Source organism: Xenopus laevis, chromosome 9_10S (assembly GCF_017654675.1).
Source record: "Xenopus laevis strain J_2021 chromosome 9_10S, Xenopus_laevis_v10.1, whole genome shotgun sequence".
NCBI classification, from domain to species: domain Eukaryota; kingdom Metazoa; phylum Chordata; class Amphibia; order Anura; family Pipidae; genus Xenopus; species Xenopus laevis.
In genome coordinates this window covers 68836695-68908783 of record NC_054388.1, presented here as the reverse complement: position 1 = coordinate 68908783, position 72089 = coordinate 68836695, and the positions used below count along the sequence as shown (strand labels likewise).

Below are 72089 nucleotides of genomic sequence, written 5' to 3'. Positions count from 1 at the left end.
AGAAATGAAACTAATTATATTTGCTATTAAAATGTCAATGAAAGAAAACAGAACTAATTTGAGCCCCTTAGTCCTCTGACCAACATTTAGCAGAAGAAACAGGTATCACTACTTTGTAGATGAGGGGACTGAGGAGGTACCAATGTGCTTCTCAACTCTGCTGCTAGTCAATAAATGTAGTCATGACCTTTAATGGAATGGTCAATAGTAACAACAAATTAATGATAAGATCATTAAACATTTGTGCAAATTGTAACCAGTAAACGAAACAGGTGTATAAACGGCCTTCCCTATAATATCAAAATCACAAAGCACTGGTGTATATATCCAGTATGAGTGTAGATTTCTTAAAAATACACCAAGTAGGAAAAAAATGTATCTTCTTTGAATTTTAACACAAATGCAAAACAGCACATTTAAATGTGCTTTTTTCACGAATGTCCACAAGAGGGCGACTTGTACTGGCAATGGCTGCTTTGTGAGCGTTTTTAGCCAATAAATTACAAAATCAAGTCACATAAGGATTCTAGATTTTTCTTCGGTGCAGCAGTTCTGAAATATTGCCCGAGTTATACCTGTACAAGTACCAATAGTGACCGCAATCCCTTTCATATAACCCAAATGCAGCAGGACATGATCGTTGGTCGCAATTACACATGGAACATTTCCACCCTTTTCAAACCCAGTTGTGAATGTAACTAAATGACTTTATTATTGCAGTGGAAGGGACAGGAGACTTGTGCACATTTGTAGAGTTAAAGGGATGCAGTTTTAGTGGGCGCAATCTCGTGCTAAGGTATTTATGGCTAAATATGCACCACAGGCCATAAAGATCTAAAGGCAACACTCAGAAATGATCTGTCCTGTCTCTCGCCCTAAATTCTTCCCTAAAGGGCAATCGCCAAAGGCTTTCGCCTTAACTGAAGTTAAATTTAAACATTTTTAAACAGAAATTCAACTGTGCAGGAAGCCCATCACTTCAGGGGAAAAGTGATTCTTTATTCTATATTTCCCTAAAATAAAGGCATTTCTTTACTAAGATGTTAAAAGCACATTTTGCTACAAATTAGGGATGAGTCGGTGGAAGTTATTTTACTTTCACCCAGACCATAGATCTATATAAATAGAAAAATAAGTCAAAATGCAAAGTATAGTATGTTATTCTTAGCTCTAAATAAAAAAGGGTGTCTGAACAGTGTATCATGTAGCTGTAACAAATGTTCATTTATAAATATATTTGTTACTGACTGAATGAAACCATCTTCATGTAAAGTACAATCAGTTTCGGTCGATTAAGGAAAATAATGTGAATGGAAAATACAACAAAAATAAATGTCAGAGAATATTCGAATTTAGTACCGGCCATTAAATATCTATTTCTAATCTTATAGATAATACCATTGCACTGAACACTACTGTGGTGCTAAGAGATACAGGTTAGTCAGTTACTATATATTTATATATATTATTGGATTTTTTAATATCACATTAGTAGATAAAACACTGAACTAAGCCTGATATAGCGCTTTCTCTGTATGAAGACAGTTATGTCCTTTCCAGTAATACTGACTAAATCAGTTTTAAAAAACAAATCCAAACGTTAGATATTTATTTGCTAGTTAAACAATAATGTCATAGCACGCATGTATTGGTAGTTATAGATGTTTTGCACCAAACTGATCATTTATAAATATGTGTGTGTAATTGTGTGTATATTCCACACATACGCTCACTCACGCCACGAATTTCTATATGCTGTGTACACGTATTTTTGTTGTATTTAGGATATATCTATATATTGTGTTAGTGTATGTACATGAACTCATGCACAGACATAAGCACAGAACCCACTTAACAGTCTGTAGATGCCATCTGTTCCCTTCCTGCATGTGAGCGAATCCCCAAAGCAACACGGTTTTTGTATGTTGGATTTTTACAGAATATTGTCTAATTCTGTTTCACAGCGAATTTTTTATTTCCCTAAGAACTTTATGATCATTCCCATGTTGTGGAGTGGATCCCTTCTCAAAACCACATCTATAATTGTTCTAATTCCATTTTAGAATGGGCAGATGTGAGCTAAATATCATGCAAGGTCCCATCCAAGAGCCACGGATTGTGTTGGTGTTTTTGGTTCGAATTATTCTGTAATAATGGAGGAATTAAGAGATTGGTACCAGGTACTGTGGGTCTCCCCCAGTGAAATATCAAAGCGCTTGTTTGAGTGTGTCTGTTGGGACAAACGAGTAGACATGTTTCCAAGCATTTTGTAAACTAATGAACTGAGACTATTGTGTCATATAAAATAAATACAGCTTTCAAATGAAACCTATGATGTTTTGTAATTAAATGAAGGCTATGAAACAATATCATGTGTTAATATTAATGAGCGTGTACCCCTGACAATAGACATTTAGTTAAATTAAAATTGAGTGCCTAGAATGATCATGTCTAAGGAAGAATCGTATCTTTAAATGTCCCCATTAATTCACAATTTGCTTTTTTTACCATTAGATACTCATGATAAACTTGTATGTTGGGATCCCTCAACTTTTGTTGTTGTAGTTGTTAATAAGCATCGCTTTAAAAGCGCGTTTGTTTAGCAGCCAAACTCAGTCCTTTGCTATTAGGGGTAGTAAAAGGCAGTTGCTGTTAACCTGACAATGATTTTGTATTTGAACAGCTGCGAGAGGCTTTCATTTTATCAAAGGTCTGTCTCATTGCCACAGAACCAGACATTTTATTGTTTTTACTGCATAGGAAATAAAATCCCTGCGAATGGGGGTCTTAAAAGGAAAGAGCCTTGGAATTTGTAAAAATCCTGAACTGTTCCTAAAGACACTCACAGGGGCGTGAGTTAAACAGAAAGGAAAAGAAATAACTTTCTTTAATAAACCATTTCAAATGATTTCAATTCTTCCTATTAAAGAATGGGGACCTGTTTTCTGCAGATCTGTTCTCCTTATCAGCAGTGGAAGGTGTGCTTGACTAATTTCGCCTTTTGAATTAAATAAAGGTTTTATTTTATTTACCAGACTTCAGTAAATAAATGTTTGGTGGAGGTGCTGGTGCAGAGGCCCCTGGGAACCTCATATTTGGATTAGGAGTTTACTACAGGGTCATTTGTGCTAAAAAAAAAAAAAAAAAATACCCTTTTTTGGTGGCAGTAAAGTATAAAAAAATCAATGGGGTGATTTTCAATAATTCATATTGCAAATGCCATTATGCAAAGTTTTCACCTATTAATCTTCCCCTTTACTAAGTTTCGATTGATCTGCTCGTAAAAAGAGGTGCCCGTGTGTGGCAAGAGAGCGTTATAACTCTTTAGAAATCATCAGAAGCTAGAAATGGACCAAGTATTTCAAGAATGTAGATGGGAATGGTATTGATCGCCCCTGATTCTTCTTAATATGTATTAATAAATTCCGCCACCTTTGCGCCTCCAGCTTGTCAGGAATGAATGCTTTTACCAAATCCATAAAAGGAAAACACATCTGTCTTGGCATTATTATAATGACACGTTCAAATTCCTCTTATGCTTATCCTGCTGTGAAGGGGGTTGGGGGTGTAAAAAGGTGTATGGTAACATTGCATAGTGGTCCCATGGATCTGCATTGGAAGGGACCTGCCTCACCAACTTTCTGCCTTATATTTTACTGCCTGTCCACAAGCCCTGGAGTTCCTGGCAAGGCATGAAGTCACTGGGGTATTTCATTTACATATAAAACACTGAACAGAGAGGTTTGATATTGCTTTATTGGGGGCGAGTATTTAAAATCTGTCACAGGTCTGTGTTGCATTGTCACCAAGTTTGTTTTTTTTTCTTTGCCAAACGGTAGCCCAGAGCTGTCAGTGGATCGGTGGAAAAGCAATAATCTTGTTGGTATTTTAAAAAAAAAAAATAATGTGTCCTTAAATCAGCGCAGTGCGCCAGGATGGCTGAGAAGCAGCGCTCGGTCGCACTTTCGCTCTGACATCGCAGGTGTCGCTGTTGACCGCGGTTTGAGCGCAGCCCAGGCTGGCCGAGCACCACGTGACTCGCAGGGAGGCAGCAGCTCAAGGCCATTTTCAAATCTCATTGGCTCGCTTGTCATGTGGTTGTGCAGAGGCTTCACAATTACACAGGGAATGTTTTGCTAGAGATGTCAGCCTACAAAGGACACAATCCCTCTTCTCCTAATTCCTCCCCAAAATGTCCTTTCCCAACAGCTCTCCTGCTGCAAATACTTTTTTAGTAGATTCCTTGATCAGTGCCTGTAGAAGTGACAGTTTCTATTCTAACAGCGCCAGCATGTACATGCCACCCAGCACAGAGATTGGCACTTATGGCATGCAAACCTGTGGACTGCTACCCTCTCTGGCAAAAAGAGAAGTCAATCACCAAAACATGGGCATGAATGTGCATCCCTATATACCTCAAGTAGACTCTTGGACTGATCCGAGCAGGTCCTGTAGGATAGAACAACCTGTTACACAGCATCTCCCTACTTGCTCCTTTCCCACCAACATTAAGGAGGAGACCAACTGCTGCATGTATTCTGATAAGAGATCCAAAGTGATTTCTGCAGAGGGCCCATCATACCAGAGGCTGCTGCCTGACAACTGTCCTGTGGAGAACTCAGAGGTGCCAGTCCCAGGATATTTCAGGCTGAGCCAGAGCTACGCCACCGGGAAACCCCAAGAGTACAATAATAACCCAGAAAGCAGCTCATCCCTAATGTTACAGCTCAACCCTCGCTCCAGCTCCAAACAGCAGATCCCTCCTCAACTTCACATGGACAAGAAAATGAATGAGAATCCGGCCAGCCAAGACTCAGGCAAAGTCCCATCTGGGGAGAGTCCCGACCCCAAGTCTGCGCTGCAGGAGGACAGGAGCTGCCTGGCTGAGGTGTCTGTGTCCAGCCCAGAAGTGCAGGACAAGGAGACTAAAGGTTGGTACTGTACAACTTCTATGCTCCCTGCTCTACCCTTCCAGCTCATAAAACAACGTATAAAATACTTGCAAAGCATTATAAGCCATAACATTTAATGGTAACTAGATGCTGGGAATGGAGCTGCCCTCTTTCTCTCAACTATTTCAAAATAGCATTGAGTCCCAGCAGAGACTGGAAATCAATATATATCTGCTCATATGTGCCTTATAAACTGGAGCCGGCATGCCAGGAGCCAGCTTCCACATGTAACACTAAACGTTAATTGTATATTGCCATGCCAAGAGAGCACTAGATGATCATAGAAATAATGCCATGGCTGGGCACCTCTCATGTAACTGCAACACTACAGCTGGAATATGGGCGCAGGGATAAGGCTACGTCTCTCAGCTCCTGCCCTTTCCAATCAAGAGTTATAAAAATACATTTATATGTAAGTTGTTTAAAAAAAAGCTACAACATTCTATTTGACAATGAGAATTCTTTGTGCCATTAATGTTCACCAGAATGTGAGAGATTCCTTTGATTATTGATGTTATTGGAAATGAAATGCGTGGTCAGATATATACAGCCCTTTCTTTTATACAGGCTCATCTAGATTGCTCCTCTGTTGTTTCATCACAGGGTTAATGATGGGATTTAAAGAAATAAACCTTATTTTGGTTTCTTGCCCACACTTTGGGGTCCTGGTGTATCTCTACATCATCTTTGCTAAAATCATGTAACAACGTGGCGAAAATATCCACTGGAGATGGACAGATTGACATGGAATAATTGTGTATATACTTCAATATGCAAACACACTAGGATAAATACATTGTTCTTATATTCGGTGATATGTATACAAGAGATACACTAGTGAAATAGTGTGAATCATAAATACATTTGTGTATGTATGTGCTGTGCGTATCCATCAGTCTGTCCATCTATCTAATACATACATTTTATATATAATAAGTATATATATAATCTTTCTGTCTATCTATCTATCTATCTATATACTGTATCTATATATATGGTACCTGGTTTCTGAAAACATTTTTGGAGTAAAGATAACTAGATAGCTAATTGGATGGAGATATATATATATATATATATATATATATATATATATATATATATATATATATATATTAATAATAAATGTATAGCTGACATGATGGGTAGATCGATAAATAGAGATAGATAGATAGATAGATAGATAGATAGATAGATAGACTACATTGTAACAAACATAGAGAATAGTGTGTAGACTTTTAAAATATATATATACCTAACACAGCAGAATGATAAGAGAAATGGGGTTGAATTGAATACTATAAACTAGTTCAATATATAAGCTTAAAAAGGAAAAGGTAAATGATAGATAAATATACAGATTCATGAACATTATTTATAAATTAAATATAAGAGCGAGAGAGACAAATAGAAACATAAAGACAGGTTGGTAGATAACACAGGTAATTATAGAAGCCTAAAGAATATATACTTGTAGATAGATAGATAGATAGATAGATAGATAGATAGATAGATAGATAGATAGATAGATAGATAGATAGATAAATGATAGATGGATGGATAGATAGATAGATAGATAGATAGATAGATAGATAGATAGATAGATAGACTGATGGGCATGTAGCAATTAATGAATGATTAAAAAATTTGTAATTTGCTGAAAGACAGGTAGAGTTGTATGTACCAAAGTGTAGGTCAGACATTTTGCTTTAAGGTTCATTGTCAAGTCTGTTCAGCCAAAAGCCATGCACATCATTCTCTGCCTCCTTTATTTGTGCCCTTATATTATCATTTTGTTTGTTTATGATAGAGGAAATCAAGTCTGATACCCCAACAAGCAATTGGTTAACTGCAAAGAGTGGCAGAAAGAAGAGGTGTCCCTATACCAAACACCAGACATTGGAGTTAGAGAAGGAATTCTTGTTTAATATGTATCTGACGCGAGAGCGCCGCCTAGAGATCAGTAAGAGTGTGAATCTCACTGACAGGCAGGTCAAGATCTGGTTTCAAAATCGCAGAATGAAGTTAAAGAAGATGAGCAGAGAGAACCGAATCCGCGAACTGACCGCGAATCTGACTTTTTCGTAAGAACTGACCAAAATGCTCTTTAACCTTTGACAAAGCATCAGCCATTGCTTCACTCGGAGAGACTTTAAGAACATTTCAGAAACATATTTTTTAATTTCTGTGATAGGGAATGTGATCCATTGTCATTTTTTTAGTGCTACAATTGTCTCTATGTATTTTCATGGGAATATGAATAATGAAAGAATAAATCGAGCACATGTAATTTATTTTTTTTCACCGACTGGCAAGGTAAATGTGACAAACAAAAGTTTATCATTTGATTCTTAACTTATTGGGACTGTTGAACACATCCAAGCAATGTGACTTTTTATGTTTTTACTCAAATGGTATTTCTGTGTGCTACTTCATGGACCTTGGTATTTTAAACCATGAGAGTACTCTTGATGACTTTTAAGGGGGGAAAAAGCACATTTTTTCTGTAAATGTCTGCTCAGATGAATTGAAAAAAAAAAAAAACATGTTCGTAGCAGTGTAGTTTATTCCAGTCGTATTCCTGGTGATACCATTATTGTTCTATGTGATATTCTGGGACAGCAATATCTTCACACAGTGCATGCTCCCTTCGCATGTAATATGCAATAAACTCTGTAAAACTCCCAGGGTTCCTGTTATTTCCTTTGCAGAAGGAGAGGGATTGTGACATGTGACTATTCTCATTTTCATGCTCTTGTCTGGCTAATGAATTCAGCATTGCCTATAAAACCATGTGAATAACATTATATTTCATGCTTTTTGGTCATTTAAAATATTTTAGGACAGGGAATGGAATGTGATGAGATATGTACTGGTATGAAAAGGCCAAGTCTCTCCTGGTAGGACAGGTAAGTGGTACCTTTTCAGATTCATTTTGTAAAAGTGAGTGTGACAAAGTGCTAGATAGACTAATGCAAATGTTTCCCATTTGAAGTTTGGAAATGAAACTCCACTGTTTGCCCTAGCACTGTATCAATGTATACCTGTACCTGCGTGTATATTAATTGTGTGTTTCTCTTTCTGTTGGTTGTCTATTGGCGTGTGATGAGTGTGTGTGTGTGTGTGTGTCTATGTGCTACTGTATACAAAATCATATACATACATTATCATCTATGTATGCACACATACACCTATGTATGTATCTGTCTAGAGAGAGACACAGACACCAGCAAAAACACAGACAGAACGACATATAGACAGGTAGCTAAAGAAAAAAGAGAAGAAAGGAAATGTATAAAGGAAGGAAGGAAGGAATGAAGGAAGGAAGGAAAGGTAAATTCTGTGATATCTATAATATGTGTGTATGTGTTTGAGAATGGTATTAATGGGAAGCGAAACGTTGGTCGCGTCTTTAATATGCTCTTGAATCAACCAACACTAAGGTTCACTAAGAGAATATTCATCCTAGAGATCCTTCATTTTATATATATATATATATATATATATATATATATATATATATATATATATATATATATATATATATATATATATATATATATATATATATATATATATATATATATATATATATGAATTGAGAATATGACTATACGCTTATATGCATATAACTGAACTGTAGATCTGTTTATATGAGAGTATCTATCTGTGTTTGTGTGTAAATATGTTTATGTTTGCAGTTTATCCATTTCATCTATGTCTATGTATCTGAGTATGTTTGTGCGTTATTTGGGTGTATGCGTGTGTGTGTGTGTATATATAGATAGATAGATATATCTATATCTAAAGATATATCTACATATATATATACGTTGAGATACACAACCGTGAATATTATTCGAACATATTTATTTTGTGATATCTATCACTAAGTATTTCGAGGCTTTCGCACACCCCCTTTACAGTTAATTTGCCACAATTGGTAATATTAATATACCATTGACTTTTTCCATTACCTTGTGTTATTTACTTTGAGCTACAATATTTGATATACTTAAATGGAACTAGAATTGCTGGCACTCAGTGTGACTGACATGTCATGTATGAGAAGGCGGTTGCATTATTATCACAGTATTATTATTATTGCATGTATGTACAATAGTGTTTGATTCTATTAAAAGGGTTTGATGTCAGTCTTTGTGTATGTTTAGGAGTGTGACTGCACATAACATTTGAATTTATCATAGCATCTGCTAAAAACCCTCTATACGCTCATACATTTCTTTGCTATAACTGTATTTACATCAGTTTTTATATACCCAAAGTGTGCTTCATTCTTTATATCAAAGTAACAATGGATAAATACAATTAAATGCAATTTCATATTTCCCTCCAAGAGAAACAAAGAAAGTGTTGGTGCAGCCAGGTATACAAAGAAAGGACAATAAAATCAGATTCAAGCGGTGAGTAAATGGCATAGGAGGCCATTCCTATGTTTCTTACCCTCGATCAATGGGCTGGGGATAATATTGCAGTGCTGTTTCCTGAGCTTCACTTGAGCGTTTATGGCAGAAGTACATACAGCTCCTGCTTGTTCAGATTAAATGCACTTTTATTTCCGGAAACAGCACCAATAAACCAAGTGTCTTCCTGCAAATGCTTCCAATCTCACTTAACAACGCTAAGGCTAAAATGTGTTTATTGCAGGAATTTCCACTTAGGGTGATGGGGCTAAAATCCTGTTTGGCTTGAGGGTTTCTTATCATTTTGAGATCTGCTAAGGCTTCTTATCTTGATTCTCTTTACATCTTTTAATATAGGCAATAAATGTATATTGTATATATATATATATATATATATATATATATATATATATAAATATATATATATATATATATATATATATATATATATATATATATATATATATTACTAAAAAATCGCACTCAAATGACTTTTCAGTGGAAAAATAAAGTGATTTATTTCAACGTTTCGGCTCCTTTACTTGGGCTGTCTTCTTATAAAGGTGCCAGGTGTGAACAGAAACGTTGAACATAAGCCCTTCCCTATTCATCTGTAGCTTTCGATACTTTGAGTTCAATTTTTCATTTAGGTTTTTGGTAGAAGGAGTGTTTGCGTGTCTGTGTGTAAGTGTAGGTGTGTGTTTTGTGAGTGCAAGTGCTTTTGGATCTGTAAAATAAGTTTGTATGTGGGAGGGAGTGAAAGATTAAATGTATATATATATATATATATATATATATATATATATATATATATATATATATATATATATATATATATATATATATATATATATATATGATATTGTATGAGTATATTTGTGGAGAGAATTTGTGTGCACACTACTAACGTAGAAGCGTGTTTTAAACAACGGCTAGTATGAATATTTGAATATTTACACACACACAGCTAAGTGCAGTAAATACACAAAGAGACACGGTGGAATTGAACACAATGGACTCACACTGCCCCTGGTGATTCGAACAAGAACAAAGTCCAGCTACAGATTCGGTTTAGTGGAGGGTTTAATGTTGTCTCAGTCTATTTTTACTATAGCACATATTAATGTATAATCAAATGCACCTCATAAAATGTTTATTGAAAGCCATAAAAAAAGCCTGATAGTTCTCCTCCACCTGTTTGGAAAGGCAGAAAGGATTTTGCGCCTGGCCAGCCCTGCCCCTGTGTAAGTGAATAGCAGCTCCAGCACCACGTTGCCCCTTCCCAAGTCGCTGCCTTCTCTCACATGTCACTGGGGCTCCCTGGATTCTTGTTCGTGCCTAGTAAAACAAGTTTTATTTTCTCAGGTCAATCATCGGGACATGCCCCTCTCTGGTGCTGCCATGTGGGTGCCTACGGTTTAAAGGGTAATTAAACAAATTCGGCAAAGTGATTAAAAATGAATGGCAGGCAGGGCTGAAAGGGATGGCAAGAAATAGTCCCTATTAAGTGCTGCTTTACATTTTTACAAGGACTCCGAGTCTTTGTGCGCAAAGGCGCAATGTGCCCCTTGTCCCCCGTGCGCCTTTCTCTCTATCTGTGCGCACTTACACTTTGATTCTTAATTGTATGTGTTTTTAATCACATCAGCCCCGTTAAGCGGATTGATTTACTCAGTATTGGTAAATATGATCACGTGGGCGCCGCAACCAATGGACTGAGGTTGCAGTCTGCAAAATACTATGATTGTTCTCAGGGAGGGTATTGCATACAGTTAAGAGTGTAACCTTTTATATGAGGGAGAGGGGAGCCCAAAATGTCGTCAAGTGGGACCATAAGTAACTATTATGTGGATTCTCTCATAGGACATGAGAGCGAGGAGGGCTACGGGGGTAGGTTTTCCCAGGGAGGTCAGAACGCGACCTCTAGGCCATCAGGTGACGGGGACCCTTCAGACTTCCATCCCTGTAGCTTTGCTTCCAAATCCGGCGTCTTCCCCACGTCCTGGTCAACGGTTCAGCCTCAACCTTCTGCAGGAATGACAGGGATCTACCACCCGTATGTGGCCCAGTCCCACCTTGCAGCAGCAGCAACAGACAGCGGCAGATACACTGTGCGCTCCTGGCTTGATCCAATCTCCAGCGCTGCGCCCTCCTTCTCTGAATTCCAAGCTAACGGGCGCAACTACGGGATCAAACCTGAGAGTGCTGCAAAGAGGACAGAGTGCTCATCCTTTGCTTCCCAGGGACTCAGTCTGCCCGAATACACGTGCAATTCCTTCCCAGAAAGCACAGAGAAACCCGCGGCCAAGGAGCCTGCAGCACCCGCCAGCGAGGAGTCCAACAGCACTGAACTAAAGGAAGAGAAGGAGCAGCAAAAGCAGCAAATTGACCCAAGTAAGTATAAAAAGAGAGGGAGAGAGAAAAGAAATTGCAACTTGATTTACTGCCCAACCTGCAAAGGCTCTAAATGTGCAAAACTGATAGTTTTACTAACCTATAAAACCGTCTAGACGCCTACCATATAGCCAAGCAGCAACAAGAGGCTATAAAAAAATTCTATTACTCACATAACCACCTCGGATCAAGACATCATTTGTACTGTAAACACTTTCTCTGCATTAAGATCCCTTTTTATGATAATTCTTTATAAAAGTGGTGCGAGTAGGTCATCCAGATTGCCAACGATTTTGCCACCATTTCACCCCACTCTCCTCCTCTTCTTCTTCCCTTCCACAGATAATCCTGCAGCCAACTGGATCCACGCTCGCTCCACCAGGAAAAAGCGATGCCCTTACACCAAATACCAAACTTTGGAACTGGAAAAGGAATTTCTCTTCAATATGTACCTCACCCGGGACCGCCGCTACGAGGTGGCCAGGATTTTAAATCTCACCGAGAGGCAAGTTAAAATCTGGTTCCAAAACAGGAGAATGAAGATGAAGAAAATGAACAAGGAAAAGGGAAATAGGGACCAATAACCCGTGGGGGATGCACTGATTTCCTTGTGTAAAAACATGGAGCAGTTAAATATAAATATATATATATAACGGTCTTTTTTCTGCAGTAGATGTAAATGTGTAATTGTGTGTGGATTTTTTTTGTTCTGCAAACTCAGTTTATTGTCAGTGCGCATCGAAAGATGCAACCTTTTAATTTGTTCATTTTTTATTTTTACAATTTACTGTGATTGCACGTTAGGTTTCACAGGTAGGTATTGCAATTTTGTTCTGAGTTCTTATACAAGAAATTGTTGTAGGATAGGAGATTAATGTACCCAGAAAAGTTAAGAGGTGCAGATAAAAATGCGCTGGCTGATGTTAGCATTATGGCCACCCTTCATTTAACAAATGCTCGCATTGGGAAACTAGGCGCAGGGTATTTTCAACATATTTACACATAAATAGAAACCTATAATCTGGATGGGCTGCTACAGATCGATTCTTTCCTTTGGAAAATATAGGAAAGGCCTAGGTTTATATAACAAGGATATTTATTTACTTAAAAAAAAACCAACAGATTTTCCAAAATCAACTCAGTTTGTAATGAATTTAAACATGGTGTGGAATCTGGTTCATATTTTGTGCTTGTGGATGAGAAGGTTGATCAGATTGGATGAAGGCAGAGGCTGTTATTGAGCCCAGTGCCGTTGGTTTTTGCGTATCCTATGTATAAAAATTTAATTCGTTGGTGTATTAGAAACAGCACAGTTTTGGGGGTATAACCCCTTGGGGGATTTAAGGGGCGAATTGATAATAATCTGGGGAATTGATAATAATCGTTTCTTTGATGATTACTGTGGCCAGTGAGGCATTCCCGAGTTACACTGGACTGTACAATTCTCTGGCCAAATGTTCTTCATGTGAATCAGATATTATTGTGGTTCTGTGTTTTTTTTAGAAGTTCCTTGAATTTCCATCTCGTGTTCCACAATTCTCGCCCAAAGTTCACTTATACACTTATATATATATTTTAATTCAACTGAAAGCACTGAAATGGTTTTATATGTTGTGTTATTGTGGTTTGCTTATTGTGGTTTGCTATGTACAAATGACATCCCTAGGAATGGACAATCTGTTGGCTGTAATAAGGAGGAAGCTAAATAGTTCCAGCATCTGTGCTTGGGAAGAATAAGAGAATGTAAGCATTTGGGACCCCTTCATTGTCTTATAATTCTTTTAAAACAGGAAGAAGCACGGTGCAATAAAGCCATTTGGATGGCTAGACGTCTGGACTTAATGGTTTTACGACGTACCATGGTGTTTTTTCTTTGAAACCAGTTTATTTTGATGTTTGTCTCAACTGACAACAAAATCCTGAAAAACTTGGACTATGTTTACGGTCAGTCTTTAGAAGCTTTAGACTGGGAAAATAATCTACAATTGAGGACCGGCCTTACCATTTGAACACAAAAAATACTGAAATGAAGAGACAATTTTCCCCCCTTATTGGTTATTTACATTTTTTTAAACAGATCAACCTATGCTTGGTCTTAAAATATTTTAATGGAGTAGCGCGTAAAACGAAAATAAAATGTCTGTGATTGTGAGTGTGTTTTTTTGGTTTCGGGAAGGCCAACTAAATTACGCATCGATTTTCTTGTGGGATTCGTTAGGGCCCAGCTTTAATATTTAATTTCAGGTTGCCTCATTTATTTGCAACACAAGGGTATGAAATAATCACGACGCTCTGGTTGGATCAGTGGTTTCATATATTCGTAATCACGAAAACATGAAAAGTAAATGTCATAAAGCTAGAACAGAAATAGTGATTTTGTCTTTTTTGATAAATCCAAATTTCGCAATGTGCTTTGAATTTGTCATTTGAATTTGACCATTTCTTGTTATGCAGATGTGTTCAATGATACCCCTCTATGGCTTGGTAGTTTATACAACCATTGGGGTCATTAGCAGTGGGAACCTCTTTCCTTTAACATGTTTGTATAATAAAATCTCACCCCCACCCCCAACAAAAAAAATGCATAAAAGGGAACCACTAATAAAAGGGAACAGTTGCTTTGTAACTCTCTGCTGAAAACTTCTATAAATGACAATTGGCAGTCAGGTTACCCTTGTAAAACCTACACACGGCAATAACTTCAATTGCTATGAAATAAACATTTACTGGAAGATAAACAAATTTATGGTGTGATCAACTTGCGCGTGACCACTAGGTAGCGCCCTTGCTCCATTTGTTTCCTTAATTCGTTTGAGAGTGCTCTTTAAATTCATTGCCTTAAACCTTCCAAAGTAGCCTCAAATAATCTGTTTGTGATATTCTTTACTATTGCTTCTTTAAATTGCTTTAAACGAACTGACAGGAAAATATATAAACGAGATTAAATAATTTCTACTGAGAAAAAAAACTGGATTTATTTTATCAAATCCCTTCTCTTATGTGGCCTCGGACAAGGCTCATCCTATAATAGCTATTAATATTATTATTATTATTATTATTTGGAATTAAATGTTTATTTCTTAAACAAAAAAACAAAAAACTACAATTGCCTTACATTCCCATATGACAAATTTATTCCTTAGATTATTCTTGGAAGGGTTAGCTTGAAAGCAAAATCGTTATTGTGCGATAATGTCGCCTTGAGGTATCGAACCTGATTTCGTTTTTTAATATATTTCAACATTTTTTAAATATAGCAATCTTTTTTTGTAGTGTGTCTGCAAGTAGGGTGTGTGCAGCCATTGTAGCTTACTTGTCGTTGTTTGCGCTAAATTTACGTGCAGGATTGATGAAAAGATGGGACTATCTAGACTCTATTTGGAACTCTGTGTGCAAGGCAAGAAAGCTGGAGTTGTGATTTAACATAATTTTGCAATGACACGAGAGTAAATTCACGGGAATCATTTTGGTTGCTCATTGAGCAATTTCTGAAAGTTTAAATCAAACCACAAACGAAATGTTCAATCATCTCATACCTCTCAGTCCTCCTTTAATTCCATGCCCTGCCCTTGCCTCACCTGGCCGTGGCCTTTTTTCGGTTTCTTCTGAAGAGTGAAATGATGGGAAATCTATTCATAGACATGATTTCCATTTAGTATTAACCTGAAAGTCTCAGCCATGCGTGCAAGCAGCCAAGGGGAAACGTTCATTGTATTTGCAAATGACTTTATAACTACAAGGAGTTACTCTCTACTCTGGCCAAATGGAACTGCAAGGACATGGACTTTCTGACTGCTTCTTTGTGCTTTTTCACACTCATTCATTACACACAGGCACACTCACTCCCTTCTTGTCTCTCTCACAGGCACTCACACTCTTAAATAAATATCCTCTCTCTTTCTTTCTCTCTCTTACACATATACAAAGCCACATACTCTCATACTTTCATATAAAGCTCACATATGCTGACTCTTTTTCACACACTCACAATCTCTTTTAAGCACAGACACACAAACACACACACATACACACAAACACACACACAACTAAGCTGTATTCATGGTATGATGCCAGAAAGTGATATACTGTTCACTTACTAATTTAGATTATATACTTAGATCTTGCCTAACAACCTGGTTTCTGGAGTGTAGTGGAGACTTGGACCCCAAGCCAAACTGCTATATATATATATATATATATATATATATATATATATATATATATATATATATATATATATATATATATATCATTATTAGTTGTCCAATGTCAAAAGTCTTCTATTGATAGCCTTCCCCATCCTCCTCTGTTTATTAAGTAAGCTGAAGTATATGTGGGTGCACAGGGAGGGTACCCCAAACTCAGGGGTAGTTGGACTTGGAGCAGTGTTATGGGTTCATCCTGAAGGCCAGTTATTCTCCAGTTTGTGAATGTCCATGTGTTCTCCTAGGTATACTTTACTTGCCCAGCTTGAGGGTCAGTTAGGGTAATATTTGCTCCGAAGATATTCCTGGAACAATAATTGAAGGACTAATAAACCAATGTTTCCCTATATCTTTAAACTGATTACAAGGTAGAGAAACACTGACCCAGGTCCCCACTGGCAATCTCTAGATTCTGGTAAGTACCAGAACAGCAGCTATAAGATGACACAGAAGAGTGTCACACTGTATGGGGGGGTTGATTGTTTGGGCCTACGTCTACTTCTAATGTCAGGGCGTATTCTAAATCTCAGTCTGGAATTAGTTGGACCTCCATTAGGAGTGGAACTGAAGAAGTCCAACAACCAGTACAGTATGTGCATGTGTTTGAGTATGTTGAAGGGCTTGGAGAGTGTTCTGCTTAAGCATGGCTTGTATATCATTGTGCTAGAATGTAGGGTGTGTGTTATTGTTAATATTTAGGGTATGTTTTTGCTAGTACGTAGCAGGCCCGGACTGGCAATCTGTTGGTTCTGGCAAATGCCAGAGGGGCTGCTATAAGGTCCCATAGAAAGTCAGTATTTAGTGGGCTGGTGGGGGCTGTTTGGGCTTCTGTGTACCTGAAATGCCAGGGCCTATTTTAATTCTCAGTCCGGACCTGGTATGTAGGATGGCTTTGTGCTGGTATTTAGGGTGTGGGGCTGTGCTATTATAAAGGTATGCGTGTGTTGCTTATGGGGGGAGTTGCAGGATTTGTGTGGGGAAAGAGCAAGTGTTTTTTGTAGCAAGTGATTTGTGTTTTTGCGTTAAATACTTGTTTGTTTTCCTGTGTAATTGTATAAATGTGCTGCTGCATGATAGGATGGAAGAGTGTGTGTACTTGAAGGTAGGTTTCTGGTGGTCTGTGAGGATGGTGTTATTTTTACATTGTGTGTGCCTGTGACAGTCTGTACAGGAGTTTGTGTTGTGTGGATGAAATGGGGTGCAGAGACAGCAAGGTGGCTGGTTGAGTAGCACTTCTACCTTAAAGTGGTGAGGTCTGGTATTGTTTGCTAGAATTTTGTGTGTTTTCCCCATAGGAAAAGGTCCCAAGAGGGAACGAAACGTTTGAGCACTGTGATGTGTGTAAAATGAAAATACACTTGTTTTACTAAGGGAAGTGCTGGCCCAAGAATGCTTTATTCCAAATTTTGATTATATGATTGAGAATTGTCCGTGCACCCCTGAGATTGCTTGATTGGAGTGCGGATACTGAAGATATATTTATATATATATATATATATGTATATAAGCCTGTAAACGCTCGCACTGGGGCAAATTTAAGCATATATAGCAATTAGACAGGGACCCGCACTCCAATATTCAGTGGAAAAATTAGTATGTATTCATACTTGTGCATCCATTGGAGTGCGGGTCCCTGTCTAATTGCTATATTTATATATATAAGTACATCACTCAATATGTCTTGTGCAAGCAAAAATAATTTTTTAATTTAATTTACAAATACACACACAGAATTTCCAGACTTTTGGGAGCAATAAGCTATCATAAATGTATGGCTTATGCTTTCAGTATATTGCCTGGGATGGGAACGAAATGGAGCTGAGGATTGTATGCATTGATCTTACACTTGTCATACACATGAGGATCTGCTGGTTACACCAAATAAGAGGATCTCTGACCAAATCATCTAACCAAGTTGTCGTCCAAATTGAGCTGAAAAATAAAATGTACCTCAGATCTATCATCTATCTATCAATCTACTATACTACAACTGTTAAATATTATTTGAACAGTACACACATACCGGGGTCAGATAAGGATGTGTTATGTTCTCCCCCACTTTTTTTCCTGCAAAACAGACCACATGGCTACATTTTAGTGCAGTAAATAAATATTACCCACACCAATGAGATTTCACGCAATGTTTTTGAACTCATACACTGGCCAACAGTCTCATCAGTCAATGTCTGCCAGTGAATGGGCAGATTAGGCCCTGGCAATTCAAGAACACAAAAGGTCCAATCAGCCCCCACAAACTGACTGGCTATGGCATCTCACAGCATGGGGGCTGCTGTTAGTTGCCATAGACAGGCACTATTTAGTGGGCTGTGAGGTCCTATTTGGGCCTCTGTGTAGCTGAAATGCCAGGGCCTATTTTGAATCTCGGACTGAGAATTGAAACAGGCCCTGGCATTTCAGGTACACAGAGGCCCAATCAGTCCACACAGAGGCCCACCCAGCCCCCACCAGCCCACTAAATATTGACTTTCTATGGCAACTTATAGCAGCCACTCTGGCATTTGCCAGAACCCACAGATTGCCAGGCCCGGCCTGCTGCCCAGCCCACCCTGAACTACTGACTGCAGAGCCCCCAACCAGATCATTTTGGAGTGACCACAAGAAGGACTAAGGCAGTGATCCGCAACCAGTAGCTGGTAAACAACATATTACTCTTCAACCCCAGGCTTAGATGTTGCTCCCAGTGGCCTCAAAGCAGGTGCTTATTTTTGAATTCCAGGCAAGTTTTGGCAACATAAAATGCAAAACAGAGCCTCATGTAGCCAGCAGGCCCGGACTGAGATTCAAAATAGGAGCTGGCATTTCAGGTACACAGAGGCCCAAACAGGCCACACAGCAGCCCAAACAACCTCCCACCAGCCCAATATACAGTGACTGTCTATTCTATGGCAACGTACAGCAGCCCCTCTGGCATTTGCCATAACCCACAGATTGCGGGGCTACTAAATGGCCAATCACAACCCTTATTTGGCACCCCATGAACATTTTTCATGCTAGTGTTGCTCCCCAACTCCTTTTACTTCTGAAAGTTGCTCATGGGCTCTAAGTGTTGGGGATCCCTGGACTAAGGTATAAGGTAGGGGCATGAGGGAGGTACAGGGCTTGGGCTGGAGGAGTTGTGTTGGGTGGGGTGTAAGTTTGTGGCAGTGGATAATTTGTGACTGGAGTGGCAGTGGTGGGAAGACCCCAGTGGGTTTCCTAGTATGACACAGCAGTAGCTCATCTGTCATTAGCCAGAGTTTTCCTACTGCCAATATATGGGGATTGATGTAATACACAAATTTTGGCTAATTTCTCTTTTGTTAAAAATTCACTGTGAGCCACATTCAAAATGTGAAAAAAGTTTGAGAACAACACAAGTATGCAAAAAGTTCCTGAGGGTGTCAAATAAGTGCTGTGGTCGGCTATCTGGTGGCCCCTGTGGACTGGAAGTTCTGTTTGGCAGTACACCTACTTTTCATGCAACCAAAACTTGATTCCAAGCCAAGAATTGAGAAATAAGCTCCTGCTTTCAGGTCACTGGTGGGAGCAACATCCAAGGGGTTAGTGAGCAACATGTTGTTTGGGAGCCACCGGATGGGGATCACTGGACTGGTCTAATTAGACACGACTAATATTTTACAGGGTCTGTCCCATTCACCAGAACAGAGAAGATTTGTTTTGCGGACATATAGAATCTGGACCTCCATCAGAACCCCAATGGCACCCTCTAAACCTCTGGACTTACTGTCTCTATTGCTGCTCACTGCCAATTAATGCATTGAAAAAAATATTTTAAATATTTGATTCCGTCGAATATAATTTATTTAATACCTAACATTTCTCTTTAGCAAATATACTAAATTGTCATAAAATGACATATTCAGTCCTATAGCACATGTTGAGTTTGATTACTGTGGTACTCTTGGGAAGACTTGGGTTCTACAGAACTTACCTGCCTGCTGCCCCTTTCTATTCAAATGCATGGGCAATGCTGTTCCTGTGGAAGACATTGAAGCTGTCAGGTGAGGATCCCTGGTGTCTGTCATACACAGGACATTTCTCATTTCCCCATAGGGAGTGGAAAAGGGTTTGAACGGTCTGGATCCCCTAGTGCAGGGATTTTTTGCCTGTGAACCACATTCAAATGTAAAAAGAGTTGGAGCAGCACAAGCATGAAAAGGCCCTTGGGGTGCCGAATCAGGGCTATTTGGCAACCCCTATGTGGACTGGCAGCCTACTGCTCTATTTGGCACTTTACTTAGTTTGTATGCAATTAAAACTTGCTTTAAAGACAGGAATTCAAAAATAAGCACCTGCTTGACATGCTGAGGTGTTGTTTCCTTTTCTTTGCCTAGCTGTCCTACTTCAGTCACTATGACAATCTTATAATTAAATCTGGGAGCACCATGGTGTAAGATTTCAGTTATACAGAACCAGGTACTCAGCCGGAAAGTACAATGGAACTGTTGCTTGGCAAGAAAATGAAAGGAGACATATAGTTCTTTATACAAAAAAAACTATAACAAAAATTGGGAGCAACGTTTATCCTTCTGTTATTCTGGTGTTCATCACCCTAATGTGGGGTGAGGAGGGAGTGCATGTGTGATTTAACAGCTATATTTATTTCATATAATGTGTATACACAGTGATGTACAGACAGGATAATGGATAGAGAAGGAGATACATACAAACACACAGACCTGCACCGGGCGTTGGATATGTTATATTACTATATATACTAAGGATCATATAAGATTCTAGGGCTCGGCAATAAGGAGCAATAACGCCTCTTGGAATCTGCGCTCAGTTAATGCGCTAGTATCCCTCCGCCAGCTCTGGGGCCCCAGTCCCTGCGCTTCCTGGTATGTGGAGCCCATTCCCACCCCCGTGGGTCCTTGTGGTGCCTGAGGAGAAATAATTGGAAAGTGCAGCCAGAGAGGGAGAGAAGTAGATGGGCGCAGTGTGCCTAATAGGAAATGGTGAGGGCAGTGAGGCAAGTCATTATTCCATAGCGCTCAGCAGGATGAGCAGCAGTGGGACTGGCGGTGTTGCTGAGTTCTAGTCACTCACTCTCTGCGGCTCCAGCCTATATGAGTTCCTACTTTGTCAGTCCCATGTATCCCAAATACAAAGATGCCATAAATTCAGCTTTCTTCGAGTGTCCCTATGGGCAGGAGGTTGGCTGCAGCAGGGCCCCGTTGGTATATAGCAGCAGCAGCGCCCCTCAGGACTACTACCACCACCCCGGGACCCTCCCGAGCCCAGGCTACCAGCCGGCACCCTGTGGGATTGCTTGCCACGGTGACCCCTCTAAGCTTTATGGCTACGATCATTTCCAGAGGCAGCACATTTTTACGACCCTTCAAGAGACTGAGCCGGTCCAATATCCTGACTGTAAATCGCCCAGTGCGAGTGTTGGAGCGGATCCAGAGCACTTACATCAGAACTCGCCTGTGTCTCACGTGTTCCCCTGGATGAGAGCACAAGGTGGGCGCAACGTGGGGCTGTGGGACTGGGCATTTCCTGCACACACTGTATACAACATGGCAGGGCAGCTTTCCCTTTTATTCTCCTACACGCACACATTTATATATACAGCATGTATGGGAAACACAACTCTACCTCTCAAATACACCCACATCTAGGGCACCCATAGTACACCCCACAAGTACCCAGCGCTCCCCTCTTCTCACTGTCTCACATATAATAGTGTACACAACTCTCTCACCATACAATCCATACAAACTGCACATACACTTCACTCTTACCGACTAATCTTCCTCCCACCAGTCCACACAAATAGACACAAGCACACACACACAAAAGTAGACACAAGCACACACACACACACACACACAGGCACACAAATATGCAAGCACACGCACAAGCACACACACACAAGTAGACACAAGCACACACACAAAAGCACACACAAGCACACACAGGCACACACACGCAAGCACACGCACACAAGTAGACACAAGCACACACACACATGCACACACACACGCAAGCACACGCACAAGCACACACACACAAAAAGACACAAGCACACACATAAAAGCACACACCCACACACAAGCACACACACACAAGTAGACACAAGCACACACACACAAGCACACGCACACAAGTAGACACAAGCACACACAATGTACATAGCATGATAGCTGTGCACATCACTTACACCCAGGCCGTGTACATATTACATGTTTGGTGCCTAAAGCTCTCTCTCTCTCTATTTGTGCCATTCACAAACACAACAAGCACACCTAGCACAAAGCGCTCTCTATCCCTCTCCCTCTCTTGCTGTACACACCACTGTCACACAAGTATTTATTACATGCTAAACATTCAGATCAATCAGGTGTATCGTACTTTGCTCACTGTGTCACTGTTCATATAGTAACACATACACAATGTTCTGCCAGTAATTCACACAGCTCTAGCACACTAGACATACGATTAAGTGCACACTAGTCACATACAACACACATACAGAGGCAGGGCACAGGTATGCTTGTATTCATCATGTACATTTTTTAAAAGCTCGGCAACAAGTAACAGGAGTCAGTACACTGAGCCAAATGAGGCCCTTAGTACCCAGGTGGTACACACACACCATCCCAGCTCACACTCCCCTTGCAAAGTCTATGTGAGCAGGCAAGACATAGAAATAGAGCACTGTGAGCTCAGAGTACATGTAGTAGTTGTAGTACACGCGCAAGGATCTTAGTCTGTCTCTCTGTTTGTTTTGTTCAGTTGCCCCCGGTAGAAGGAGGGGAAGACAAACCTACAGCCGCTTCCAGACCCTGGAACTGGAAAAAGAATTCCTCTTTAACCCTTACTTGACCAGGAAGAGGAGGATCGAGGTCTCTCACGCCCTGGGACTTACAGAGAGACAGGTCAAAATTTGGTTTCAAAACAGGAGGATGAAGTGGAAAAAGGAGAACAGCAAAGACAAGTTCCCAGTCTCCTCACAAGAAGGGAAAGAGGAGGCTGACAAGAAAGGGGGGATTCACCAGGAGCAACAGGACAGAGAGGGCACTAACTGAACTTATTGGGGCTAATATTGCCCATTCTGGTATATGGAATGCACTGCACTCTGACTGCACCTCTCCTCCATTCTGCACAACTCACCGGGGTGTATCACTACCTAAGGGACAGAAATCAACGTCTCGGTGTGTATTTGTATCTGCACACGCGCAAATGCACTCTAGTAATTATGCCAATGTGGCTTTACAGTCACAGAGGCAGTAGATTTCAGGCAATAATACTGCAAAAAATGAATTTCCTATCAAATGATTTTCTATGTAGTTGTAATTTACACGAATTATAATCAAAATCATGTGCACTCGAGGATCGTATTTTTGTATATTTGTATGTTATATTTACGCAAATGCAAAATGTATATTTTAAAATGAGAGTTTATAGCTCTGATGAGTTTTTTTTTTTTTTTGCCTAAAATGACCAAATGTAAGTTTATGTGTATTTTATAATATTCTGTAATATATCTTTTGATGCTGGAATAGCAACTCGTTTTCAATTGTATATATATATATATATATATATATATATATATATATATATATATATATATATATATATATATATATATATATATTTATATATATATATATATATATATATATATATATATATATATATGTGTTCATCTACATTTAACTGGAATATTTTTAGTGAACATGTTACAATTATGTTGATTGAATTTCAGTATTGCTGAATTAAACCACGATTTAAGAGTATCAGCTGAATAAATTATTTATGCACCAAATGTTTGCACCAAAAACTATTTGGAACATAATTGAAACTAATATTGGGTACAAATGAAGAAAAACTGCAGTTTTTGAGCTTAGCTTTGAAGTTATTCGAATGCACTATGCTATTTAAGTATGTATGTGACTCTGTATGTGTGTGTGTGTATGTATGTATGTTTATATATATATAATACACAAAAGCCATGAATATCCTGTAAATTATATCCTTATAAACGGTGAGTAGTGATGTCATCAGTTATAAACGGTGAGTAGTGATGTCATTTCTGTCACATGACTTACTAAAATTTGTGTATTATAATAAATAAAGTACCCCCAGTTGTAAAATATGAGGATATTAGAAGTTACCTCGGAGTTCCATGACCTGTATAAAAACACTCGGCCTTCGGCCTCGTACTTTTATATGGTCATGAAACTCCTCGGTAACTTATAATATCCTTATATTTTACAAGAGGGGGTACGTTATTCACTATATATATATATATATATATATATATATATATATATATATATATATATATATATATATATATATATATATGGATATATATATATATATATATATATATATATATATATATATATATATATATATATATATTATATATATATATGTATAAACTAGCTATTTTACTTCCTGTCGTTAATTTATCTTCTTTCTTTCTTTGTTTCCTACTAGAGATTTTGCTGTTATTTTGATGTGTAATTCTTTCAAGGCCCCTTTTTTTTGAGACTTTGTTAAATCTCGCCGATAAAGGAAATGTATTCTATTTGAATCAGGTCCAAATAACTTAAGAATGAAATGTATTTTATTAGTAAACATCGATTTGTTTTATTCAAACTGCTGTCTTTAGAACCTTTAGTGTTGCAGCGTTGAAATAAACGATTAAACCAAGCGTTGTAGTTATTTTTCCCACTGTGGGACTGGGAATGAATCCAGTTGGAATCAATGGACAGTCTGGAGTTTATTGCTAGGGGGATATAAAGTAGATCTGTGCGTGAAAGAGAGGGAGCCAAAACCAACCACGTCCTCATTTAATTGGCCATCTCCTTTTCTTTAGTAAGCAGCAAGAGACTGTGGCAGGTTACAATAAAATCCCACAATCCTCAGTTGTTCTAAATGGCATTATGATAGGAAACAAGCCCATAAAATGGCTCTGTCACTATGGCTGAGAACAGGCAAACTAATAAACAATAGGGCGTTGAAGGGCCCCCCTCTGTATAATGCTGCTGCATTGCTGGCTGTGGCTGCTCTAGCGATTCACTTGAATACCAGATACTACTGTCCCTGTTCCCAAATATTGTCAGAATCCACATACCATGCTACCCTTTCATTACCAATGTGTAACAAGGTGATATTACACTGAGCAAGTTTCAGGGAATTCCAAACACACTGGCTGAAACGGGTATACTGGCATTTTTATGAACACAAAGGGCATACATCTAGACAATTCCACTGCCCCCCTCAAAAAAAAAAAAATTTCAGGCATTCCTGTAACCTTGGACAAGATGCAAAACCTCGGACACATAAACCTAAATCTGCCCACTTGCCTAACACTCACTGGTTATTTTGGCTAAATTCGTAGCAAGTTGGTTTAGAAATAAATAAGTAATAACTAAATGCACAAAGTATGTGTGGGTGCAGGTCTGGACTGGGATTCACAATAAACAGAGGCCCAAACAGCCCCCCCCCAACCCAATAAATAGTGACTGTCTATGGCAACTTAAATCAGCCCCTTTGGCATTTGTCAGAACCCACAGATTGCCAGTCCAGGTCTGAGTAGATGTATCAAACACACACAGAGACGCAAGTAATGCCGTCTGGTTGTGCGCAGAATCTTCGCACAGAGGCATTAGATTTATTATGCAGAAAATTCGGGACCTGGCATTTTTTGTATAAGAAGTCTTACCATAATTTGGATCAACGTTCCTTGTGGCTGAAAAAAATAAATAAAACCCTTTACAAAGATAATATGGAAAAAAAGAATCGTTTAAATAGAACTTGTAATTGAAATAATTTGTATAGCTGTATTTCAGATCATTCTTGATTTTTTGATTTCTTGATGTTTTTCCAGATCCCCTACCTACACTAGCAAATCATTTACTATTATATTCAGGCCCTAAATGCCTATAATGGTTTTTAATATAATTTTTAATTGTATCTTCACATACTTCTCTAAGGATTAAGATCTAAAATAAACTATAAATCTAACAAAAAAAACAAAAATAAAAAGTAAAACATTTTTAAAGTAAAGATTTTATACATCCCAGGTATGGTTTCATATTTTTAATTAAACGATTCAATTGTACAATGGTTTTGTATTTATGCTTGTGTGTGTATATCTGATCCATATTTCTAATTCTCAATCCATTCAATCCATTCCTACATAATGTACAGAGAGAATCCTGCAGACAAAAGAATATTCATCGTGTCTCATTGTTATTGGACATAGAAAGCATTTTCGATTTTATTTTTTTTAAAAAAAAAAAACATACTACCATTGTATTACACTGATATTTAATGATATAGAAATCTATTTTGTATTTCTAAGGCACAGGTATATTTCTTTATACAACCAGTGATGTCATTTAAACAAAGTCTTCCCCTCTGCAGTGCTCTGAGTGTGTTACAGAACAACCCCCTTCCCTGTTGTAAAGCAGCATTTGATTTTTTTTTAAATCGACGTTTAATAGAAATAATATTTGTAAGTGTCATTGGCAGCCAAGTTCTCGGTGCTTGCCTTTTTCAGCTCTTCTGTCTGTTTTATACAGTTGTAGAAAAAAAACATAACAGCAAGGAAAACGGATTTAAACAAGCAAAAGAAAATGGCGCTTGTTGCAGAAACGTTCAAAAATCCGCAAGGAATTGCAGTAAATTCCTTTTTTGTTTGAAGAAAATTTACAACTTGGTAATAGACCTTTTTATGACCTCTGAGGGGCTGTGATTGGCTCCTCCAGGTCACATGCAGGCTGGGATTTTCTTCATGGCCTTTTGCCTGATTTCCCTGGCGATTTTTTTTTCGCTCTCATTTTGCCTTTTAGAGAGAGTCTCAAAGCTTCTTTTTGTAACCTTTGTCTCTGATGAGGTGTAGTTAGCTTTATGCTCATGTGCAGAATCGCTGTTATTCCAGCTTCCTGTTGCCTCTCCTCCTCTGATCCCTCCATAGAAGCACCAGTCTGACTTTACCTCTCTCAGAGGAGGAATCCACCGACAGACGCACAGACAGCGACATCAGTTTGATCCGTCTATAGCCTTTTCTCCTGGTTACATCGAACATGTCTGATGGATTACAGATCGCAGCCTTTCTGTGCGCTAGGAAGCGTGTGCTGCAAGGGTGAGTGGACAGGATGCGATTTTTCTATGCAGCTACTGTACATATGTACGTTTATATATTTATTTTTGCCCAGATAAATCAAGTTTGCGCTGCGTGCTGTAGATCAGTGCGTTTTACATACGTATATTCTGAAATATATGTCTTTTATTATATGTCTATTTTGTAATAGGATTATTCTATCATTTGATATCGATTCACTGTATTTCATCTAACCATTTTTTTTAATATTAGAAATAGAAATACAAACAGGCTGTGAATGTGCTGAGCTCGCACCTAATATGTCTTTGTATTCACGGGATCATTAGTTGTGTATATTCTGCCTATTTGCTTTCCTGACCAGAGATTATTAATGACATTAATGGGTGTTTAACCAGGGCTGCACATACACCTTTAGCCACTGACAGGTGTGCAGAGATATGTTGACTTTTTCCTCCCTTTTCACCACCAAAACTAAATAATCCTAAAAGAAAATATTCCTGCAGAAATGAAGCTGGGAAAATGAATAAATTATATTATAATAATCATTAGAAGGTGATTAGAAATTGCACAATATGTGTAAGGTGGATGTGCAGTGTCAGGAATGTGACTGCAGCAGCAGCAGTGCCTGGTGTGTGGGTCTGTGTGTGGCGAGCTGTGTGTGTGTTCCATGCAGCAATTCAGATCACAGTGCCATGACCAGCATTTTGTGTGAATTTCAGTGAAACCCGTTAGTTGCTTTCAATGTTTTCGAACAATTGTAAACAGCTCACATATTCATTATTAATGACAATGTGTACATTTAATGTATTTTCCATTGCTTCGACCTTTTAAGGATACGCAGATATGCAAAGGTCACAGAATGTTGCAAGTCAAAAAAAATGGTAAATAATTAAAACTTATGGATGATGTCACTGATTTTGTTACAGTTTTGTTTAATGCTGCCATTTGCCAGCTTTAAATGCAGGAAATGCAGTTGTGCAGATGTAGTTAATAAGAGGCCAGTTGCTGGACAATATTATACAAGATCACAGAAGCTATTGATATTCTTCACATTAGCAATGCCTTCAGGATAGAAAATCTTCCTATATAAATATTAATCAGGGATGATAGGCAATAGTGAATTTTGTCGAAAATATTTCCTGATCTCTATTGATCTTAACTCTTCTAACTGGGGAATCCACATCTATCATATATCTATCTATCTATCTATCTATCTATCTATCTATCTATCTATCTATCTATCTATCTATCTATCTATCTATCTATCTAATTATCTATCTGTCTATCTATCTATCTATCTATCTATCTATCTATCTATCTATCTATCTATCTATCTATCTATCTATCTATCCCTCTATCTAATTATCTATCATCTATCTATCTATCTATCTATCTATCTATCTATCTATCTATCTATCTATCTAATTATATATCATCTATCTATCTAATTATCTATCATCTATCTATCTATCTATCTATCTATCTATCTATCTATCTATCTATCTATCTATCTATCTATCTAGCTGTCATCTATCTATCTATCTATCTATCTATCTATCTATCTATCTATCTATCTACATATCTATGATTCAATTTTCTCTTTCTTCCCCCCATCATCTTCCTATTATCTATCATCTGTCTGTCGGTCTATCTAGCTATCTTTCTATCCTAATCTAGTTATCTACCATTTTGCAACCAGCATCTGTTTGTGGAAGCATCTAGCTATTTATTTCTGATGTGTTTGTAGTAACCCACTGTGATGTATATGTCTCCATTTTATCCTCCATCTTTTTCCTGACTTACATGTCTTCTCTGAAGCTTTAGGAGTCATTGTTTTCAATTTAAACTCACCAGTAGCTCACATTATGACCTCTAAAATATCTTGGAAAATCTGCATCCCAATATTGTGTCTTTAAATTCCTACCTATCTATCTATCTATCTATCTATCTATCTATCTATCTATCTATCTATCTATCTGCCTACCTATCTGTTGTCTGTTTATCACTCTTACTATCTTTCATTGTATAACTATCATCCAGTTATTATCCATTGATCTGTCTATGACTGAATATCTATATCTTTTCACATGTTAAGGTGCATGTTGCCTTGAATGTTTGGGATGGTGAGATATTTAATGGCTGGTGTTGGGCTGTAGGGGAGAAAGCAGAACAAAGAAAGTATTTCAGGCTATTTGGCAGACAGCAGGGAGAGGTATTTACAGCCCCTCTGCACTGCGGCAGTATTTGCAGCTGTTGACTGTATCAGAGGAAGCAGAGGAAGTTCAAGAGAAAAGGAAATGTTCACTGATACAAATGCAAATTCTAAATTAGGTGCAATCTGCAATAAAGTACTTTTTTTTAGGGAATACACAACAAGAGGATAGCACATTTATAGCTTAGGGTAAGTAAAAGAAAAGGACAATAGCAGAATTGGTCCCAGCTTAATGATAGGGGATACTGATTACATATGGTAAAATACACAGCACAATTACACTGGCACATATGTGTCTGAATGTGGCAGTTACTGTACATCGAAGCAACTATGACTGGTCTGGCTTGAAAGGAAAGGGACACTTCAGATGGAAGTAGATAAAAGGAAAGAAAGATGGAGAGATGTGATAATGAAATAGATATCACATGATAGATAAATTATACACTGATTCTTCTGTTAATATTGACAGAGAAAAATAGATGAATAAAACAAAGGCACAAGAAAGATAACAAATGTAGACTGATGATGGTGGTGGGTAAATAGTAAAGCGAGAAGAGAAAGACAAAAACAACCTTGATACTAGATATATAGATGAGAGAGAGTTGATGGAGAGATAGATAGAGGTTGATGGAGACATAGATAGATAATAGACAGACAATAGATACAAAAGAACATACAGGTAAACAGGTATATGAACAATAGGCTAATAACTGAGTGACACAGATGAATACATTGATAAAGATAGTTGATAAATATAATTATGAGAAAAGCTTTCAAAATCATGCTACTTATTTAAAAACTTAATGTACAGGAATTTCTTTTGTGAGCAGACAGATATGAACAATAGAAGATAAAAGTGATAACAATGTCACAGCTACAACAGCTAGGGGCAGAGAGAGAGAGAGATGATACATTTGAAATACAGCCAGCTACATTTGTAAGAAGACAAACATGATCATTCTAGAAGTTGCTGCAGCTTAGCTACATGGGCATGGCTAGAGGAACAGACGGTATAGATGGCAGATAGACACAAAGATATGAAAGACAAATACATTCAGGGTAACAGGTATACACAACGGGACTCCTTTACTAACAACTGACCATGACAAATTATTACTAGTGTAGTAACAAATAGCAACCATGTTTTACTTAGTATTCCTGCAGTTGTCAGAGCAAAACTAATTACTAATTGGTTGATATGGGTTACTGCATAGGTGCTCACATTTAATAATTGAATACAATAGATTATAGGAATTGCTATAGCTCAGAGTTCAGTTATGATAGATAGATAGATAGATAGATAGATAGATAGATAGATAGAATGATAGATAGATGATAGATAGATGATAGATAATTGATGATAGATAAGTATAAGATTGATAGCTATATCAATAGATAGATTATAGATATATAATAGATAGCTAGATGATTGATTGATTGATAAAGATTATAGATTATAGATAGGTAGTAGATAGATAATAGGAAGATGGTGGGGGGATGAAAGAGAAAAGTGAATCATAGATATGTAGAAAGAAAGATAGATAGATAGATAGATAGATACATGAGGGTTATCTGAGTATACAGTAGTTATTTACCAATTATTTATGAATCCTGTATATTAAAGAAATACATGCTTTTATAAGTATTTTTTCTGGAAAATGACAGAGGTTTATTTCACCTTATATCATGTTCTGGAATACATTTCTAGAGAAATCTGTTCCAAATCCCTGTGTATTGCAATGTGGGGGTCAGGCAGTTTTTGAATTCCTTCTACTTAGTCCATGTGTTTGGATTAGGGCCACTAAGCCTTGCCAGAACCCTGGATCAAAGTTCCTGGAATTACTCCAAGGCGGCTGACTTTTATCTATCTATCTATCTATCTATCTATTTATCTCTCTCTCTCTCTCTCTCTCTCTCTCTCTCTCTCTCTCTCTCTCTCTCTCTCTCTCTCTCTCTCTCTCTCTCTCTCTCTCTCTCTCTCTCTCAGCCATGTTATAAGATGGAGAAACACTTCCAACATTGAATAGTTGTCAACTGCAGTCATAATGATCATAGTTTGAGATCAATCCTTGTGATTTACATTTACTACACAACTACATAGGAAATAATAATAGATATAAATAACATCGACAGACAGACAGACAGATAATTAGAATATACATTAAATAGATAATATAGATATGTCATATGTACGGTATATGTATGTTTTTCTATCAATCTCTCTATGTCTTTAATATTGTATCACATCTTTTTATCTGTCTGGTTGCTTACAATAAAATAATGCAGTGTGCACCCAGGTTGTTTCCATGTGTGTACCACTGCCCCTAGCTTGTATATACTATCCCCCTCCTTGCTATGTGCTTTGATATCAAACCATATGTTATTAAAAAACCAAAACTGTTCTCACATTGAACCCACTGTTCACAAATTCTCAGCCTGTAAGCATTAGTTTGTCCCTGTATCTGAGCTGTTTTTTAAAGCAATATTGTTGTCTCAAGAAGATGACAATCGTTAAATATGCTTTAAGAGCAGCATGACAGGAAACACAAAATAAATGTACACAGGAAATTCTATTAAACATACAAACCTTCTATAAAATGATTTTGCAAATATGGGTTACTCATTGTACAGCACTGTGGAATATGTTGGTGCTTTATAAATATGTGTTTGAAGAAGAAGACTTCCCAGATATTGCTGATTTACAACTCTCAGCATACAGAAATTTATCAGAAAGGGTAAAGAATCATGGGAGCTGTAGTCCATCTATTTCAGGGCTGAATTCTTAAAGCAACATGATCAGATCCCATGGACATGCCTTGTGAGAGGATCCTCCTGAGAATCCTGCCTGCTCACTGTACCACTGGTTCCCTGTTCTATGTTTATGTGACTAGAACCAGAGGTATTTTTCTAGCCTCATTCACCTGAAAGGGATGTGAACACTGGAAAAACTACCTCACTATGCATAACAAAATATGCTTAAAGCTTTCAGCTCTAGCTGCAGGAACACAACACATGGAACCAAAATTACAAAGATCAGGCGGATTCTTTTGCATGTTAATAGGACCCTGGCTCTGGTGAGCTGAGAGAATGTAAAAATCAAACAATATTGCTTTAAGAGTATGACACCGCTGAACTGAACCCATGATAATATGTTGGAGTATGCTGGATCTTGCAGTTATAGTATGGCTGAGTATGATTATGCTATGGCCACCTTTAATGAAAGTGTGATATCAGCAAACAATTGCACAGTCAATTATTAATCCGGTATTTCACCTTTAAATTAACTTTTAATATGATGATGTAAACAATAGTGCAATTTTTTTTATTTTTTTTTTTATTTCATTTTTTTTTGTTCAGAAGAGCTCCAGTTGGAATTTAAGCAGCTAGCTGGTTGCTAGAACCCAGTTTACCCTAGCAACCAGGTAGTTGTGTGAATCAGAGAGTGGAAAAATTAATAGGAAAATGCCTAAATAGAAAGATAAGCAAAAACTAAGTATAAATAACAATTCAGTTGTAGACTCACAAAGGAATAGTTGTTTGGCTGCCAGGGTCAGTGACCCCCAACTGAAAACTGGAAAGAAGAAGAACATGCAAATAAATAATTCAACATTTTATTAAAAAAAGACAGAGTATGCAAGACCAATCTATGCTATAATACACTAAAAGTTAAATTAAATGTGAACTACCTCTTATTTAATTTACCTCTTATTTAATTAGACTCTTTACATTGATATAGCATGCAATTGTTCCCTTTAATAAAATATTATACTGATGCCTCCTGCATGTAAACATATTATTTTCCCAGCTACATAAACATATAATAATGAACACAGTAATTACTGACATAGCAAAAGAAAATTGCAAATGGACTTTCCACGGATGCTTAAAGGGTTGGTGCATTGCCTGTATCATATTCATATATGTCATGCTCAATGTTGCCACCAAGTGGGAAGCCCTCTGTGAGCCTCATGGGACACTTTCCTGTAATTCTGAAAAGGGTGAGAGTACAGTGTAGCAGCAATAACTATAAACACAAAATGACATTATTAATACAAAAAATATGGGATGTGCAAAGCTGTGTCTGCATTTTATGCCATTAAATGCCACTTTTTTTTAAGATCTATAAACCCAGCTGAAACAATATCATGAATGAAGGCCCCAATACTTTATGTTCTACCCAGAAAAGCACTTGTATTAGTATTTTGTTTTCCTTTCTGCTGTTTAATAAATGAGTTTTGGACATGGTAGAGAAGAGCATCTGAGAGGATTATTGCACCATATTTCCAGCAAAGAAGCAACTGGAACATCCAGCAAACCCTGCCTGTAAATGGTAATAATCTGCTTTGAAAATGAAACATATGGTTTCAACTATGCAACTTTAAAGTGCTTTTCCTGGTAAAATGCAAATTTGTTTACAGCAGCCGATAAGTTGATAAAAACTCCGGACCTTTCCCAGCAGCCAATATATAGAGGCAAGCATAACAATTTTGTTAGACTTTGCTCTTTAAATCAAACAATGTTGTAACCCTTTCCAGTCCTTTTCTACTGAGCACCTGTTTGTATGACAATATGGAAAATTGGGCTCTGAACATCACACGAACAAATGAGCTGACAAAACAAAATATTTATATATATATAAAGCTAGGCTAGCTGGTTGACCTTGACTACATCCAGCAGTGGAAACAAATCTATTCATCCACAGTCACTTAAGGTCATAATGAATGTAAAAGAATGCTCTTATTAATCAGTTGGTTTAAATAGGATTTCAAATCATTTTGCAGTGAGTCAATTACTTTAGGCCAAGTCATTTGCTTGCGGCTGCTTTGTAAGGCCACTGATTGCCCTGGACAAGTATGATATCTATTATCAAAAATGCTTCGGCTTTCGCATAATGGGTGTTTCCTTAATATGGATCTTTATCTTAAGTCTACTGAAAATAACTTAAACATTTATTAAACGCAATAGGCTGGTTTTGCTTCCAGTACGCATTAATTATATCCTAGTTAGGGTCAAGTACAAGGTACAGTACTATGGAAGATGGTCTTCCTGTAATTCAGAGAATTTTGGATAATGGGTTGGGGATCCTGGCCCCTCCGCCGCCTGAGGCAGCTTGGTGTTGCTGCAGCCCCCCCCCCGCCTCGGTGCGCCCACCTTTTGGGTCCGGGGGGTCCATGAGGGAGGCGGAGAGGGCCAAGACGCTAGTGCAGAGAGCAGAATTGCGCTCTCTGCGCTAGAAGAGCCGAATTTCTGGTTTTAAAAAAGGAAATTTGGCTCTTAAAGTACCAGGAGCAGGATTTTTGCTGCCCCTGGTACCTAGTGGGGCGCTGCCGCCTGAGGCGAGTTACTCAACTCGCCTCATTAGTGGAGCGCGACTGGGTTTACAGTCAAGGGATTAAAGGAGAAAGGTACATTCAGACTTGATCTCTTGAGCTGACTATAATACATAGCAAGAAAGGCAGTTAGCAGGGAGAGTGACCAGAGCTATGGCCAGGACCTCCATCAGAAATCACAGGGCCCCATACGACAAAATTTCCTGGGCCCCCTGGGCTGCGCCCACTGCAAGCCCCACCTACAGGTCCGCCCCCCACCACACAGTACAAAAACAAAAAAAATATTGGTGGCTAGGGTTCCCACATGTTAAAAAAAAATAAAAAGATATTGGTGGTCAGGGCCCCCCCCTAAAAAACATTTGTGGCCAGGGCCCCCCCCCATTAAAAAATATTGGTGGCTAGGATCCCACATGAGAAAAATAAATTGGTGGCCAAAATTGGTTGCCAGGCCCCCCCCACATTATAATAATATTAGTGGCCAGGGCCCCCCCCATTAAAAAATATTGGTGGCTAGGACCCCACACGAGAAAAAAAAATTGGTGGCCAAAATTGGTTGCCAGGGCCCCCCCCCCCCACATTATAAGAAAATTAGTGGCCAGGGCCCCTTAAACATCCATGCCTTCCCGAAGTCAGCAGCTCTCAGAAAGATGGGGGGCTAGCTAATCAAGTAAGTGTGGTGTGGCCGGGCCCCCCTTACCCACGGGGCCCCCTACAAATCTCCCCCCCTGTCCCCCCCTGATGGCTGCCCTGGCTATGGAACATGTGCTGCTTTAATTATCCCTGTTTGTGGGGTGCCTGCTGTGGTTTCACTTCCATTATCTGGAATGAGAGATGCCTTTGATCACTTGGTATCCATGATTATCACTCAGAATAAAGCAGCACACATAATCAAGTGATGATCACTTTTTTGTAGGGGGGCTACTCATGTAATGCTCAAATGAATTCTGGGAAGTCGCAACTAACGCTGCTTTGATCTCTGCCAAAAGTATCAGTGATCAAAACACTAGGTATGTAATAGTCTTTGATGGTCTGGAAGGCAAAAGTACATTTAAATTAAATGGAACCATCCCTATTTGCACTGTTTAATACAACACTGTTTAACATTTCATGTGCTACTGACCCTGATTCCAGAAACAATCTAGCAGGAACCAGCTAATAAACAAACCTAGAGTAAAACTGATTCTGCAACAGCTGCCCAGTGCTTCAGTGCATGCAAACATGAGTGGGGTGTGCACAAAGGCAATCTGCAATGCGGAATATCCAGCCTTGAGAAAGGGGATCAACAAACACTACATTTAATAACAATGACATTTGCAAATAACTTTTCAAAATATATTCAATGAAGGTACATTAGAAAGTTGCATAGAATTATATATTTTTTTGGGGAAAACCTGCTTTTGAATGGCCCTCTTTTCAATTATATAACTGTTTACCTGTCCCTATTATAATGTAGCATACAGCTGGGTTACAGAATTCATGGGTTTGATCTCAAATACTAGTTAAATAATATCTGCCTGTGGACATGTTATAGATGTACAGTATGTGGCCAGACAGTAGAGCCCCTGTGATGAATCATTCTTGTAGCTAACAGGTCCACAAACGACTGCTTTTATCTCATGTGTTTCTAGTTTAGATCCCCTGAAGTTCATGCAAACTTCCAAGGCCCAAGTAGAATTCTATCATTGCAGTTAATACAGAGATGGCCGGGGAATCTGTATCAGTTAAAATACTGGACTAGTCTGCACTGAATATAAACAGAACAATGTTCAGCTTCTTACAAATGAAATCTGGGAATCTGGGTACAAACTGAAGCAAACCTGTCAAGAAAGATGCCACCCATTCCGGTGGTCCTATGCCTTAGCCAACATATTTGCATTATTATTGTCTGCATATTTACACTTTATACTGTGCTGACTCTTTAAGGAAACCAGGAACCATGTGCTGTATTGTATCAAACATGCTCAAACCCTACACCTCTGCGCTGTCACACACATTTCATTCTCTCTGTGGCTTCAAATGGATTCTTATCTGTGTCTCTAACAATCACATAATAATATCCCCACTTCCAGAGATGAAAAATACATTGATGATAACACACAGGGACTCATTTCCTTTGGCTGCAGGCCATGTGATGGAAATTCTGAAATGATCATGTAACTTTTCCACTGGACAATAGAGAATTTTCCAAATGGAAATGCAAAATGTATGGCATTCCAGTCTGGCTTCAATTGTCTTATTGTGCCTACAGCCCACTCCACACTATATGTCGATGTTCCATGTGACTATTGTAACAGGACAAACCAATAATCCAGAAAGCTTTGGATCATCTTAAATAACTATTTATTATTTGCAGATGATATCACAATGACTAGATGTAATTTAGACAATAAAAACAAGAGTCCTGTCAGTGAAAGATAATGTTGCAGAATTCCAATGGCTCTTAAGTAAGGAAGCAAGCACTTCACTGAGACCTGCTCATCTCCTGAATACACTGGCATCTTAAAAGACGTAAGAAGGGGTCCCAGAGGCCAGGCTGTAGATCAGACTTTGTTGGCATAGCTCTACAGATTATACCTTGTAGGAAGGGCTTCCAGTGGCTTAAATCATTTTAACTGAAACACAAAGAAGAACAAGAAATAAAGATCAAGACATAATTAATTTAGACATGTTACACTGTGATATTTGGGCTTCTGTACCAGCCTAAAGCAACCACTGCTCTGATTTCCAGCACATACTCTGACTGCTGTCTGTTATGTGAGCGTAGAGACCAACTCATAATAAACAGAATATACACTGTGTTAAAATCCAGAATACAAGTCTTATTAGTGAAGAATTTAGATTCACATTGCATAACAGCTTAGCTGTAACTCCAGATTCGTGACAGATGCAGAGATTCAACCAGGATCCAAAGTGAGTATATCTTGGCCATACCAGCTCTTCTGCCAGCCCTGCCCCCATTAAGCCCACCAACCCCAGCCATGTTACCTGCTCCAATGCTTTCAACAATACAGGAGTACTTTTAATATGATTCCTACATTTCAGTGGAGCAGGTAAGTTGGGTTTCAGGCCTGTTTCTACTTGTCTTGACCGTTTAAAAAATAGAACATTTCTAGCCACAATCATTTTAGGTTTTAAACTTTACTTTGGGGCCTTTATCTGTATTTCATACAGCTGTACTGCAATAGTGGAATAGGTATAGGCCCCTTTGGGCCTCTGTATACCCCTGGCTTCCCTATGTCTGCTGTCTCTGTTTCACCCAAAAAAAACAATATCCTCATTTATATAACTTTGTCCTTTGGTCTGACTTGTATACTGGAACAGAGAAACAACTGTTTAAAAGATGACTGCAAATCAGTCTCTGTGTTTGGACCAGAAGTGGCTTTCATTACAATTCTCTCACTGTAAAACATACACCAGAAAATCAGCACTTTTGGTGCGGGTTTTAAATCAGAAAACCTTTACCCATTTTGGGTGCACAAGGGCACACTCTTGGGCCAGATTGTCTTGGTCTGTTTGTTTGGAACTCAGGCCAATGATTGGATCATAATAGGGACCAATATAAATCTATTGGGAGAGGACCATATCAATGGACCAGTGCTGTCCATGCCCAACAGGACTTTCAAACCTACATGAAAGACATCTGGCTCATTTTCAATGTGTGCTTTCTATGTGTTAAATGAACCTAGGGGCCCATACCATCGTCAGAAGGTACAAGGGCTCAAGTTATTGTGTGCACAGAGCATTTCACCCTTGCATATTAGCATTTATATGTAAAAGCAGATGAGAGATTCATTTAAAAACATTTTCTTAATACTTGTATTAATACATATACCTTTGCTTTGAGAAGTTATCAAGTGTACATTAATATAACTTTGGCATCTTTCACAAGTGATAAATACAATGTTTTCTTGAAAATCTGTGTTACTCCTCCTCTCTAAATCCAACTTTACATAGGCCAATATAAGCTTCTGACCTAACATCTTCAGACCAAACTGGAAGCTTATTGACCTGGGTATGGCTTTCCTAAGAAATGGGGAAAAAGGTATTGGTCAGATTAAAAATGCATGGGGCAAGCCTCATTTATGATCTGATAATTGGCCTAGGGGGTTCAGACAAATCGATCAGCCTCATTTAACCCAAAATGTGACTGGCCAAAATCCAATCATTTTGGTGACCTTGCATATATTCTTCCTATTTCAGTGGTGATTGCATTAAGTATAAACTCTTTCACTGGAAGTAACACCAACATTGGCAGTACCCTATTCAACTAGGGCAGGTGCACCTCTGTGCTTGCTCGCTCTAATGACTGACATATACTTTAGTGGTAAAGTATTAGGCTTCATTCAATAACACCGAATCAGAGAAAAGTTTTGCTTCTCAGGCAGTTATAACCTTCATGTTTGATCTGGGCCAGCCCTTCCTTGTGTCTGTGGCTCTGCACAGGCTTTGACTTTTTTCTTGAGTGTTTGCATTGCTCACAACACATGCACACTGGAGGAAACATTTACATTTGCAGTATTCTGTTTTATTTATTTTTCTTTAACTGCTGCGTTGAGATAATAAATGCAAATAAATAAAATTCACAGCAGGGAATTTAAGAACCAATGACCCAGAAAAAGCAAATAAATCCCAGATAGCTGCCAATGTAAGTACTGGCAACTTAATCAAATAAAATTTGAATGTGGAAGCGCCTCTTGGGGGGGGGGAGCCCTGAATTCTGGATTATTTGGAAAATCCTTTAGGAAACAATGTTATTAGTTCATTCAGATTTATTTCCTTTGATGTGCATTTTCCTAGTGTCTCCATAGGAAGGCGCTGTTGGACAAGTCTGTTCAGTTGAAAGAATTACTGTTCAGATGCCCTTTAGTTAACCTGCGAGGCTGCACCACGTGACCTACTATTTCATTTAGGATTTTAGATCTCCAGGCAATGCAAAACCCCCACAAGGACTCCCAAAATATGAGCAAAGCCCCAGCACAAACATCCCTATATTCCTGCCATTGCATGAGGCTGTCTCCCTTTACTGTGCCTAAACCTTATGACAAGGGCTGCATGATCCTAGCTTTGCAAGGCAAAATCAAAAGAGAAAACAATCAGGCAAAAGGATTATTTTAAAATGTCCTCAAAACATAAAAACAGTAGAAGGATTTTTTTTTAATTTTTTTTTTTATTATTATAAAACCTGGGAAATAAAAAAGCAAGAAAGAGAGGTTGCTTTGTGTTAGTGCAGATTGTTCATGATGATTTGCTATCATATATATCAGGTTAGATAGTATTTGAATCCAAAACATTCCCTCTGCTTCTCTTCTACCTGCAGGACTCTAGAATAGAGCAAAATAAAGGTTTAAAGAAAATGTCATGCTAAGCAACTTTCCACTATACATGAATGAAACATTTAGAAAGCTGTATTTGTTTAACCCCTGTTCTGTTCTCTGGTTTCAAGTCTTGAAACCATGTAGCAAAAGTTAGTTCTCCTCCAGGTCTGTCAATCTGCTGGCTTCTGCAACATTGTTTCAGGTGTCAGAACCAGTAGTGCAGAGAATGCAAATGCGCAGATGCTGCTTTTTGTAGCAATTACATTTACAAACAACGTGAAATTGGGCTAAACTGAAGAAAAGAGAGGGAAAGAAAGAAACGACGTTAAATAAGCAAAATCGCAGTGAGAAATGGGGTATTTTGCCAGGTTAAACTTTTAAATATAAGAGAACATTTGGCTCTTTTCATTTGCAAATTAAATATTGATTGCCCTTAGTGAATGATGCTCTAACACTCACGCCCTGACTTTTAAGTGTCTGAAATAAATATATGGACCTGGTATTGATCTCTGCCTGTAATAAAACTCCATCACCAGAAACTACAATTTTTTTTTGTTGAGTCCAGATGGAGATTGTACTTTAGAATATTTAGCCCAAGTACAAGATACTTAGGATAAGATCCAGATTTGAAATGGCTTGAAATTCATAAAATCTTACTTAGAAGTATGTGTGTCAATAATACTAACACAAGAACGTCACCCTGTATATTAGAATCCTAATTAATTGCATGAAGCAGTGAACTTCCTACACTTTAGGGCTTTCAGGAGGTGATTATTTAAAGTAATTTGTATTTCCAGCTATAATTACCGTAATGACTCATCTACTGCGCACTTGTCTTTCTTTGGAACTATACAGTCACTTTGTCTCTTTGGTTCAGTGACTTCATAAACTCCAAGTTTTTGGCACCTTTTCTTAAAGTTCAAAGCTCAGCAATATAGTTCACTTTGAGCTGATGTCAAACTGAAAACAAATAGGCACAAGGTCGGTGTTTTGTTAGTTATTGCAATGTAAGGACCCCAAATGCTAAATCTAAGAATACACATATAAAATCCGTTTGGAATACATGTTCCTAAAAATATTATATATTTGCAAAATCAATTAGAACAACATTTTTAAGTAATTTAAGCAAACGTCTCTTGTCTTGTTCTCTCTCATTTGCTTTTATTCACAACATATTCGTCCCAATATGATCTAATTGTTTCAGATATTATTTTCTGCACAAAAAAAACCTTAATTCAGAACAAAAGGAGAAACCCCATTTTACCCCACAGAAGCTATTTAATATATATTCAGAAATACCTGCAGCACAGTTCCTCTGCAATGAAAAGGGGGACTTTATTACTTTACATAAAAGTCTTTTTTTTTTCCTGGCTTTATTTTTACTATTAAAGGCTTCTGGGAATCTCAATCTAGTGAAGAGAAGTTTAAAGCTGATAGTTATTTATGGTCCCACAGAGATGAGTTCTGAGTGGCTGCCTCTCGTCACGTGATTCTAATAAACTTTGTTTTATGGCCTGAGAGTTGACAAGCTAAAATATAATTCCCACCATAAATTAGTTTAAGAGCCTACAAGTGCAGATGCGTTTTGTTCCTGGATGTAGTAATAGGGAGAGTGTTGGGAAGGTTCATTCTGCTTGGATCTCTTAACAACCAGCCACATTCTCTCTGCTGGATCTGCTGCTGCTGCTGCTGCTGCACAAGGAGACAAATAATAAAGTAAGTTATTCTGTGTATAATCTGATTGCAGGATAGGATTTCTGTTGCACACAGTGAGTAGCCCAGAAATCATGTTGTTATACACAATGCTGGGGCTATTGTGTGATTGCTAGAGATTAGGACACACACATAGGAAAGATCATCCATCGATTTAGATTCGTTTTTTAGAATGTGAATTTTAAGGGTTCTCAGAATGAAATTAGGAAATGTGTTTGTTTTATGTGAAGCCCATTGTTTATATCCTTTAACTCAAGTTCAGATTGTGTGTGACGGCTCTGCTGGGTAACTCGATACAAGGGAACTACAATTTCCCCAGGAGTTAAGAGAAACTTTGTTGCAGTGTGTAAGTGTTACAGATGCACTGATTCTTTGTTTCTTTATTGCAACAGGTTCTCCCAAATGGAGCAGTACCTGCAGTAAGTACCCAGTCTTTTCTTCTTTATTCTCCCTGTTTGGACTGAATATTAAGTAGAAATGAACATGTGATGATACAATCGGTTGTATGGGTGCTGGCTGCTTTAATGCATGGGGCTTCTCTTGAATGTAAGGTAGATTTCGGGATGGGAACTGGGGGTGAGGGGTTGGTACTTGGTACAGGGGGGAAATAGTTGATTTGTTGCTCAGAGAATCTTGGAAATTGGAATTTGGAAATAGGGAATTTTAAGGACAAGCCTATGTGTGTTTATAAGAGGTTGGCCAGTCAGTGTACTTACAATAAGGCATTTCCCTAGGGATGATTACTGTGTATAGCGCCTCCCACAGCACAGGCTGGTGTAGCATTACGTGGCTACTGTATATAACGTCTCGTTACTTCATTTGTTCATCATGTTTACAACTGTGCTGCTTGTTGTCATGTGAGGGAACACAATGGCTGGGGGATATTTGTATGAACAACCCAATGTTTGTATTAGCAATGTACAACCTTCTGCACGGATGCCATCATTTATACAGAGTGCTAATTCCACTGCAAACACCACTTCAATTGTGGTTGTTAACGGTTATAAAAAGAATAATACAGGTCAGGCAAATGTCAGTTCAGTATCAGATGTTATTATTAAAATAGGTAGAAAACTGCAATACAAATATTGTGTTTTTATTTACAATTCTTCATCTGTACAGCTCAGTTACATGGGACAGAATAGAAACAGTAGAAAATGAATATTATCACCCCTTGGAATAAATTTCCAAAATAGATAGATAGATAGATAGATGATAAATAGATAGATAGATATATAGATGATAAATAGATAGATAGATAGAAAGATAGATAGACAGCGGTGTATTAGATAAATAGACAGGTTGGATACTAAATTTTAACAGATTAATTGACATACAGACATGTATAGAGATATTTATACATATAAATATACAGGTAGATACATAAAAAGATGGATAATAAATAGATAGATAAAATAAAGAAGCTATAAAGGGATTATGCATAATTTGTTTAATTTAATTCAATTAATTTAATTTAATAAATTAATATGTCTTAATTGATCAGGAACTAATAAGCAACATTTTAAAAAATGTATATAAAAATAAAATGCAGCCTTTGTTGTGGATGTTGCTTTTGCCCTGTTCAATAGTAAGAGTTGCTGGCAACAATGTTCTTCTGTTCCAGTTTTTTGCCAAGCAAGTGAAAAATCGGGCAGGTTGCTAAAAAGTCGAGTTTCTCGAGCATTTGGAGCATGATACAAGATAAACAATATGTAATAAACACAGAATATGCATGTTTTAATGAACTAGGCCACAAAAGAGAGAGAAAGAGATGAAAAGCGTTTCTATGAGCAGTTGAGCAGCAGTTGAATATTTAACGTCCTTGTTCATCAATAACCGTGTGGCTTTGACCTGTCTGAGCGAGTCGTGCGATAAGGTGAAATTCAGGTCACGCAGTCTAACAAACAAATAGCAAAATGAGCACACAAAGATCGGCTCTGATTTTATCTGCGTTTAAAGGTGTTTCTACCCCACAGAAAGTATGTTTCTTTAGTTACATTGAACATTTGCATGTAAATTTGCAGAAATATTTGTCAAGAACTTTAAGGGCATTAGTTTCATATGAAATGATCATGGTTCCTGTTTAGAAACATCAGCAATATTTAAGAGAGATCAATATCATTTTCGTTTCATCTTGTTCTCGTGTTGGATTCTAAACATGTTTTAGCCAATGCAGGTGACTTAAGGCGTTCGAATGTAATAACTGCAGTTTGTTAAATAACGAATTAATAATAAGAAACAGTTTCAGAATAACAAAAATATAAATTTTTAAAGTTTACCGTGACATTAGGAAATTGTGAAAGAAATCCACATTTTCTCAATAGGTGCCCCTTGTGGGGTCGTTTTTTTTTTTTTACTTCTTTCTCCAAGTGAGCTGGGGAGGAGAAGGAGATGTAGGTTCGTGAACTTTTGTACTGCACTGTGTGACTGTCGGCCACGTAAAAATAATGGAACTTTTTGATATGTTTGCAAATGATTTCCAATGACCTTTCCCCCCAACCTTAACCATAAACGCTAACATACTAAAATCTCAATATAGTCCAAAGGTTGTGTTGGGAGAACTTGAGCTACCACTGGAATCTGTCTAACCTTGAACAACTACAGTTTCCTTACAAGCTAAGTAGCATTTTATTCTATAAATTCATGCATTGCAGTAAGTTCGCGTTGCTTTGTTTGAAAATGTGTGATTTGGAAGGGTATTTAAGCTTTTAAAATGAGGGCAAATTTTTATAAATGTACATTTTATGGATAATATTGAGGATACATGTTATGGATTTGAATTTATATGGATGGTAGATTTTACAAAATTCAAAACAGTGTGTATTTAATTCAACAAACCTTCTTTCATTGTGATTCTATACTGGATATCCTTCAGCTGTATAGTTCTATAATGTACAAGGGCTATTCAGCAAAACTGAAAAAAAAAAAAAAAAAGATTCGATATGGTGCAATATAATTAAAAAATGGGTAAAAAGCAGTATTATTCGTGTCTTTAAATATAAATATTTGTATAAAGTATTTGAGTTGGTGATTTATTAAAACAGTAATATGTTGGATGTGGATAAATTGTATTTGCATTTTGTCACTGAAAATGCCATCTTATTTTTAGGTAATATTACTAAGTGTATTGTGATACAATTATATATAAGGAGCAATGACTATTTCATTTTTAGAGATAATCTTTTGTTGTATTATCTACTCTACTTGCACTACTGTAAGTTAAACTCCATATCCAAACTATGCAGTTGTGATAATGCAGGTGATAACTGGTATTTTAAATCCGATTGTAAATGAAATATAGATTATACGGGCAAGGGGCTCCACCTAAAGCACCTTTCTTCCATCCCAACGTGCATTATTAATACGTTGTCTATATGTACCCTGTAGAACCGAATTTGTGTGGTTTTAACAGTCACAGATTCGATTCTAGGGGGATATATGGTCGATGCAAATACTTCGATTCCAGCAATGTTGCTTGTATTCGTGTTTCATGGAGGTGCTGTTACCTGGATGTTTGCTTTTTTTAAAAAGGTAAAATATTGATTTTTTTTTCATATTACACCCAAATGTTGTGTGTTTTGTATGTCAGATAATTATCAATCACATATATGAAATGTAATGATCATCTAGCCAGTCTGTGATAGTGACTCGTTTTGCTGTATGATTTGTAAAATGAGAGAACTTGGTAGTGCCCCTCACTAATTGTACTGCTGGTGCATCTATGGTGCCAGGTTGAGCCTGTGTCCTTGTATGGTGCAGTGCAGTGAATATTTTGGCGGACTGATGTTACTTAATGTGGAGTTAAGCTGATATTGTCTGTATATTATAATAAAGATAGTTAATATCAATCTGTATGGCTATTTAATGCAAAAAAAAAAAACTATTTACACAAATCCATATTGTAATCAATATTCTTATTTTTTTCTCTTTATTTATTGTGTTTTTCCAACAACTACATACATTGTATCTTCATCTACTTCTCTAAGGAGTAAGATTTAATATTCTTATATTTTATGTGCTTATTGGGCTTGGTGACACCTCCACACTATGCTTGTGTGAGTATTGATCCTAAATTATTTCTCATTTCCCCATGTGAAAAGCAAAGCACGAGTTACTGATTGTCTAATTTTTTTTCAACCTGACTAGATGAAGTAACTTTTAGATGACCCCAGAAAGACAAAGCCAAGACAGGTCTTTTGTACATCTTATGATCCCCCTGATGTTCCCTTGGCAATTTTAGCTCTCAGTCTCTTTTTAACCCCCCACAATGGATTTAAGAAAGGAATAAAGGCAGCTCCTGGGCTTCATATACACCAACACATTTTATCCAAGCATCTGCACACTATGTTGATCTTGCAGGGCAGAACAGGATATAAAAGTCACTTGTGACTAAATTCATAGTTGTCTGGGTGATTAGAGGAGGCTTTTTTTTATTAGCACGTGAAATGTGTAATTAAGGGGTGGTGGATTGGAATGGGCTCATAACGATCCAATTAAATCAATATTATTTTGTTATTTTGTGGAAATTATGAGGTACAATTAAAGCCCGTGATAAACTTTCTGCTCTGTGATTGGCTGGAGCGGTCACGTGGCCACCTAACTTTATTCAGTTGACAGCAAGTAGGAGGGCTTTATGGAGGGAGAAAAAAAGACAACACGAGAAAAATTAGTATTTTCTATCCTCAGAAATTAATGGCCATGAGTTCGTACATGGTAAACTCTAAGTATGTGGATCCTAAATTCCCTCCATGCGAGGAGTATATGCAGGGCAGCTACCTGGCTGCTCAGGGCTCTGATTTCTTCAGCCCTCCGGCTCAGGGCTCAGAGTACCAGCCACACCAGGGGATCTATGGCCGCTCACACTACAGCGACGAGTCGTTCAGTTGCAGCAACGCTCAGAGCTCTGCTCTCCAGCCCCGGGGTCATGCACAGGAGCCCAGTGGCCCCCAGGAACCATTTGCAGCTGCTGATGACCATTGCCCTGCTCCAGCCTCTCTCTCCAGCTCCCGAGCCTGCAGCCAGCAGCAACAGCACCCCAAAAATGGCAGCCTGGGCAAACCCCCAGCCATAGTGTACCCCTGGATGAAAAAAGTCCATGTCAACTCAGGTAAGGAACAGCTACTTCTAATACCTACTGCATGGGGATCTGAGGAGCTTGCTGAAAGAAATACCAGTAATATTATTATTTATGGGCTTTAAATCCTAGGAAGCCATTACACTCATCATAAATTTTTATGGTTGAAGGAATAGGCCGTTAGCCATGTGGCTCTGTTTTTTTTTTTTTTTCCTCCCCTGCAGTAACAAACTCCATCTACAAAGTGAGTGCATGCAAACCAGATCCATACATTATGTATATTTTGTGGAGTTGGGAACAGTCCCACTCGCCTTGATTGCACAGGTTCCTCTCACCAGGTCTAATAAAAAAAAACATTTTGTTGTTTCTCCCCCTCCCATTTTATTTTACTTTAAATTTAGTGAATCCAAATTACACTGGAGGGGAACCCAAACGATCCAGGACTGCTTACACCAGGCAGCAAGTCTTGGAACTGGAAAAGGAGTTTCATTTTAACAGGTATCTCACTCGACGTCGCCGGATAGAAATTGCCCATAGTCTGTGCTTGTCCGAACGCCAAATCAAAATCTGGTTCCAAAACAGGAGAATGAAATGGAAGAAAGACCACAAATTGCCCAACACCAAAGGCAGATCCACTTCTTCTTTATCCCAACACATACAAACTGTTTCCAAGGACCATCAGACTGACCTGACCTCTTTATGAGGATAAATGGCAGATTTTTATTTTCTACCTTTGTATTCACAACCATCATTCCTTTCGATCTGCATTCGATGTTCAAGACTGGAGCGAATTGTGCAAAGAAAGCAGAACATAATGACTCCAGGGCAGTCAGTTTCATAGGTGATGCTGTGTAAAGGATTTTTATGGCAATAAGGACTATTTAGTTCAGAGGCACAACCAACAAATACCCATTTATAGGAGACGTTTTCAAATAAAACAAAAACAATCAGATTGCAACAAATATTGAGTATTTTGGGCAAAAGAAACGTATTTTTTATTTCACCAGTGAAGATTCCATAAAGATCAACTGAGAAGGTGACATAGTTTCTTGGGAATCATTATGTATGTCCCTGTGTCTTTTGTTGGGCTCGGGATTGCGTTAACCTGGAGATGCAGATCAAGTTAGCAGGTCTCTTAAATCTGAAAAATGTGTTGGCCACATGGTCTAACAATTGCTTGTGGGTTTCTAAATCTTGCCTTCAGTATTAAACACAATATACCAAAATCCTTAAAAAAATAATAATAATATTCTATGAAATAAACGGGTTTTTTATTGTATTTGAAAACTGCTTTCACGTATTTATTTAAACTGAACTTATGTATCAAACAAAAACCATTTAAACCAAAAATAAAAAAACGAAAGATCCAACTCAATCAATTTTCAACGAATTTTCTTTTCTTGCAATATCTCAATCGAAAACAAAAAACCTACTACCACTGCAGTACTTATTTATTATTTAGCCCTAATTTAGCATTTAGACATGATGTATATGATGTAATTTTTATTTTTTATATGTATACTCATATGTATACTCTTTATGCTAGCAAACGTGTCCCTCACTAAATATAAAAGACATATTTTCAATGTTGCCCATAATGAAAAAGAATGTGAACAAGAATGTAGCTCTTTTTTTTAGCAATATTTGTTTGCATATCATTTTACAAAATGTTAATAATGTAATATTTTAGAATAAGTCTTCCAAGTGGTAAAGGGAACACGTTTCTAAGAAACTGACCGTTACAAAATATTTATCTTTTCAGTTGTATTTTTAATCTGTCCCTTTTTTCAGTTTTAAAACGGAATCATCATGTTTAAAGACAGGAAAAAAAATGTGATTGTATAAATGACTGGCATAAAGGAAGGTATTGGCAGATTCATTTTTAAGGCAAACTTGAAATCTGTTTCCTTTCAATGTTAACAAAATAAAATGGCAGAGAAAATGCTCGTGCAATTGTTCATTTTTATTGCATCGAATTGCTTTTTTTTTATGTAATAAAAAAATGTATTTAAGAACATCCAAGGGAGTGATTCTAATTTGAAACTATGTATGGTGTGTCTGGCAGACTTACAAAAACGTGTAGTTACATGAATGCTACTATAGTGTTAGAATCAGATAAGGAAGAACAAATGCTGGTTTGATCAGTCATACACTTATTTAACTTCTGGAATTTTATAAAAGGAAATTCTAGATCCTTTATTGAATTTGGCTGCTTGGATACATTTTCACCCATAAACGTGGTCCTTTTTCAGTATTAGCGCCATTATTGTCTCTATGGCTAAAAGCTCATAGTTCTTACAGAGCAGAGGGCTAGAAGCTTTCACATTGAGAAGTTGAAAAGGTATTTTACTGCAGAAACAGGTTCAACCGAGGGACACATTTTCTGTCCGATTAGTTGTATTTCAGCCGGGAGTGCTGACCTCTAAACCCTTGACCCCTTGGACTTTAACTCCCTTATTTTAGACATAGAGGCCTTTTAGATTTAGTATTTGTTAAAAGCCTTCTTTGTAAAACGTGTCAAAATGGAACCATTGAGCGCACAATGCCCAGTCCCAGGTATACCACAAAGAAATACAGTGTGGCTATCAGACCATTCATGCATCTGGGCTACATGCGGGGAGATGGGCTGATTTATTTCAATACAGAAAGTATTCAATTGCTTTTTTCCCCCCAGTTTTTACAAACCGTGTTTTCTTTTATGTGAAAGCACAAAACCTCATACTGTAAAAATCCACTCCGCACATGAAACGGGTTTCCTATAAATCTCCTTGGGGTGACTTTCCAGGGGGGGACACGTGCAGTTTAACAGCACAGCTATAGAACAGTGTGCAAATAATTCATGGGTATATATAATTGTAAAACAGGGACCAGGAACTAAAGGGCTGATCAGCTACAAAGCTACAACAACAACAACAAAAAGAATCCATTCCTCAGAAATACCAGCTTTAATTGTAAAGTCGTTGGAATGCCCCTGATTGGAAATATTGCGCCTATGGATTAATAGAAAATATCCAGGGAGTAGGAAAGAGGCTGTTTTGAAAGATGTAAAGAAAAGCGAATATACCCATACACACAACTACAATCAGACCACATACACACACACACGATCATATGTGCACAACGATCATATGTGCACAACAAAGCTCTTTGTACTTGTAACCCTCTAGTCCTCCCTATAAAAAGTCATCAGCAACGGTCACTTCCTCTGTGTTTATTCTGTTCATATAAGCACCAAGAAATATTGCTTTTTTATATTTTTTTTAATGTGGCCTTTGCCTATATGTGTGTATATATACATGTGTGTGTGTGATGGTACACAACAACACAGCTCTCTCTCTCAGCAGCCGATAAACAACTCCATATGTGAAGTAGGCATTGCGCCTGGAGAAATATTATATATACTATTGTGGCTTGTCTTTCTCTTAGACTTTGTGTGTCATGGAATTAATAAAAGCTCATCAATAGATGATTTGTAACCTTGATTTATTACTATTCCATGTCATACTGAGCAAGTTGCACGCAGTGATTGCTTTGCATTGATAAAATGCCTATTTATACACTGAGTGCGTTACAGACTTATATAACAATACTTACCATGTCACTGAGTTTGGTTAGGCCACAAAGCCACACATAAACCTTGCTATCTTTGTGGGGTATTGCAAACATATAATATGACTCTCTGTATATATGTATGTATGTATATATATATATATATATATATATATATATATATATATATATATATATATATATATATATATATATCTATCTATATATACAGTCCAGGTGTGTATCCGCACTCTGACTTGTCCAAGTGGGTGCTATATCAAAATATGATAAATAGCAAAAAAGAAGATAAGCACTCCGTTGTTTCTGGTCAATAACCTTTTATTCCACTGTGCATACCAACGTTTCGGTCCAAGTTTGGACCTTTATCAAGGATATATATATATATATATATATATATTTATGAGAATACCTTTTTCATAATTACAGCCAACCAACTTGTTATCTATTGTATCTGTCCTTTAGATGCTAATGCCTTTGTACTATAGAAGCTGAATGTTTCTGGTTTAAGGAGAGAGGTAGATATAGTGTATGGAGGCTGTTTATTTTATATTTGGTGTATGATCTGTATAGGGAAAGAGGTGCCCATGCTTTTCTGTATTTGTGTGGGTAGGCTAGTATCTGAATATCACTTCATTGTATCAATAGCAGATCAATAGCAATTGATGTAACCAAACAAATGATACTCAGATGAAATAGATTAATTAGAAAATGGATACTTCATAGGCAGAGGTAGAAAGAAACAGCCAAAGACTGACCAAATACACTTATGTGTGTGTATTTATATTTACATACAATTATTTAATTTTAATATATATATATATATATATATATATATATATATATATATATATATATATATATATATATATATTTATATATATATATTAAATTTTATGGAGACAGAAAGATAAACACTGTGTGTGTGTGTATATATATATATATATATATATATATATATATATATATATATATATATATATATATATATAAATTTAGAAAATGCACTACAGTCCACCTTGAAGAAACTTGATTTTCCACTGTATATAATATGTGTGAGGCAGGAATGGCTGTGGGGTGTCTAATAGCTCCTCCTCTGCTCCTAACAATACATCAATAAAATTCTGTGTATTATATCACCACTAGTCGTTAAGAAAAGAATGAAGGGAAAGGCTGAGTCAATAGCAAACAGCTTTCACTGTACAGTACAGTAAATCAGGATCTTTCAATGCACAGCCTCCGAGCTTTCCCAACCATCTTGTGAGGCTTTTTTCATTGATTTTGTAAACACAGAGGCAGCACTGGGTGCTCTAGAAATGTTCCCAACATGTACAATATCAAAGTGGATTGAAGATGCCAAGAATAGGTTTCCTCAAGTCCTGACCCACGTGATCCACCAAATAATTAATTCAGCTCGTCCCTTAAGAAACACAGCGTCGTCATTAATTTGCCAAGCAAAGGACTCTATCAGACTTGAAAACTGAAGAGATACAGAGAATATAATATACAAAGAGAGCAGTCTGTATTCTCTGCACTCCCACCATCTCTTTCATAGCAGAAGAAAAGAGATCTTGGGTAGGTATATGCCTTATATGTTTTTATTCCTTGCCTATATAATTCTAATTGAACTTTGCTGTCATGGATGTGATAAATCGTAGTGCCCTCTGATTCATTCTCGCTGCAGTCACTAGTTGGCATAGGCTGATATTGTGACCTTTGTTCAGAAAAGCTTATGGTTTAGAGAAGGAAATGGGGCTGCTGTGCGCAACTGCTCCCTGAATCTTCTTGGGGAGAGTGTGACTTGGAGAGAGGGGATTCTCAGTCTTCACATTCGATTTGTATTCCGCTCGGAATGGCTCAGATTTAGTGGCTACTTTGGGTTTTCTTGGGAACAATACAAACTGTCAGGGCATCTGCTGTCTACTTTGACTCTATTCAGAAAGGCCCTTTCGTCTGTAGGGTCGTAAATTTTATCCTTGCGTCATAATAGAAAAGAGACATAAAATCCAGTTGAAATTTTACCCAAGGCAAACGTTAAGCCAACACATAATGATTTCCGGGGGCGCTTTATCTCTGCGGTACTCATTATTATTACACTTAAAATGGATAATTTTCAACTGGACTTTACAATTTATTCACATCATTTGGAGTCATTCATTCTAGTAAAATGGATATTTACTGATTTGGCTGCATGTCCCAACAGACTAGGGGAGTAGGATTAGTTGCAAGATATATATCTGTTATATCTTTGTTACAGCAGAGAAGAAACACAAGACATATTTGTTATCTTTTTATTAAAAGCATTCGATACTGTTTATTAATGGAACTAGATTTGCCATTCCATGTGTTCCAGAAAGCTGGTGTAACACAGTTTAGATTATTTTTATAGAAACATAAACATAAATTCGAAAAAGGTGTGTTTATTTCCCCCTCAAAAATATATTTTTCTATTAGGATTTAATTTTGGATTCAAGCTTGTGTGAGGGTTATTTCTGTGTTGGAAATGGGAATTCTCATTCCAAATGTAGCACAAAGCCCTAGTGAAAGAATCATCTCTTTCTAACTACTGGGATAGAATAACATTCATTTCCTAGATGTAGCTATGGGGGTTTTATCAATTGACAATGGCCCAAGTTGGTGGTATAAATCATTGTAAGTAATTCCTGAAAGGGTGTGAATGCGATGGCGAATGTCCGAGGACTGTAAATCTCCCAGTTTTATTGCTCTGAGATCAGATGCTGCAGTTGAAATGCTGCTGGTTCCACTCAGGCTCCTGCTTCACAACCTGCCCAGGATAATATTGCCTTATTGTCATTTTCCTAAACTGGGACTTGCAGTCTTTTGTCTCCAACTGTACATTACCTTTTCCACTATGTACAAGGCGACTCCACTGAAATATTGTTTGTAAAGATAAATGCAACCTGTGCAGGGATTATATATGTTTGTGTGTCTAAATTTGCACATTTGCAACATCATGATCTAGTACACATGATTTTGTGGGAAACAAACGAGCACTAGGGAAGTGTATATAGATTATTTTATTTGGACAGCTTAGAAAGATGTAGGGGGTGGAAGAGAGAAAGAAAGACTGAGAGGGAGGCAAATAAAAAGATTTAGATTAAAGGAGGATGCTAAAAAGAAAGGAAATGAGAGAAAATGTATAATTGGTGCAGAGAGATTTCTATAGTCTGGGGGAAGCAGCAAGATTAGGCAGGGTTTCTGGATTGCTCTATTTCCCATTTTGCAATATAAATAAATTGTCATTTGATTGGAAAATGATGCTGAAATTATTCTCCAGTATCTCCGTGGAGCTGCATCCTGTGAGCCAACACTTAGCAGAGGGAATTGAATAAAGACATTGCATGGAAAGACCATAAAAACAATTGCACTTAGGAGATGTGTGTATATAGATACAAATGTATAGAGATATGCACGTTAGTCTGCCTGCAAATCATGCAAGTACATTTCACTTGCCACACAATCTGTATTATTTGAATTTTGAACTATCACTAAAGTGATCAGCCTATTGCCATGAAAGGCAAATGCTCAAATTCTTAGGAAATGACACAGAATTGTTGGGCTTGGTCGGAAGTCTATATGTACTGGTGAAATTGTACCGTGGTATACAGATCACGTGAACAAATATTTTAAATTGTAAGGCAGTGCTTATATTTCTGATTATAAGGAGGGGGGGCGACTTAACTTCAATCACCTAGGGGAAACTTCGAAATTGTACTCATTAAAGGAGCAGAGGAAACCCTCTCTCTTCTTGATTACTTTCTCCAAAGTGTAGCGGCAAAGAGTTGATTTAAAACAAAATCAGAAGTTCCTTGCCCTGACTTTTATTGGTAGGTGAGAGTTAGGCTGTTCCCATTCTATCGGGAATACTGTACTGTGCTGCAAAAGCGCAGCATCAGGGTTAGGACAGAATCGTCCACAGACAAAGGGGGATCTGTAGCACTCAGCTCGCAGCACAGCCAGACACACTGAGGAGACTGAGGGTTATGATAAATTGATACCCAGGTAAGATCTTGCATGACAAACTGATCCCTCTGAACGTATCATTTTATATAGCGCTTGTACCAAGCCATCTTAGTGAGATTTATTATATTTTCAGCATTTAGAAAACGTGTGGATTATACTGAAAAACAAAACAACAACCAAACCATGAGTGGTTCAGTCACTTACATATATTTATACTTTATTCGACCAAAGACATTTTATTTATTCACCAGAATTCACCTTCAATTCGGATTTTTGCTTTTTTTTCGCCCTTTTATGCTCTTACTGTCAATATCAACCCAGTATTTCAATTCATAGAGCAACATTGTGTATGATTTTGTGCAACAGAAATGTAATAGCTTCTCTTTTTTTGTCTTCTGTCAAAGTAAGATTGAGAGTCACATTAATATTGTGTCTTGGACGACTTGGCAGAGCAGGCGAGCTGCTATATATATATATATATATATATATATATATATATATATATATATATATATATATATATATATATATACATAGTTACAGTCGGTTCCATTAGGCGACTTTGTATGTGTGAATCTCCAGTATAAGATACAGGTTCATTTTTGACTGATTTAAAATGTAAATATTTTGGCATCTCTTATAAGCAATCATGTATATATATTTTTTGGGTTCCCGTGGTATAACAAATCGGATCTTTTTTGCTCCCTTTTGGTAACTGGTACAGCACTGATATACCCTATAGAACCCATCACTTCAGCCAGTTCAAAGAGCCCTGAAAGCTTTTTTTAAAAAAAAAAATGAAGTCCCTTATTTAATCTTATTTAATAAAATTGGGTACAGCTCTTTCACTGATTGCAATGAATCTTTCTAATCAGAATTTAGTGCACATGGGGGTATTGTTATCAATGGGGCACTGAAAATTCACAAAATACTAAATTCATATTTGTGCAATGATTTTTGAAAAATCTGTAAAGATAATTTTTGGGATTGATCTCCCAGTAAGTGCTGTACACAAGCAGGCAGGAATAGGCCTATACTGAAGCTCAGGGCCCATTGCCTTCGGCAATGAGTCCAGTTACATCCACTCCATTCCCATAAACAGATCAGAATAAAGCCTGTTCTCAATGTAGACCAGGCCCAGCCCCATTCTCTAGTAGAAGAAACACTGGTGGTTAGCTTGCATATTATTAAACGAGGGTTATGGCTTCTTGGGTCAAATCCTGGAAAAAAATGTCCAACTCAAATTTGCTTTATTTGCCTTCGGTCTCCTATCATTTAAATTAAATTACAGCAAACTGCTATTCATTTATATCAGAGAGGTCCACCTACGGATCCCCCCATTCATTGTTAATATTCTGTATAATGAACACGCCTGTACCACTTTATTATTATCATACCATTGGTCTCCCCATTCATCCAACAATCACTTTACTGGGGGAGCTGCAGTGTCACTTAATAATCCCATATCTTTTTATTTACAATAAATAATTATATAGTCGCTTTTGGGATGGCTGGGAAATTCTATTGTTCCTGCTGAGGGTTAGGTAAGGTGATAAATTCCCATTTGCCAACTAGCACACACTCCCAGGGAGAATTAATATGTATTTTTACAGTAAAATGTGGTCCATGTATACCGAGGTTGATTAGTCTTGTATTTAGATTTATACTAATGATTTTACTTCTCATCTGGTTTTAATTAGAGGCTATAATTCCAGTCTAGGATTGAAAAATAAGATGCAAATTGGCTCACGCCCACGCTTATTGCGAATATATTATATATATGATGTAAGTGGACTGATAAGGACATTACAGCGACGATTCTGTAGCAGCGATTGTTGCACTTATGTAGCGAGGAAAATTGGGGCTTTTTTGTAATCATTGGTATATGGTGGGAAGTTGCAGTGTGTCTTCTGATGGGAGCTACTGGAGGCTGCTGGCTTGGTCGTTCATTAAGGGGTGAGTTATTGCGATTCAAGCTAAAGGTCATTAGAAACGGATTAATTCAGATAGATACTGCCCGGTACTGTGGCCTACAGTTTCTTTATAAGAGACTCTGTGCTACAGAAACATTTAACAATAACCAAGATTTTCGTGGTTATTACACAACTATTCGTTTAATAAGTTATGTATTCTCTGTTGTCGCTAAGCTTTGTACTACAATCACAGCTATTTGTGGGATTATTTGTAAAGATTTATGAGATGCTGTTGTCAAACCAGTATCAATTGATTTATTCTCGCATTTCAACATTTTGGAGTTTAATTCCTCGTTATCATATAAAGTCTGTTTTATTTGCATCCACGCGAATGATAAGGAGCCACTGCATCGCTATTAAATAAGAATACTGGCCTGTTTCAATGTCATTTTCATTTCCAGGAATTACAAATACACCCAGGAAAGAAGGAAGGGCAAGTGTTAATTCTAAAATGGACAACAAGATGTAGTAGTTTAATGTCTTCCCGTGTATTTTTTTTAGCAGTTTCCATCTTATTACATAGTTCAATGCATTTTTAATTCGAAGTTAAAATAAACAAATATGGAGCTGCGCGGAGTCAGTGTATATATCCTGACGCAACAGAGTCGATTGCGACACCTATAAATAAGGCTAAACACCCAGGCAGAGAATCTAATCCTCTTTCTTTATCTCCCCAGCAATTCGTTTGGGACTGGATCACACCAAACAGGACTCTGTCCTAAAAAGGTCAAATACAAAAGCAAGGAGAAAGCAAATAAGGTAAGATGAAACAGAGACTCCAACATGGTTTTTACTTGCAGGCTTTAGGTTAAGAGCGAATAAATATTTTATGCCTGACATTTAAACCGGTTTTATAGAGTCTCATAGTTACTAGCTGCCATTTATATTCACACATTCTCCAAGTTTGTAGATACCTATATATATATACACATATGTATATATATATATATATATATATCCAACACCCCCCTGAGCTTAAACCAGAGGTTGTTGCATTATTTTTTGGACGACTTTAGGTTATTTTTCCTGTAAGAGAAATAATTAAGGCCAAGCGTTAAATACATGGTTCCTAAAAAAAGGTTAAGGCATTTGCAAACATGTTAACATACCAAAACATACACACACATGATTAAAATTCCCTTCAAAAAAATATTCCACCGAAGAGAAAAATTTTCCATGCCCAGCGGGGCCCAAACATATCCCATTTGAACTGGCCTGGATGGAAATAATAATAATCTCTTGAAAACTTTATCCCAAGAGGCAGCTCCATCCTGGTTGGATTTGCAAAGTTTCCCCAGATCCGAGATTTTACACATAAAAATAGAAATAATTATAATCCACAGGGAGAAGATGCCCAGAGCACTTTTTATCCAGCAAGCTGCGTAAAAGCGAGAAGAATCCCTAACTCTAACTGCCCGGGCCACCTTTTATAATTCAGCTCAACAGGCAGTTAAATAGCAAAAATTTGCGGAGTAGGGGATTCTTTTCTGGGCTGCCTCCTACGCTCGGCCTGTTTTACATTTCTGAAACTTCTAGCTCTAAGGATCTGACTGTGAGAGTTTTTTTTTTGTTCTTGGCTGAAACGTTTGCTACCATAGCGCTTGCAGTCATAAATTTACCTCCCAAGCAACATGACAGGTGCATTTATTTGCCCTGTGTGGACCTTGTCTGCTTTATTATCAACAGCCTGCTGCCCCTCCAGCATATATTTATTTCTCTTGCTTCTTATGTATTCATCTTATACTGAATTAACAGAAAGGGTATGAAACAACAATAAAGAGATTACAAGAGAAGGCGACGATATTTTGTATGTGAGGGTAGTTTATGATAGAAGAGACCCCATTTTAATATCTAGAAAATATAATATCGAGAAATATCTCTCTCTCTGTATAGTTAATATTGCCTGGGATAATATAACAAAGACATTGTGGACATTGTGGAAAATGGAGCCAGAAGGTATTTAGCCCTTTAAATATAGGAGATGTGTTTTTGTGGTCTGACTGCTGCATGTTTGCAATTTTTTTTAAATAAATGAACTTAATAGGACTAAACATTTAAAAGATGAACCACAATACGGCTGACCAGTGTCCAGATGATTTATTACCCGATGAATCTTCTTTTCGGTTCAGACAGAGTTCAGAAGCAGTTGGTTTAAAATGAATAAAAAAAGCAAATACATCTCTTGAAGGTTTCCTACTAGATATCATTTCATATTGGACCATTCAAGTCTTGTATATTTTATATATCAGCTGTCTAGCTCCGAGGAAGCCCTGTGTTTGCTTGTATTTTCATCAGACCGTTGGATTCAACAGGCAGGGAAGCTAATCAATCTGGTTCCCCTCAGTAATGAAGTTTTGGTTTAAATTATATCAGAGTATTTTACCACAACCAGTAGATGGTGACACATAAAACGAGGAGCTCATATTTGAAATATTCCTTTATGATAATGGCTGGCTGGTTTGTTTACATTCCCTGAGATCCACAATTACAGACACGGATCTGTGACATTGGTATATAAAAACTTCTTAAATTTCAATAATAAGCAGAGGTTTGTTTTCTGCAAAGACAAGTTACATAGGACTACTTTAAATTATAATATATATATATATATATATATATATATATATATATATATATATATATATATAATATATATATATATATATATATATATATATATATAGGTTTGATTTAGAACTGCCAATGGAATGGCTTGGATACAATAAATCTTGATATCAATAAAACTAAAGCTCAAGAAAATCTGCTGAATAGAGGATATATCCCAATTTAAGGCTAACGAAAGCCCCCTTTACAAGTCACTTGCCAATTATATCTCCCCAAGAGCTGACACTGCTCTTTTCCCAAACGCCTGGACTGCCGAGTTGTTGAATAGCGGTGGTTATAGTTTAACCGGGGGAGTAACAAGGCCTGGTTTACAATGGCATTTTTGCTAGTTTTTCAGGTTCTGAGTGTTGCCCCAATCCATCAAGTCATACACAGCTCACACAAGTGGGGGGAGAGGGGGGTTGAGTTAATCTTTATCCAGATATCCAGGGATACCAAACCATATCCCATAATTAGAGCTGCAGAGTGATCCGGGCTAGAGCACTCTTGCCTGAGATTTCACAATCTGTTAGGGAAAGGCAAAGCAAAACAAAGTCATATATACTGGCACCATGTCTCCCTGATATACCTAGAACATGTAGGTGCTATAAGTGTTGGGTTGTTTATGTGCATTGGGCAAAAATTATTCCAAAGAAACAAATGCTCATGTATTACTATTTAACTCCTCCTGAGTGTAGTGCCCTTTGCTTTTACATGAGTATTTGTTTCTTTGGAATAATTTTTTCCCAACGCACATGAACAACCCAACACCTATAGCACCTACATTTTCTAGGTATACCTATAGGTTATAGGAATAATTTATTAGTGACTTATGCTGAGGGAGCATAAGAGAGAGGCCAAAACGTTGCAACCATTTGATAAACCCTGTTTGATAGCAGCAGCCTGCTCCTCTATGTACTACTATGTGTGGCTGGGAAATGTACATTTATAATAAACCAGTGCATTTAGGGACTTGCTTTAACAATGTGCAAGAAATTGGGCCTATACAGCCTTCAACAGAAATTGATTCTAGCAATGTCATAGTTTGTGATTTTAGTCCACTCCCAGACTATTACTGTTTTAATGTGTGTGATGTGATGGCCCTTGAAGATGAAGAAGCCACAACGTTCGTTAGTTGCTAAAAGTTAGAGAACTGGCAGGGCTGTATATTGTTTACTGAATTCATGTACTGTTGATGCAGGTCACGTGACTGCCCTAGAAGACCAGTCTTTGGAAGTCAATGTTCATTGATAAGGGTGCCAATCCCCTATCTATAAGAGAGGCCAAGATGCAGAAAACAGCTTATTACGAAAACTCTGGACTGTTTGGAGGTTACACTTATGCCAAAACAGAATCTTACAGCTACGGGCCCAGCCAGCAGCAGTACCCACAATCCAGTCTAGACAGCGACTATCCCAGCACTGCCTGCTCTATCCAGCCGGCTGCTATAAGGGCCTCTAACCATAAAGCCAATGATATCAGTGGCAGTTGTATGAGGACAACGTCAAGTCAGAACTCCAACCAGACCCCAAGTATTGGCAACCAGCAGCACCAGGCGCCATCTCTGCCTCCTTCCTCACCTAGTCATGGCAATAGCTCTGCCCAGAAAAAGAGCAAATCATCCAATTCATCTGGCTCTTGCCAGGCCACAATGAGCAAACAGATATTCCCATGGATGAAGGAGTCCAGACAAAATACCAAGCAGAAGAACTCCAGCAGCAGCCCTCCAGGTATTTTATTGGCTTAAACCAGTTGGCCATTTGACAGCACTTCACTTCACAAGGGTCCAAACTAGAATTCAGAAAATGAGATTATGAGATTATGTTTGGCTATATGTGTTCATTTTAGTTTGTTCATGGGGTCTTTTCAGAACAACTGATGATAAGGTTGTGTGATATTGTTGTATGGTCTGTATGAGTACTGCTCTACATGTTTGTGCATAGAGTGGTGGCAACTGTCATATTATTACACTGGTAGGGGCAGACTCCAAAAGCAGAGATGTAACTGTGCCATCCACAGTCAAGAATATGAAAAGGAAAAGCTATCCTTTACAAGCACCCCATTTGTTTATGTGCGTTGGATCTACACTATCTATCTATCTATCTATCTATCATCTGTCCATCTCTGTCATGGGGCAATCTATTATTTTACTGATTAACAAGGCACCATCCAGACAATAGAGAAACTGACTTATCAGTAGCACATTGAGACACATTTTCTTTGCTTATACAAAAGACCTACAGTGATGAGATAAAGGATTTTCTATAATCCACAGGTTGTGTATTTAGATTAGTTTTACTGTTAAAGTTAAAGGAAGGTCGTTTGCTAAAATGGTTTAACCTTGCAGAAGTGCTGTGTGGGATATGGGATATGGGATAGAGAGGGTGAGCAAGGGCCAATAGATGTTTCCATACAGACAGCCTTTAAAGTTGGCACAATCATTGCATTGGCTGCTTTTAACCAATCTCTTTCTAGTAGCCAATGAGCTGTGCAGTGACTCTTGGCTATGTCCAGACATTAATGCTATATTTTTTAAGGAGAAAAGAAGTAGGAAGAGGTTGAGAGAGGAGGTAGAGAGTGAGCAGAGAGATAGAAGGTCCCTAGGTTAGTATCCCCATGCCTAGTTTGTTCCTACTGACAATCCTTCTATTCTCAATTCTTCAGAATAGAGATTAGATAGAGATTAGATTGCAATCAACAAATGGTACCAGCCAAGGTCAGCAAAATCACTAACAGAGTTTACTCAATTCGGTTTTAGTGCCATTAGAATGCTAACATTACATCCCCTGAATGCAGAAATTGCTGCTATAAGGGATAATATATGAGGCCAGTGTGATGCTATGACTGTGCTGTTGTGTGAGAGCTGCAGGAGACCATCTAAACAAGGCCCAGTGCTGTAAAGTCAGGCTGGGAATGTGTTTTCTTTTAGCAGTGTGAGTATTTGCATGGCTGTGAGAGTGTATGTGTGTATAAGTATAACAGTTTGTGTGTTTGTAGCACATGTGCATGATGAGTGTGTAGCACTGTCACCTTATTTCTTTGTAAAGATAATGCAGATATTCTGAAAACTTTTCGATATAAACGCAGGCAAGTTAGTTATAGTTTTTTTATGCTGTTCAGGACAGTATAATATGATACTTACACATATATTGTAAATAAACAATTTTTAAGCACAAATAGAATACAGTAAAATGCATGTTAAATAGCCTATATAGTTCTCCTTGTACAGTGATGGATATACATTGTTTTTAACATAGGTCTTATTTTGTTAGTATGAAGGACACGGCACCAACTCATTGTGCCCTTTGTTCCCCATGTACCCAGGCGAGAACTGCGAGGAGAAGAGCCCGACTGGCCCTGCCTCAAAGCGAGTCCGCACCGCGTACACAAGCGCGCAGCTGGTGGAACTGGAGAAAGAGTTTCACTTTAACCGCTACCTGTGCCGCCCCAGGAGGGTGGAGATGGCCAATTTACTCAACCTCACTGAGCGCCAGATCAAGATCTGGTTCCAGAACCGCAGAATGAAATACAAGAAGGATCAGAAAGCCAAAGGGATCATGCACTCCCCCGCGGGCCAGTCCCCAGACAGGAGCCCACCGCTCAGTGGATCCAACCATGTGGGATACTCCAGCCAACTATCAACTGTGAATAGCCTCAGCTACGATGCCCCTTCCCCAACCTCTTTTGCCAAATCCCAACAAAACATGTATGGGCTGGCTGCTTACACAGCACCTCTGAGCAGCTGCTTACCCCAGCAGAAAAGATACCCGGGGGCAGAGTATGAGCATCACACAATGCAGGGGAACAGCGGCTTTGCCAACCCCAATTTGCAGGGCAGCCCAGTTTATGTTGGAGGAAACTTTGTTGATTCGATGCCAGCCTCTGGCCCAATGTTCAACGTTGGCCACCTCTCCCACCCTTCTTCTGCCAGTGTGGACTACAGTTGTGCGGCTCAAATTCCAGGCAACCACCACCATGGACCGTGCGACCCCCATCCAACATACACAGATTTAAGTTCCCATCACACAACTCAGGGGAGGATGCAGGAAATCCCCAAACTCACACATCTCTAAGAAACTGTTGGCTGAAGCGAGAAAGAGAGACACAGAGAGAGCAAAGATGTAAAACGTACTCCTTTTAATTACCTCACTTTTCTGAAGGGAAATTAATGTACCTTATTGTGATTGTGCCAACGGCTGGAAGGAGGGTCTGGTCTTCTTCAGCAGATCCATCCCTTCCTCCACATCCTTTAACTAGTCCACCAAGCAATGGACCTTCCTAGGTACTATACGCATGACAGTGCAATAAAGTGAGAACTAAGGCACAATAAAACTTTAAATAATGTACTTGAAGGTAAGTCTCTTAGATGAATTAGTATTAGCCAGCGCGTCATGCAAAAAGGTGTTTTTTTTGGTATTATTTTTGACCAAATGAGAAAAAAAAGGGAATTTTGACTTGCTTATGAACTCATTTCAGAAAAAGTTAAATTATGAATTCTTCAGCAGAGATGCATTGATTTAAGTGCGACGTATTTATTATTTCTAGGGGCAAAAGTATTATTTCTTTGTTATATTTTGTACCATTATTTATCCTTGTCTTTATTGTATTTATGTGGATGAATGTGAAATGTAATCAATGCAACTTGGAAAAATGATTGAAGTCCATTGTGGCTACATTTGCCTCCTATGTAACTGTAGCAGGGGAGACTTTAGATCTGGTTCTGAACAGTTGTAACAGTGACTGGTGCTTGTAGCGATCCTTGAGGTTAAACTTAAGGCAGAAATGTGAATTTTGGATAAAAATGTAGTTTTTGTTTTTTTTCCACAATGGGTCTTTGACATTTGGAAAAGTTCTATTTTTTTCACCTTTATTGTTTCAATTGTCTGATATTTCAGCAGTATTTAGAACAAAGGTTATGTAGTGTATCTCAGTAGGGTAAACTAGCAGGACACAATAGTATGTTCCACAAATCTCTCACCAGCTGCACAATATAGTGGCTCTTGCTATCTGAACCTTTTTGCACATAAACCTAAAATATTTTGCTAGTTTAGTTTACAACGGATCATTATCCCCCAATATGTTGTAAACGGTGAGGAGTCTTTATTTTTATTTTTAAATGATCTTTCTTTGCAATAATAACTCTTCCAACACATATTTTAAAGGCTTGTTTTATACGTTCGTGTGGCTTTCGTTGTAATACCTCCATGAACGTTTGTATATTAGATGCACATTTGGAATTTAAAGCATAGCAATTGTAGAAAAGTCCTTAAAAAAACGAGAAAAAACGACAATCAAACGTGTACAAATTGAACAAAATATAAAAAAAGAAGCCCAGTGTTTTTCTTTTTAGTTGAAGTATTCTTAAGAAGGGCTTTTTCTTTTAAAACAAAGACATTTCGTTTACAGGGTATTCCTACAGTATTATGAAGGGTTCATTAAGACAGGTTGAAATGTTGCATTTTTTTTAATTTATGGCGAATGGAAGTTCAGTGGTGACAATTATTAGCAACTGTAATGCAGGCGAGGGTGGAAGGGGCGGTTGTACAGACCCACGGTTATCTGATTATTTTCTATTATTTTCTATTCAAAGCAATTCTCTTCCTACGCATCCTTGTTTGTTTGGCTAGCTAACATAACTCCTACACTTAACCATGAAAAGAGATCAAATTCCTGTTGAGTGAATATCTGACCTTTAATGTTTTCGGGGGAAAAAAAAAAGGAAAACACAGTCTGCCCACTTCAGCACAAGGATACAAATGAACGCACCCAACGAAGTGTTTATTGTTTTATGAAGTGCAGGAATCACAAATGCAGAGACATTCACTGTACAACTGCAAAGCATTAACTTGTCCCAATAAAATGGAAGTTACAACAGCTACTATCTGATTCTTTTTTTTGACTTGTGTACTGAGCTGCTAAGAAGAGCATTTACATATGTAAATGTATTTATATGTAAACACACACATAGCCACCTCATAATGCATATTTTTATAGAGGGTTCTATGTAATTTTGGAAAGCTGATGTTTATATATCTATATCTATATCTATATCTATATCTATATATATATATATATACACGTTTATAGGATCTTCTATTATGTTTTGGGGGAAATAAATCCGAATAAAAAATATTTTTAAAAATAATACCCAATTCACTGTATAAATAGGGGAAAAACAAGGGAACAAAACAATCTAAGTATCTATAATAATATAAATGTGTGTGCTGGTGCTTATGTATTAACTGGCTCCTACATGTATGGGTGTAAATGCCATTATTCTCTATGGTTTATTCAGATTTGCAGCCTGTAGGCCCTAAAATATATTTATAAATAAATCTGCGGGCCCATGATGTTCAAACATCAGCTTTCCAAAATTACATAGCCTCCCCCCTTTTTTTTTTTAACAGATACGCTATAAAATTATCATACACCAACACAGCGTGTTAGAGACGCGGTATATAAAATAGTCGAATATATATGTCTAGGCACTTTCAATTAAACAACACACTTGGTAGAGTGAAAACACTTTGGTAGTTAAAGGGTTACTGAAAACTAGGACCCAATGCAAAGGGGAAACCTCTGTTCACATTCTGATTAGTCCTCTGGGTATCTCTCCCTTCACAAAGCAATGTCCTGCTTTCCACAAGGACACACAGTGCATTGTGTGGGGAAGGAAACCTTTGCAAACCGAGAGTCTGTTCAGTGAGAGGAATGTTGCTTACAGATATAAACACGCTGCAGATCTACCTCGAATATATAAGCTTTAAACCCTTTGATAACAAAAAGATGAGAGGCTTGTAGTAATTTAAAAGAATCATTATCATTGAGGGTCCTCTTATAGACCTGGATGTTATGCAGAACCTATGTACTAGGAAATGACCCCCATGTGGATATAGGATATATAGAGAGAGAGAGAGAGAGAGAGAGAGAGAGAGAGAGATTCTATGCACTAGGATATGGTGCCTATGCATTGGTGCCTTTGGTGATTCATATACATTAGTACTGTATATTGTACATATATAGAGCCTTTACACTGGGATATCGTGCCTGTGCATTAGGATACATGTGGTGTCTATATGATGTCCATGCAGTAATATATGTTACATATATAGAACCTATGCACTAGAACATGGTGCCTATGCATTAAGATATGGTGGCTACATGACTCCTTTGGACACTAGGATATAGTGCTTGTGTAGTATAATATGATGTCAGTGTTTAAAGGTATAGTGATTATATTATGTACTCACATATAGTGCCTATTTTCTAATCTAGGATATAGTTTCTATCAGGTCCGGACTGAGAATTAAAATTGGCCCTGGCATTTCAGGTACACATAGGCCCTATCAGTTCACACAGAGGCCCAAACAGCCCCCACCAGTCCAATAAATACTGACTTTCTATGGCACCTTATAGCAGCCCCTCTGGCATTTGCCAGTCCAGGCCTGGTTTCTATGTACTGGGATTTAGTGTTCATGGGCGATGATATGTTGGATATGGACTAGGATATGGTATCTGTGAATTAGGATATGGTGTCTATAACTTTATGCTTCATACTAATAGTATAGAGTGCCTTATACACTATGATGTGGTATGTTTGTGTTTATGGTACCCATGTACTAGGAAATGGAATCTATATCTATATATCTACACAGGGCCTATACACTAGGAAATAGTGCCTATAGAATTTATGTATTAGGATTAGATCCTTGCACTGGAACATGTCTATGTCTATATGTACTAGAATATGTTTACTCCATTCATGTAGTACAGGAGTGCCCATACTTTACTGATGCGGTGTCTTCTTTTAGTGATGGTGTCCCATTATGTTCTACAGCCATAAAAGCATTGTGAGCACTTGTTCCAGTTCAGTTGTTTTCAGATTCTTGCCCAGAAATAAAGAATTTTTTCAATTACTTTCCATTATTTATTTTTTACTGTTTTTCGAAATAGTTTAATGCCCCTGTCTCTGGTGTTCAGTCTGGCAGCTCAGTAATTCAGATGCAGATTCTGATTTTGCAACATTTAATTGATACATTTCTCAGCAGCATTTCTGGAGTATTAGCAACTATTGTATCAATTCTAACAGCTGCCTGTAATACAACTCAAGAGATTCGGCTCAGCAGGGACAAAGATAAGAAATGTATCAACTAAATGTATCAATTTGGAACAGGCTACAGGGTCGGCGACCTCCCCTCCCAGAGCTACTTTAGAAGGTGAATAATGACACTATGCATTCCAATATTAGAAAAACAGTGACACATAGAAAATAGAAATTAATTGGAAAAAGTCGTTATTTCTGGTGATCTATCTGAAAACAACTAGTTGTTTGAAGGTGACCCACCAATTTAAATATTGATTTATGAGAAAATGTAAATTGCTATATTTAGCAAACAACTATTTCTTATAAAATAATACATTTATGAATATTAAAAAACATGAAGTAGGAGTGTGATTTAGACCCTTTTTGTCAGTGTCTTGAGATCTACTGATCACCAGCTAAAGGTCTACTGGTAGATCCAAATCTACCTTTTTGGGCACCCCTGATGTAGTAGGATGTGGTGCCAGTGTACTCCAATATGGTGCTGATGAAACAGGACACAGAAGCCCTGTAGTAAATGTGATGCCTATGTACTCTGATTTATATGATATGGTGCCTAGGTACATAGACACGTTGTACTGAACATTCCCTCCATTGGTCACAGTTGGTAAGTCTTACAGCACAGAGAATATACTTGCGTTATTAGTAGTTAATAGCTAAACGGGGCATCTCCCAGAGCAGGTGGTTAGGATAACGTTCTCTTTCAACAAGAAGCAAATCGATGCAAATAGGGTTGATGGGGGAAAGCACATACATGTTATTGGGCTGATTGAAGCAGTACGGGATATACAGCGTTTACTTAACCCCTTGGAAGCCCAATGCATTGCTTTTCTCACATGATGCTGGGGTTTATTGCCCAAAATGTCTTAAAATGGCATTATCAGCAAGCAAGTCTATGTTATTCCAGCACACAGTGTGATAGCAAGTGTCACAGCTGTGAGTAGCGGGGCCCTTGGACACTCCCTAACCCTGGAATATTGAGCAGCCAATTCAGGCCTGTTGAACAAATGACTAAATGCCTTTGTGAAGGGTATCTATTATCTTGCTGAGGGCAGGGGACCCCTCTGCTGCCACACAAAGCCCCTGCCTTTCCCATTATAACAGCCTGAGCAATGGCTAATCCAAAGCAGGGAGGATGGTTGCTAGTCCTAAAAGCCCAATCTCCTGCTGGAATGGCAAGCTCTGATGTTCCAGTGCAGATGCCCAGCTCTGTAGATACAGATATACACTCCATCCTCATCTCATGCATCACACGTTATAAACAAACACAACATACTCAGCTCTTACAATGGAACTAGCTAAGACAATCAAAAGAAAAAAAAATCAATGCGATGAAATCTGCTGCAGAAAATGATGGTATTGGTAGCCTAACTATCTCCCTCCACACACACAGACCCCATTGACTTAACCTGCAAAACAAGCCTTTCTGTACAAGTTCTACTCCAACAGTCCCACACATTGCGAATCTTCGTCAAGAATCTGCGCCAAATAATAAACCCTATAGTTGCTGTAAGCTATGGATATAAGATAAAGATGAGTGATGATACATTGTAGCAAATATTTAGCTTCTGTAAAGGATAGGAAATAGTAACAATATATCTGAGCAGAACCTAAAATAGCAGGAGTCTAAATCTATTCAGCGGTGCTGGTGAGGCGTTGGTTATGGTTTAGGGATATCTGTGCCACCCAACACCCAAGCAGTAGCCCAACTAGGCAGATTGACCGGCCCAGGAGATAAGTCCAGATGATTAACCATACATGGCTGGAGAGTGTTATAGTGAATTACACACTGGGCAAACCAGGGTTCAATAAGGAGCGAGCCCCTTTATTATTGCTGGATATACATAAATCAGTAGGGTAAGTATACTAAATAATAGTGCTTTTGATGAGATTGGGATGTAGCTGTACAAGATGTGAGGATGTGCGTGTGTGTGATGCAACCAGAATGATTTCATGTCTTGAGGAAGGTACCGTCTGGTGCCACAATATATAAACACAATGATCCAGTACAGCCAATTCTGAATGGCTGCTTTATTCTGCTGTCTGTGTTTCTGCAGGATTTCCCTTCATTTATCACCAATGAACATGTGTTAGTCAAGCAGTGCATGTGTGTGTCTGTGCCTCCTCCCCAGCCAAGGCAATTTAAATGTGTATTGTCCGCCGCACTGTTTTTCATAAAGATACTAAATTTATTTCACCGTTTATTCTTTTTTGAAACAACTAAATGGCACTAACAGTTATTTCCATAGGCATTTAATTTTCAAGAATGTCTCTAGTGGTTTCCAGGCAGTAAAGATGCCATAACCATGATGTAGTTTTCCCTTAAAACAAGCGGAAGAGTATGCATCTGTAGTATAACATGTATGGCAAAGAGAGATGGTGCCTATATTAGAATTGGGGAGAATAGCCTCTGGGGAGGGTCTGTCGCTTTGGCATAACAGGTATAGTAGGGAGAGATGGTGCCAATAGTAGCAGTGGGATAATAGCCTCTGGGAATGGACTGTGGCTGTGAGATAGCAGGTATATTAGGGAGTGATTATACATATCGTAGCAGTGTGATAAAAGTCTCTGGAAAGAGATTGTGACTGTGGGATAGCAGGTATAGTAGGGAGAGATGGTGCCTATAGCAGCATTGGGATAATAGTCTCTGGGAAGGGGCTGTGGCTGTGGTATACCAGGTATATTAGGGAGAGATGATGCCTATAGTAGCAGTGGGGATAATAGCCACTGGGAAGGTAATGTGGCTGTGGAATAGCATGTATAGTAGGGAGAGATTGTGACTATAGAAGCAGGGGGGGATAATATTCTCTGGGAAGGGACTGTGGGATAGCAGGTATAGATGGGAGATATGGTGTCTATAGTAGCAATGGGATAGTAGTCCCTGGGAAGGGACTGTGGCTGTGGGATAGCAGGTATAGTTTGGAGAGAGATTATGCCTGTAGCAGTGGGGATAATAGCCTCTGCGAAGGGACTGTGGGATAGCAGGTATAGTAGCGAGAGATGGTGCCTACCTATAGTAGCAATGGGATAGTAGTCCCTGGGAAGGGACTGTGGCTGTGGGATAGCAGGTATAGTAGCAGTGGGGATAATAGCCACTGGGAAGGTAGTGTGGCTGTAGGATAGCAGATATAGTAGGGAGAGATTGTGCCTATAGTAGCAGTGGGATAATAGCCCCTGGGAAGGGACTGTGGCTGTGGAATAGCATGTATAGTAGAGAGAGATTATACCTATAGTAGCAGTGGGATAATAGCCCCTGGGTGGGGACTGTGACTGTGGGATAGCAGGTATAGTAGGGAGAGATGCTGCCTATAGTAGCAGTGGGATAATAACCTATGGGAAGGGACTGTGGCTGTGGGATAGCAGGTATAGTAGGGAGAGACAATGCTTATAGTAGCAGTGGGATAATAGCCTATGGGAAGGGACTGTGGCTGTGGTATAGCGGTAGGGAGAGATGGTGCCTATAGTAGCATTGGGGGACTCTGGAGAGGAGGAGAAAATTAACATACCGGCAGTTCCATGTGTGAGTAAGGAGAATATTCTTGAGATTTAAGTTTTGTTTGAGATATAGTTGGCAAGATTTTGTAAGGAATTAGATGTGGTTATCATTTAGTGGGACAGAGAATTTCAGGATCAAACACCACTCAAGGCAGTAGATATACACACTAAAATGAGCAATATTAGCAAGTTTAATATGCAGTGATTGAATGGGAGTAGGAGATGCATATTTGGGTTGAAATATGGTCATTTGACTTTGACATTGTTAATTTATGGTAGCAAGAAAACATCAATAGAGTATAAACAGACAGTAGAGAATATATCAGGACCTCTTTTAGCCTTGCTCCACAGCAGGGGCCCTCTGTTTCCCCAATGGGACATAACTTGACATCCCTTGAATGCAAAGACATAAGTCCAAATGGTGTGGAAAAATAAATTCACGTGGTTTATCAGTTTTTTAAGTTAGCAGGAATGGTCAAGAGTGGAGATTCTGCAATAAATTACCAGGAGAATGACTGTTCCCTTAAGAAATACAGATGTTCCAGGAGTCATAATACATCTATTTTAGGGACTATTCCTGGTTTCTGAGCCTGCTACAGCCTGCTACAAATATCAGGAATAACTGTCAAGGGATTGTTGAAACAGGACATTTCATAGTGCAAAACTTAAAATAACACAATCATCCAATAGAGCTACCAATTGAATGTCCCGCTCCTTCATTTTAATCCTGACACTATGCCCTGCCCCAGAAGTTTAATGGCTGCTTTATTTTAACTGTCTTCTGGAACCATTGGCACTTTTTAAAGGGCCCTATGACAGGCACCCATGTAATGAGCTAAACAAAGTTACTTTAGTCCATACAGCATTTTGGCCCCAGCAGAGAAACCAACATTCTGCTGCCATTTTTTAAGTTTATTTAGCCACTGGAGGGCGATGCTCCACTCAAGACTTTGAATGAATTTACCCTGCATAGATGTTCTCATTCACATGAATAAATACACATTTGCTTTGTGTAACCTATTCATATACGTTTTACTAAACAATTATAGTCAATTATGATAAAAAAATAATATAAACCACGCTTATGTTTAAGGTATATTTTCTCTTAACTGCAATTACAAATGAAGTATGCTAGTGTAATTTGCTTTAAAGGGGAAAAGAAACAGCTACTGGCATGAAACTTAAAGGAGAATTAAAGCTTTAAGACGAATATGGCTAGAAATGTTGTATATTATGTACTAAACCTACTGTATCAGCAGAGAGGTTCAGCAGCCCTGTAAAAGTAATGATCAAGGCCTTAAAATTCACCATTTGTTAGGCCAACGTTTGAGTGTCAGTGACACTGCACATGCTCAATGTGTTTGAGCAACTTAAAAGCTCCACATAGGGGTCCTTGAAAGCCATCAAACAGAAAATAATCAGCCTTGTATTGTGAAGGAAGGCTGTATTGTAAAATGTGTTTGGTTCCTAACTCATGTGTATGAATGATGTGCATGCTAAAGGATAGGAGGGGGAACACCTGCGTCTTTTCCTTATTCACCCCTTATGAAAACAGTGCTGAAGAACGTAGGCAGCACTGTATCCATAGGAGCAGGCACAGGTCTGTTCTTTGCACACTGCCTTCCACATGGTAAATGAT

General features: G+C 38.0%; 5 protein-coding genes across 10 annotated transcripts in view; all 5 read left to right on the top strand.

Annotated features, from left to right (window-relative positions):
• hoxd10.S (homeobox D10 S homeolog) overlaps positions 1–7633 on the top strand; it is an 8014-nt gene extending 381 nt beyond the window's left edge. Inside the window, exons 1-2 of the mRNA XM_018238887.2 lie at positions 1–4931; positions 6760–7633. The exon at positions 1–4931 is cut by the window's left edge and continues 381 nt beyond it. Coding sequence (XP_018094376.1) covers positions 4193–4931; positions 6760–7037 — 1017 coding nt within the window. The 5' untranslated portion in view covers positions 1–4192 and the 3' untranslated portion in view covers positions 7038–7633. The remainder of the gene's footprint in view (positions 4932–6759) is intronic.
• A 3494-nt stretch (positions 7634–11127) lies between these two features.
• On the top strand, positions 11128–13919 carry hoxd9.S (homeobox D9 S homeolog). The gene is made up of 2 exons (NM_001174043.1): positions 11128–11767; positions 12110–13919. Exons 1-2 carry the CDS (start codon positions 11188–11190, stop codon positions 12349–12351), a joined length of 822 nt encoding a protein of 273 aa, NP_001167514.1. The 5' UTR covers positions 11128–11187; the 3' UTR covers positions 12352–13919.
• A 5618-nt stretch (positions 13920–19537) lies between these two features.
• On the top strand, positions 19538–23432 carry hoxd8.S (homeobox D8 S homeolog). The gene is made up of 2 exons (XM_018238886.2): positions 19538–21459; positions 22735–23432. Exons 1-2 carry the CDS (start codon positions 21063–21065, stop codon positions 23025–23027), a joined length of 690 nt encoding a protein of 229 aa, XP_018094375.1. The 5' UTR covers positions 19538–21062; the 3' UTR covers positions 23028–23432.
• A 3544-nt stretch (positions 23433–26976) lies between these two features.
• hoxd3.S (homeobox D3 S homeolog) lies at positions 26977–64732 on the top strand. 4 transcript variants are annotated; one of them, XM_018238882.2, is made up of 5 exons: positions 26993–27103; positions 42045–42071; positions 56928–57009; positions 60056–60584; positions 62179–64732. In XM_018238882.2, the coding sequence occupies exons 4-5, from the start codon at positions 60095–60097 to the stop codon at positions 62925–62927; spliced, it is 1239 nt and encodes a 412-aa protein (XP_018094371.1). In that variant the 5' UTR covers positions 26993–27103; positions 42045–42071; positions 56928–57009; positions 60056–60094; the 3' UTR covers positions 62928–64732. The 4 variants fall into 4 exon arrangements, with proteins under 4 accessions (XP_018094373.1, XP_018094371.1, XP_018094370.1 ...); XM_018238881.2 differs by lacking the exon at positions 26993–27103 and adding an exon at positions 41593–41655; XM_018238884.2 differs by lacking the exon at positions 42045–42071 and having other exon boundaries at positions 26977–27103.
• LOC108703007 (homeobox protein Hox-D4) lies at positions 27038–48672 on the top strand. Of its 3 annotated transcripts, none has more exons than XM_041578033.1 (4): positions 27038–27103; positions 42045–42071; positions 44192–46759; positions 47128–48672. In XM_041578033.1, the coding sequence occupies exons 3-4, from the start codon at positions 46345–46347 to the stop codon at positions 47427–47429; spliced, it is 717 nt and encodes a 238-aa protein (XP_041433967.1). In that variant the 5' UTR covers positions 27038–27103; positions 42045–42071; positions 44192–46344; the 3' UTR covers positions 47430–48672. The 3 variants fall into 3 exon arrangements, with proteins under 3 accessions (XP_041433967.1, XP_041433968.1, XP_041433966.1); XM_041578034.1 differs by lacking the exon at positions 27038–27103 and adding an exon at positions 41603–41655; XM_041578032.1 differs by lacking the exon at positions 27038–27103 and having other exon boundaries at positions 42065–46759.
• Positions 64733–72089: the final 7357 nt, after the last annotated feature.

What these genes read in the sequence shown, in the direction of transcription:
- hoxd3.S (XM_018238884.2), top strand. Translation starts at nt 60,095, where the DNA reads ATGTTCATTGATAAGGGTGCCAATCCCCTATCTATAAGAGAGGCCAAG. An exon ending in CTCCAGCAGCAGCCCTCCAG is followed by an intron (nt 60,585 to 62,178) that starts GTATTTTATTGG and finishes CCATGTACCCAG; the next exon opens with GCGAGAACTGCGAGGAGAAG.
- LOC108703007 (XM_041578033.1), top strand. Translation starts at nt 46,345, where the DNA reads ATGGCCATGAGTTCGTACATGGTAAACTCTAAGTATGTGGATCCTAAA. An exon ending in AAAAGTCCATGTCAACTCAG is followed by an intron (nt 46,760 to 47,127) that starts GTAAGGAACAGC and finishes CTTTAAATTTAG; the next exon opens with TGAATCCAAATTACACTGGA.
- hoxd9.S (NM_001174043.1), top strand. Translation starts at nt 11,188, where the DNA reads ATGTCGTCAAGTGGGACCATAAGTAACTATTATGTGGATTCTCTCATA. An exon ending in AAAGCAGCAAATTGACCCAA is followed by an intron (nt 11,768 to 12,109) that starts GTAAGTATAAAA and finishes TCCCTTCCACAG; the next exon opens with ATAATCCTGCAGCCAACTGG.
- hoxd8.S (XM_018238886.2), top strand. Translation starts at nt 21,063, where the DNA reads ATGAGTTCCTACTTTGTCAGTCCCATGTATCCCAAATACAAAGATGCC. An exon ending in CCCCTGGATGAGAGCACAAG is followed by an intron (nt 21,460 to 22,734) that starts GTGGGCGCAACG and finishes TGTTTTGTTCAG; the next exon opens with TTGCCCCCGGTAGAAGGAGG.